Source organism: Amblyraja radiata, chromosome 24, assembly GCF_010909765.2.
Source record: "Amblyraja radiata isolate CabotCenter1 chromosome 24, sAmbRad1.1.pri, whole genome shotgun sequence".
Taxonomy (NCBI): Eukaryota; Metazoa; Chordata; class Chondrichthyes; order Rajiformes; family Rajidae; genus Amblyraja; species Amblyraja radiata.
The window spans coordinates 10587578-10659666 of record NC_045979.1 but is presented as its reverse complement, the minus strand read 5'-3'; the positions used below and the strand labels follow the sequence as shown (position 1 = coordinate 10659666).

The window sequence follows — 72089 nt, the reverse complement described above, 5'->3', positions numbered from 1 at the left end:
AATGTTTCTATGACTTGACTTGTATCAGCACTTTAATGGATAATCAATCATCTGCATTCTGAAGATGGAACTGTGCACATGTGCTTTTTTTTCTTAAAGACCAGCTGAGCTACAGTGCCCTGCATAACATTTGGGACAAAGACCCATCATTTATTTATTTGCCTCTGTGCTCCACAATTTGAGATTTGTAATAGAAAAAAACCACATATGGTTAAAGTGCACATTGTCGGATTTTATTAAAGGCTATTAAAGGCTATTTTTATATATTTTGGTTTCACCATGTAGAAATTACAGCTGTGTTTGTACATAATTCCCCAATTTCAGGACACCATTATATTTGGGACACTGGTTTCAAAGGCGTATGTAATTGCTCAGGTCTGTTTAATTGCCTCCTTAATACAGGTATAAGAGAGCTCTCAGCACCTAGTCTTTCCTCCGGTCTTTCCATCACCTTTGGAAACTTTTATTGCGGTTTATCAACATGAGGACCAAAGTTGTGCCAATAAAAGTTAAAGAAGTGCCAAAGAAAGTCAAATAAGCCATTATGAGACTGAAAAACAAGAATAAAATTGTTAGAGACATCAGCCAAACCTTAGGCTTATCAAAATCAACTGTTTGAAACATCAGTAAGATGAAAGAGAGCTTACTAATCGCAAAGGGACTGGCAGGCCAAGGAAGACCTCCACAGCTGATGACAGAATAATTGTCTCGATAATAAAGAAAAATCTCCAAACCCCTGTCCGACAGATCAGAAACACTTCAGAAGTCAGGTGTGGATTTGTCAATGCCCACTGTCCGCAGAAGGCCACTATGAACAGAAGACCACTGTGAACAGAAATAAAGAGGCTACACTGCAAGATGCAAACCACTGGTGACCCGCAAAAATAGGATGGCCGGGTTACAGTTTGCAAAGAAGCACTTAATAGAGCAATCACAGTTCTGGAAAAGGGTCTTGTGGACAGATGAGACGAAAATTAACTTATATCAGAGTGATGGCAAGAGCAAAGTATGGAGGAGAGTAGGAACTGCCCAAGATCCAAAGCATACCCCCTCATCTGTGAAACACGGTGGTGGAGGTGTTATGGCCTGGGCATGTATGGCTGCTGAAGGTACTGGCTCATTTATCTTCATTGATGATACAACTGCTGATGGTAGCAGCATAATGAATTCTGAAGTGTATAGACACATCCTACCTGCTCAAGTTCAAACAAATGCCTCAAAACTCATTGGCCAGTTTTCATTCTACAGCAAGACAATGATTCCAACCATACAGCTAAAAAATGGTCAATCCTTGAGTGTCCAAGTCAATCACCCGATCTGAACACAATTGAGCATGCCTTTTATATACTGAAGAGAAAACTGAAGGGTACTAGCCCCCAAAACAAGCATAAGTTAAAGATGGCTCCAATACAGGCCTGGCAGAGCATCACCAGAGAAGACACCCAGCAATTGGTGATGTCCATGAATCGCAGACTTCAAGCAGTTATTCATGCAAAGGATATGCAACAAAATATTAAACAAGACTACTTTCATTCACATCACATTGCTGTTTCCCAAACATTATGGTGCTCTAAAATGGGGGGACTATGTATAAACACCACTGGTATTTGTAACCACATGTGATTTTTTTCTATTACAAATCTCAAATTGTGGAGTACAGAGGCAAATAAATAAATAATGTGTGTCCCAAACATTATGGAGGGCACTGTATGTGCCATGTGGAAGTTTTAACTGAGTTAATCATCTTTGCTAACAATGAAATGATTGTGTCATGAAAAGGAGAGCTAGCACAGAGAACTTCTGAAGAGCCTCAAGATCGCCAATTAAAACCAAATTCTTCCAAGCAAGTCTGTTTTAGTTTCTTAATAGCTCACCGGCTGTAAAATATTTAATGGTTAACAATAGTCTGTTTATTTTTGTTTCTCTGCAATTTGGACTTAACCAGAAATCACTAATCCTTAAATTGACATTCCAACAGCTAAACCTTGGGAGCATTATGCACCTCCTCGTGAGGCAACGATGAACTGCAGGAAGAGCCCTGAGATTGCCACGCCTTCTCCTTTGTACGCCATTTCAAAAGCTGATGGGACGAGCCCGAGATTGCCATTGTCAACACACGTGTACTCTGAGGGTTAGGGACAGTGTGCCCATGCGATCCTGGACATTCTTACCACTGTAAATAGAATAAATCCCACAAGTTCACCCTACTGTGAGTGTTGGTGTGGTCACTGCTGAATCTGGCATCATCCCCGACACCACGCTCCCTACCCATTGAATGACAATGATTACCTTCCTATCCATTGAATAATAATCTCCCTACATAGTTCTATTCCCCTATACCTCCCTATAACCTGTTCCTGTACCTCGTTCCTTGCCTCTATCCAGCGACACCAGAAGTCCCTTCCAGGTGAGACAGAGGTTCACATGCACCTCCTCTAACCTCATTTACTGCATCCAGTGTTCCCAATGTGGCCTCTTGTACATCGACAAGACCAATCATAGACTCGGCAACTGTCTCATCGAATACTTGGCCACAAATACTCGATCCACTGCAGCATACCAGAGATCTCAGTTACTAACCATTTTAACTCCCATTCCCATAATGACCTTTTTATCCTGGGCCTCCTCCATTTCCAGAGTAAGACCACAAAATGGAGGAACAGCACCTCGTATTCCACTTTGGTAGCTCACAACCCAACGCTATGAAGTGAATTCTCCAATTTAACCTCTATCAACGCCCGCCCTCCTCTGTGCTCCACCAGGACATACCTGGACTTGTACCTGTTTCTCCCCTCACCCTACCTATCAACCACCCACCCCCCCCTCCTCCCCCCCCACCCACTTGCCTTTATTTTACCTGCCAGGCATTGCCCTGTCTTCCAGCTTTCTCCCCCCCCCCCACTATAATCAGTCTGAAGAAGGGTCCCAACCCAAAATGACACCTATCCAAATTCTCCAAGGATGCTGCCTGACCCATTCAGTTACTCCAGCACATTTTGTCATTTAAAAAAAATAAACCAGCACCTGCAGTTCCTTGTTTCTATGTTGCGTTATTCCAACTCCCTACTCATCTATCATTGTACCTCTTTATCCATTGAATAATAATCACTCTGCCCATTGTTAATGGATCCCTCTGCAGAGTTCCACTCTATCTCATTATTCATCTATCTTTGTAGATTCCTACCCATTGAAACACCAACCTTGTTATGTGCATTATCCTCAGTTGTCATGGTTGCAATGCTGATGACCTGGATACTAGATTGTGGCCCAAAGGAATCAACATTTTAACCAATGTTTACACCTGCAGAGTTGAGCCGACCGAAGGAGAATGTATTTAATGCCAAGGTCACTGTTGTTTAAGCAAGAGATCACTCGTCAAGAATTACAGATCATTGATTTCAAGCCAGAAGAGCTATGGGGTCAAGGAGACATTAATTGCCGTATCATTGACAGTGCAGATGGTCCTGTAGGGCAGGTTGTGTTGAGTTATTATGTCACCTCTGGGTTCTCAATTGATTAGTGTTGAAGTACGGACCATAGAGAGTCATAAAGCTTAAATGTAAGCCCTTCAACCCAACTTGCCCAATGCTGAACAAAATATCCATCCGAATTATTCCCACTTGTTTGCATTGGGCCTACATCCCTCTAAACCTTTAGAAACAAAGAACTGCAGATGCTGGTTAATACATAAAAGGACACAAAGTGCTGGAGCAACTCAGCAGGTCAGGCAGCAGCTCTGAAGAAGGGTCTTGACTCAAAACATCACATATCCATGTTATTATTATTATTATTATTGCTTTATTTATATAGCACATTTTAAGTCAACTTGCATTGACACCAAAGTGCTTTACATAAATTAAATAATAAATTTACATACAAACCATAGAAAAAGGTTAAAAATAAAGAAAGAAAGAAAATGGACACAACACATTATAGAGTTCAACACAAACATCCCCCCACAACAGAATCAAAAATGTCCACTGTGGGGAAAGGCAGCAGAAAGTTAAGTCCTCTTCCTCTGAAACACCCGAGGTTGGGGCCCATTTGTGGCCTTGCAGCCAGTCCGATGTTTTCAGGGCCCTCTTGCCGTGAAGCTGGAACACTGGCGTCGGGTGAAACAATTCCTCAAGCGGCTTGGAAAGTCTGGAGCGGCTGCCTCCTCCCCGGAGACCGGAGAACTCGTAGACTTCAGGCCGCGCCGGTTGGAGCTCCGACCCCGGCGAACTCGATCCCTGGCTCCGCGGCGCTCCAAATCCAGCGCCGCCCGCGGCCGGACGCCCGCAGCCACAGCTCCGCGATGCTTGGATCGACGGCCACAGTGCTCCGGAGCTTACCGCACGGCGACCCGGCAAGGCATCGCCCGCTCCGTGACTCCGCTTCGTGATGGTGTCCTTGCGCTGCGCCGCCGCCGAAGCTGTAGTCCCGGCCGGTCCCGACAGGAAACGCCGCTCCATTCTCGATGGTAGGCCGCGAGGACGGGGCGAAGAAGCAGCTCGGAGGGATGCTGCCTCTCCGACCAGGTAGCGGACTAAGAATTAAAGTTTCACCCTTCCCCCCCCCACCCACCACATAAAAGACCTACACTAACATTTTGGACAGGACTTAAAATAAAAAAAAGGTGAAGAGACGGACTGCGGGCAGGCTGCCATACACAGACGGCGCCCACTCCCGCCATCAGAGATGCTGCCTAACCTGCTGTTACTCCAGCACTTTCTGTTCTTTTGTCCCTCCGAACATTTCCTATCCATTTATCTATCTAATTGTCCTCTAAACATTGCAATTGTACCCAACACTACAGCTTTCTCCGGCAGCTCATTCCACATACTGTATCCACCTCTGAAAAAGCTATTCCATGGGTTCTTGTTAATTTTTCCCATCTCAAGTTAAATCTACGCCCTCTAGTTTTAGACTCCCCAACCTTTGGAAAAATACTGTAACCATACACATTGTCTATGGTCCTCGTGGTTTTATATCCCTTTGTAAGGTTTACCCTCAACATCTACACTCCAGTGAAAACAGCACCAGTCTATCCAGCCTCTCCTTGTAACCCAAGCCTTTCAGTGCCTGCAACATTCTTATGAATCTCCCTTGCAGCCTTTCCAGATTAATGACATCCTTACTATAGTTGGACAACCAGTACCGCACACAGTACTCAAGTGTGTTCTCACCAATGACGTGCAATTATAAATCATAGGTCATAAATGATAGCAGAATTAGGCTATTTGGCCCATTATGTCTATTCCGCCATTCAAACATGGCTGATCTATCTCCCCCTCTGAACCCCATTCTCCTGCCTTCTCTTCATAACCACTGACACCCCTACTAATCAAGAATTGATCTATCTGCCTTAAAAATATCCAGTTGTATTGCGACATCTCAACTGCTGTACTCAGTGCCCTGACCGAAGAAGGCAAGTATGCCAAATGGCTTCTTCACCACCCTATCTTTCTGTCTACGTGGTTGTTAAAGATTCTATGTGGGGAATTGGGGATGGTTTGGGGATTATAATTTAGCAGGAAATTTAATAAACGTGACTCTCTATCAGGAAGTCCCTTTTACCACTGTGGGTAGTGCTGCCTTCTGCTATGAGAGAACATAAGAAATGGGAGAAGGAGGAGACCTTCAGGAGACCTTTGAATCAGCTCCACCGTTCATTAAGATCATGGCTGATCTCCTACTTATCACTATTTTTCCGGAAGTATCCCCAAATCCATTGATTTCCTTAATTCCTCTGAATATCATATACCTCAGGGGAAGTAATCTGAAAATATGTAAACCAGTGAAATCATCAGCAGGCAGTGGCGGGCTGGGTCTAAAAATATTGGTTGCCAGGAGACAAAGGGGGCCCACTTCATCAGGGGCCCACTTGATATAGGGGGCCCACTTCATCAGAGGCCCACTTGCCATCGGGCAAGCTGACACCCTGGCCAGTCCGCCACTGTCAGCAGGTCCAAGAATAATGTGGTGACTCTGGAAAACTCTCAAGAGACAGGCATAACTGTGTCTTTTGCTCTGAGGTGCCAAATCCAGACTACATAACCAGTCACTGTTGCAAGGAAAAAGCACAAAGTGCTGGAGTAACTCATCGGGTCAAGCAGCATCTCTAGACATCATGGATTGGTGATATTTCAGATTGGGAGCTTTCTTCAGACTGATTGTAGTAGGGAGGTGGGGGGTTGGGGGGGGGGGGGGGGGGAGAAAGCTGGATGAAAGGTGGAGGGCAGGACAAGCCTTGGCAAGTGATAGGTGGATACAGGTTAAGGGGTTTTGATTGGCAGAAGGGTGGACAAAGCAGAGGCGAAAAGGAGACAAAATGCTGTAAGACAAGAAGTGTAGTGAAATTTGAAGCAAAAGGGAGGGATATATGGGGAAGGGGATAGGGGGAAGGGGAAAATGTAGTGTGATAATGGAAGTAATATGAGTGCTCCAGGGTGGAGTATAGGGAAGAGAGGTTTTAGCTTTAGTGATGTAGCATGGAAGTAGGTCCTCTGGCCCACAAAGTGCGTGCTGACTACTGATCACCCATTCACATTATTTCTATATTATCTCACTTTCTCATCGTTTATCAACACAATTGGGGCAATTTTAGAGGCCAATTAACCTAAAACCCACATTACAGTTTGGCACCAGTGCCGTCGCAGGAGCTGCCAGAGTGAGGTTGTAGACAACGACGAACTGCCTTAGGGGCTCCGACTCCGGATTTTCTTGAGGTTTACTCCTGGAGCCTTTTCTATGAATGGATATGGCCACAAGGCTTTGGAGGTTTTAAATCAGAGTTTTCCCTCTCATAGATGGACTGCCTTCCCAGGCTGACGAGCCCCATCTGCCCGAGACTCGTGGGGGCGTGAGCAGGTCTATAGCACCTGCCCACTACCAATGGCCCAAATAAGCTACAAAATAAATTGTTGTTTAGTAAATGGGAGAACCAGCTGCAGTTTAGCAGCTTGATGTAGGGACTTGAATGGTTTCCTTAAGAATTCCTACCCCAGGAATTATACTTTGTTTAATCGGTTACAATAAAAGTTATGAAACAGCAGAGTTTTGGGTGACAATTTGTTTGCTACATCTGAAGAAGTTGAAGTATTGAAGGCCATTGGGGTCCTTTCCAATAATGTCTCGGGTCCAGGATAATGTTCACCCAGTGAAACTTTCAACGGTGATGGATGTGGGAACTCTACAACTCTAGGGCTCATTCTTGTAAACCTCCTCTGGACCCTCTGTGAAGCCAGCACATCCTTCCTCACATATGGGGCCCAAAACTGTTCACATTATTCAAAATGTGGTCTCACGAGCACCTAATAAAGCCTCAGCATTACATCCTTGCTTTTACATACGAGTCTCCTGGAAATGAACACTAACCTTGCATTTGTCTTCCTTAATTTGACTTAACCTGCAAATTTGCCTTTTGGGAAACCTACACCAGCATTCCCAAGTCCCTTTGAACCTTTGATTACTGACACATTTAGAAACTAGTCTACGCCTTTATTTCTTTTACCAAAGTGCATGACCGTACACATTGCTAGGCTGCATTTACCATGTCTTTGCCCACTCTGCCAACCTGTCCAAGTCCTTCTGCAGCATCCCATCTTCCTCAACACTACCAGCCCCTCTACCTACCTTTGTATCATCTGCAAACTCAGCCACAAAGTCATCAATTCCATTATCCAGATCATTAACATATACCATGAAAAGTAGCGACCCAAAACCAAACCTTGTGGAACATCACCAGCCAATGGCAGCCGACAAGGAAAGTCCTCCTTACTTCTCATTCTTTGCCATCTGCCAGTCAGCCAATCTTCTATCTGTGCCAATACCTTGCCTCTAATCCCATGGACTTCTATCTTGTTTAGCAGCATCACATGCGTCATCTTATCAAAGGCCTTCTGAAAATCCAAATAAACAACATCCACTGTCTCTCCTGAACGGAGACGAGGAAACAGTTTTTCTCCCAGAGAGTGACGAGTCTGTGGAATTCTCTGCCTCAGAGGGCGGTGGAGGCAGGTTCTCTGGATGCTTTCAAGAGAGAGCTAGATAGGGCTCTTAAAAATAGCGGAGTCAGGGGATATGGGGAGAAGGTAGGAACGAGGTACTGATTTGGGATGATCAACCATGATCACATTGAATGGAGGTGCTGGCTCGAAGGGCCGAATGGCCTACTCCTGCACCTATTGTCTATTGTCTATAGTTGACGCGAAAGTGGGATAAGATAGAGCAGGTGCGAACAGGTGATCGATGGTCGGCGTGAACATGGTGGACCAAAGGGTCTGTGTATCTGCTGTATAACCAAACCAAACTAAACTAAACCAAACTGAATTAAACTAAACATTGGAGATTAATATTTACCTCAAATCTTTTTTTTTTTTTTTAATTTATTTTATTTTTATTAGAAGTACAATAAGTTACAGTAATACACACCACATATATCTTATTACATTTGTTGTACCCCTTCATTTTTTGAGCTTTAAGAAAGATAGAAATAAAAGAAGTAAGGAAAGTGAGAAAGAGTCGTGAAAGTGCAGGAAAGTGTTGGAAAAAGAGAGCCCATTACAGAGAGAGTTAGAGAAGAAAGTTAAGAAATAGACCCTAGAAAAGAAAGAAAGAAAGAGAAACAATCGCTCTATTATAAAAAACTCCGCATAAAGGGATATACCAGCCATATTTTTCATCCCCCGTTACCAGATCCTGGCACCATTTATTTTTTAAATTACTATTGCACCTTATGCTTCTAGTAAGCTCATAAATGCAGACCACGTATTTTGGAAGTGGTCTGCTTTGCCTGCGAGGAGGAGTCTCATATTTTCCAGGTGTAATGTTTCGAACATGTTTGAAATCCACATTTTTATTGTTGGTATAGGAGCGTTTTTCCAGAATTTGAGTATAAGCTTTTTTCCCGTAATTAGCCCGTAATTAAATAAATTCTTTTGAAACACGTTTAGTTCAGGGCTACCTTCCGTTATTCCAAAAATAATCCATTCTGCTTTTGGTATCAGTTTTATTTTAAATAGTTTTGTGAAAATTTCAAATATTTCGTTACAGAATTTCAACAATTACAACTGAAATATAATTTGAGAAATAATCAATATTTTAAATATCTTCAAATGTGTGACTATCTGAAAAAAATACACAAAAGACTATCATAACATGCCTCCAGACTTACTGGACGAAGCAATGAAGACAAAGGCCGAATCAGCAAACCTAATATCATACTTATATAACATTATTTTAAATATAGAAATACCTACAACTGACGGTATTAGAAGAGACTGGGAACAAGAACTAGCTATAAAAATTTCAAAAGAGAGCTGGGATAAACACTTACTATATGTGCATAAATGCTCGATCAACGTTAGACATACTCTAATTCAATTCAAAACATTACCTAGACTATATTATTCAAAAACCAAAATAAATAAACTTTTCCCTAACGTCTCACCCATTTGTGATAAATGTCAGTCTCAAGAAGCTACCATAGCGCACTCTTTTGTTTTTTGTATAAAAATCCCATAATTCTGGAACAAAATATTTGAAATTACCTCAAATCTTAACACTGAGCATTTTAATTTCATCCCAAAAACTTCCTAACATCTTGGATTTTAACCTTCATTCAGATGCAATGATTCAATAAATTGTTATTCTTATAAAAATATTGTGAATAAAATATTTACTGGCAGAAGATGTCATCCTATTTTGGATGCAGTTATTTTAATCACACTTTGATGTTACTTCTATTTAAATACGCAAGAGCTGGGGGGATCTTTCAAGGACATTTTCCATTGCATCAGACTCCAGATACTTGTTAGGCATTTAACAAGCTGAAGTGGGCATGTATTAAGAAGGCCAAAACATTCAGTCACCTCCACAAATTATGATTACTCAGGATGCTTTCCTCTGCTTCTATTTACCCGCAGAATTGTTCTAATGACAGGCTCATGGTGAAATCAATTACAGGAATTGGCTGGCATAAATTACCGAATCAGGAGTTATGAGATGCATTAGCTGTTGCAAAGGAAATAAGTAGTCTATAAAATCTCCCTGAGTTAATGATTAGATGCACTGATATTAAACCAGTTCAGTTCACACAAGGTCTGAACATGTTTGTGGATGCTCTTGGCTACATCCACAACTCTTTGCAATTTCTTGCCGTCTTGGATGGAGCTGTTCCCATAACCATGCTGTGATGCATCCCGATTGAATGCTTTCTACGGCGCATCGTAGAGGATGGTGAGGGTTGTTGGGGACATGTCCATGTGGAGTTTGCACATGACTGCTGAAGATATATACAAATTCCTGGAACAGCACATATTTCGCTTGGGCAGCTTACAAACCCAGCGGTATGAATGTTGATTTCTGTAACTTCAGGTATTCCTGCATTCCATCCTCTCCCCTCTCTCGCCACTTCCCCACGTTAGTCATCCTACCAGTTCCGCCATTGACATCCTTGTATCCCTCTTGTTGTTACATCGCCCTCAACATTGGACCATGATGGGCTCTTGAGGTCATTTGTTTCCAGCCCTGATTTGTTTTGGACTTTTCTCACCTCTAGTTTATTCCCTACCGACCCTCCATCTCTAGTTTCAGTCTCAATGAAGGGTTATGACCCGCAAGGTCACCTATTCTTTTTTCTCTAAAGATGCTGCCTGACCCACTAACTTACTCTAGCATTTAGTGTCTTATCTTCGGTATAAACCAGCATCTGCAGTTCCTTCCTGCACATTCTATGACCGCATTGGTTTTCCCATGTGCTCCAGTTTGTTCTCACATCCCCAACGTTTAGTTCAGTTTTGTTTATTGTCACAGGTACAGTGAAAACCTACAGTGGAAATATGCCAGTAAGTCAATTGGCTACTTCCTGTACATTGCCCCCGGTGCTTGTGGGTGGCAGGACAATCAACGTAGCATGGATGAACATGTGAGAGAGAATGGGTTTCATGAAATGAGGAAGAATGGCACATTGATGTGTCTTGAATGTGTACTCATTTGACCGAATAACCATCTTCTGTGTAGTAAGCAAATATAATAAGTATGAGATTCAACCCAATGTCTTTCTGGAGTTCATTCAGTATTGACTGGATTTAATTTAGTTTAGTTTAGAGACACAGTACGGACGCAGGTCCTGCGGCCCACCAAGTCCTCGCCGACCAGCGATCCCATACACTAGCACTATCCTACACACTGGGGACAATTTACCAAACCCAGGTCTCTGGCGCAATAAGGCAGCAACACAACTGCTGCACCACCATGCCACCCAACTATAAATGTATTACAATTAATTGATAGCGTTACGGATTATTGTATATTTATTTGTGCTTTTACATGAATGAGGCTGTGAAGGTGTAGCAAGTAACTATTTCCCCATACACTATTTCTATTTTACAGATTAAGGGCAATTTACAGAAGCCAATTAACCCTACAAACCTGTACATCTTTGGAATGTGGGAGGAAACCGGAGGGCCCGGAGAAATCCCACGTGGTCACAGGGAGAATGCACAAACTCCGTGCAGACAGCACCTGTAGTCAGGATTGATCCTGAGTCTCTGGTACTGTGAGGCAGCATCTCTACTGCTGCGCCACCGTGCCGCCCTGAAAAAAACAAATAAATATACTCCTCGGTAATCCACACCCTAGTTCAGTTTGGTCACCACTGGCCTCCCTATGCATTTGTTAGGCATTTGCTTTTGCTGGTTGCCCTCTTGTGTCATTCAGCCTAATCATGGTCCACTCATGGATCCATTGGAATGCAGCCCGGACAGTTCCAAACCTCCTGCACCCAGAATCCGCCAAATGATTCGAACGTGGCCAAACCCAGCCCAAAACCTCCATATGTATAAGGAAGGAATTGCTAATGCTGGTTTACACCAAAGATAGTCACAAAATGCTAGGCTAACTCAGCGGGACAGTCAGCATCTTTAGAGAGAGGGAATGGGTGAAATTTCAGTCCACAATTATTCACTCCCCATCCATCGAACAAATTAAAAGCCTCGGTGCTTCAGAAATAAAAGAGTCACCATCTAGGCAAGGAGAATGAGCACATTTGATGTAAGGGTAGACACAAAAAGCTTGAGTAACTCAGCAGGATAGCCAGCATCTCTGGAGAGAAGGAATGGGTGCCGTTTTGGGTCGAGACCCAACTTCAGACTAGTCAGGGGAAAAGGAAACAAGAGATATAGACATATAAGGGTGATGGTGGAATTATATTTACTCCCCTTCAATGCTCATTACCAACCCGAGAAAAATGAACATTCTACAGTACATGAATATAAATTCGGGAGAGTTGCATGAAGGAAATAATGAACCTTAAGATTCGTCGAAGATACATTATTCGCAACGACCAAATCAATAATCATAGATTAAAGAAATATTGCAAGGAAACAAACTTTTCGAAGTAAAATTGAATATATTTAATAGAACAATAATAGGTAAATAGGTAAATTTATATTAATTGTAAATAACAATGGGTAAATAAAGTTAAAATATCTACAGTATAGGGGCATTGCTGGAGTGCTGGGTGCTGCTGGTGTACTTTGCACCCTTGGGTGCTGCTGGTGTTGTTATTGTGCACCGTGGGCTGCTGCTGGCGAGGCTGCTGTTTCTCGTTGGACTGCTGGAGTGCTGGGTGCTGCTGCTGTACTTTGCACCCTTGGGTGCTGCTGGTGTTGTTATTGTGCACCGTGGGCTGCTGCTGGCGAGGCTGCTGTTTCTCGTTGGACTGCTGGAGTGCTGGGTGCTGCTGCTGTACTTTGCACCCTTGGGTGCTGCTGGTGTTGTTATTGTGCACCGTGGGCTGCTGTTGGCGAGGCTGCTGTTTCTTCTTGGAGTGATGGAGTGCTGGGTGCTGCTCATGTGGTTGGAACCGTGGAGTGCTGCTGGTGTGGTTGATTGTGAACCCTGGAGTGCTGCTCGTGGTTGCTGCCGTCCTCGGAGGCAGAGCTGCCCCAAACCATTGGGCTCCACTTTGCACCACCTCGCCGTCTGGCTCTTCAAGGGCTTGGTCTTGTCGGCAGCCAGTCTCTCCACAGCTCTCTGCCGACCCCGCCTGTCCCCATCCTTCGTACGGGCCTGTAGTTGCTAAACGCTGGTGTGAGACTGAGGAGGATTTTAATTGCAAATGGTGAAGCCAGAGGAAGGAATGTTAATGGGGGCAGGCAGGAGGGGAGAAATGGGAGTAGCCAGTAGACACAAAATGCCAGAGAAACTCAGCGGGCGAGGCAGCATCTATGGAGAGAAGGAATTGGTGACATTTCAGGTCGATACCCTTCTTTATTCAGGGGAGGGGGTAGGACAAAGAATGAATGTAGGCGGAGACAGTGGGACCAGTGAGGGAACTGTGTAGGGGGGAATGAAGCAAGAGAACAAGGGCTACCAGAAGTTAGAGAAGTCAATGTTCATACCACTGGGGTGTAAACTACCCAAGTGAAATATGAGGTGCTGAACCTCCAATTTGCACTGGGCCTCACTCTGGCAATGGAGGAGGCCCAGGAGAGAAAGGACAGATTAGGAATGGGGGGGGAGTTGGTGCTGGGCCACCGGGAGATCGGGTTGGCTAAGACGGACTGAGCCGAGGTGCTCAGCGAATGATCACCGAGCCTGCGTTAGGTAGCGCCAATGTAGAGAAGTTGGCACCTGGAACAGCGGATGCAGTGATGAGGTTGGAGGAGGTGCAAGTGAACGTCTGCCTCACCTGGAAAGACTGTTTGGGTCCTTGAATGGATTCGAGGGGGGAAGGTAAAGGGACAGGTGTTGCATCTCCTGCGATTGCAGAGGAAAGTGCCTGGGGGGAGGGTGCTTTGGGTGGGAAAGGACGAGTTGAGCAGGTAATTACAGAGGAAATGGTCGCTGTGGAAAACAGAAAGCGGTGGAGATGGGAAGATATGGCCAGTAGTGGGATCACTTTGGAGGTGGTTCCCCCTCTCGTAACGTCCCGAGTCCCCCTTATACTCACCTTCCACCCCATCAGCCGTCGCATACAGCATATAGCTGCGGTGGGCCGAGCATCGAAAATGTGTCTAGAATTTAACTTTCGTGACCCATGTCTCGGAAATACATTAAATTTTGCACAGATTTAGATAAAATATAATTGAGAAAAAAGTCATAACTCGTCAGTGCCAAAAGTTGCACATTATTTAATTAAACTAATTAGAAAATGAAATCAAAAAAGTAAGTGCCATCTAGTGTCCAATGCCCATATTACACCATGGGGAGCTTAATTCCATGCTGCAGTCTCTTAAAACCATATATTCTTATACTATATGTATGTATATGTATATGTGTATATATATATATGTGCTTGTGTGTGTGTGTGTGTGTATATATATATATATATATATATATATGTGTGTGTGTATATATATATTGTTAGCCCTTAATGGCAATGTCCTGCCTGTGCTTGAAACTGCAATGCTTTATTAGGTCAGACTTTGTTTGGAAGGAATAATTGCTTTTTTAGGTCGGGCTGATTGTCTGTGTGAGTGTGTGTTTGTGTGTGTGTGTGTGTGTGTGTCTGTATGTGTACGTGTTTGTGAGTGTGTGTGTGTGTGTGTTTTGGTGTGAGTGTGTGTTTTTGTGTGTGTGTGTGTGTGTGTCAATGTGTGTGTGTATGTTTGTGAGTGTATGTGTATGTTTGTGTGTGTGTGTGTGTGTGTGTGTGTGTGTGTGTGTGTGTGTGTGTGTGTGTGTGTGTGTGTGTGAGTGGTCGAAGTGACTGAGCTGCCAGCCCAAGAATCCATTTAGCCCACAATGTCCCTACTAGCCCTTTGGAAACCAGTCCCTTCGGCCCGCAACACCATGCTCCAGCAACCCCCCCCCCTCACTGGCCAACAATATTGGAATTGTTGGAGAGGTGGAATATTGCGTTGGGGGACCAGCCCTGCCGTGTGAAGCTGGGACCCAACAGGTCCCATTTAGTCTAGTAACTTTATAAAGACAAATCAATTGAAAAACAAAATTATCAGCAAGGTTAGCAATACCTATATTCCTTGGAAACCTTGTTATTGTTTTGATGTAATTAGGAGGCAGCCATGATCCCAGGGTCCTCGCTGCCTAGCAACCATAAAACAAAGCGCGGGATTGGTCAATTTGCGTCCGACCTCAAAGTCAAACGTGCATTGATTGGATATTTACTACTCGGAAAAAAATTGAGGTTTTTCTCATATTTTAAAAAAATCTGCAGGTTTTGGTCTTGACGAGTTTCAGGTATATTTATATAATATTTATACACAATATGTTAAAAATTCAGGTAGTTCCGTGAGTTGGGTCACAAACTTGAACAAAAAAGCTCCTCCGCCCACAATCCTCCAACATTTTTGCCACCTCCAAAGGGATCCCACTGCTGGCCGTATCTTCCCCTTTCTGCTTTCCACAAAGACCGTTCCCTCCATTCACTCCTCATGCCCCTGTCCCACTTAGGAAACCTGAACGGAAATCTTTTGAGGCTTTGCGCCCCACCCAAGGTTTCCGTGCGGTTCCCGGAGGTTTTTGTCAGTCTCCCTAATGGTCGAAAGTGCTTTTCCGGTTCTTGTATGTTCCGGCGATTATTTCAAAAAATTAAAAACCGGCCGCGACTAAAAATAGGTTGCCATTTTAAAAATTGGTAACAGGTTGCAGGTAGTGGAAGGCTACCTGCAACCTCCGGCAACCACCTTCAACTAGCATCGCAACCGGCTTCGACTAAAAAATTACCGATTTTTAAAACGGCAACCTATTTTTAGTCTCGGCCGGTTTTAAATTTTTTGAAATAATCGCCGGAACATAGAAGAACCGGAAACCACTTTCGACCATTAGGGAGACTGACAAAAACCTCCGGGAACCTCCGGTAACCGCACGGAAACCTTGGGTGGGGCGCAAAGTCTCCAGAGGTTTCCGTTCATGTCTCCTAGTGGGACAGGGGCATAGACACTTTCCTCTGCAACTGCAGGAGATGCAAGACCTGTCCCTTTACCTTTCCCCCTCGACTCCATCCAAATGACCCAAACAGTCTTTCCAGGTGAGGCAGAGGTTCACTTGTACCACCTCCAACCTCATCTACTGCATCCGCTGTTCTAGGTGTCAACTTCTCTACATTGGCGAGACCAAGCACAGACTCGGCAATCATTCGCTGAACATCTCGGCTCAGTCCGCCTCAACCAAGCTGATCTCCCGGTAGCCCAGCACTTCAACTCCTCCTCCCATTCCGAATCTGACCTCTCTGTCCTGGGCCTCCTCCATTGTCAGAGAGAGGCCCAGCACTAATTTGAGGAACAGCAGCTCATAAAGTGCATTCAGAAAATATACAGACCACTTTTTCCCCATTTTGTTACTTACAGCCTGATTTTTAAATTGATTCATTTTTATAATCATCAATCTACACACAATACCGCAGAATGAAGAAGCGAAAAAAGCTGTTTAGAAATTTTTGCAAAGTAATTAAAAATAAATAACTGAAATATCACACAAAATTGCTTGGGTTCATCCCGTTTCTATTGATTATCCTTGAGATGTTTCTACAACTTGATTGGAGTCCACCAGTGGTAAATTAAATTGATTGGACATGGTTTGGAAAGGCACACATCTGTCTGTATAAGGTCCCACAGTTGGCAGTGCATGTCAGAGCAAAAACCAAGCCATGAAGACAAAGACATTGTCTGTAGATCTCCGAGACAGGATTGTGTCGAGACACAGATCTGGGGAAGGGTATAAAACAATTTCTGCAGCATTGCAGGTCCTGAAGAGCACAGTGGCCTCCGTCATTCTTAAATGTAAGAACTTTGGAATCACCAGGACTCCTCATAGAGCTGGCCGCCCGGCCAAACCGAGCAATCGGGGGAGAAGGGCCTTGGTCTGGGAGGTGACCAAGAACCTGATGGAGCTCTTTGGCCTGAATGCCAAGCACCATGTCTGGAGGAAACCAGGTGGAATGAGGCGACCCTACGCCCATGCACCCAGCAGCGGTAGATGCCGCGGTCGGAGGGCATCACGTTTTGTATTTCGTAGATGCCGCCTCCCATGGCGTCGACCAGCCGGTGTCTCCCGTCACTGTTGCCACTTCGGGTGATAAAGGTGGAGTCGCGCTGCCAGAGAACGGGCGTGTACACTGACGCCCCCGGGCATGTCATCCGGGCGTTGTCAAGGATGTCATGGTACATCAACTGCTGTATTATTTTGCGAGGCTCCACCCAGTCGATCGCAGGCTCCTGACCCAACCACCACCAATCGCCAATCTCCGGCAACCCCACTGGTATTTCCTCCTTCTCGCACGGCTCGCGGCACCATTGGTAGTGGAGCTCGGCGCCGCGCCGGGGCAAGGACTGCCCAATGTGCAGCTCCATTAGGCCACAGGGCAAGGTGACGCCATTCACCTCCAGTGCCTCGCCCTCGTCCTCGTCCTTGTCCTCATCGATGTCCTGGCTTATTTTGGCGTAACAGAAGCCCATCACCTTCTGCTCCCCTATTACATTGCACCGGTCACAGTCCTGCCATGGTCCCCAGCGGGTGTAGAGCTTGACCATGTGCTGGGAAGAGCCCAAGTTAACCCTCAGGCTCTGGTTTGACATTGTGCTCTCCCCCAGCCCTTGGTGGGACACGTAAAGCAGAGACGAGTCCTGCACATCCACCTGGTAGGCGGCTAGGGTGGAATTAGCCGACCTGCACAGGTACAGGCCCGTGTCTGAGGTCTCCGCCTTGTTCATGATCAAGGAGCCGCTCCGTAGATTGGCTCGCCTTCCCAGTTTGCCCATCGCCCTGCGGTGCTGCCTCAAGTGCCCGGATCTGATGAAGGTGCGGGGTTTTGCTTGAGGCTGGCTAAGGTCTTGGTACTGCCAGTAGATGGAGTCTTCCGGTACTTCTGTGGCACTCGGGCAACGCAGGCTGAGTGGGTTGTTTGACAGGAAGGCCAGGGAGCAGGGGGCTGTGTCCGAGCAGTAAGCCAAGTCGTCCTCCTGGTTCATGAAGGTGAGCAAGGCGCCCATTACAGCCAACGTGACCAGAGTCGAAAGCAGTACTCTGCGCATCATGCTTCACTGATGGTTCGTCCAGTTGACTGTGGGCTGGAGCAGGGACGTAACTGTCACCATATCAACGGCTCCCCTGACCTCATCAATGGACCCCTTGTGACTCCCCGTGACCTCATCAATGGACCGAAAAAGGTGAATTTATTATGGGGAACAAGGAAATGGCAGATGAGTTGAACAGGTACTTTGGATCTGTCTTCACTAAGGAGGACACAAACAATCTTCCTGATATAGTAGTGGCCAGAGGATCTGGGGTGACAGAGGAACTGAAGGAAATCCACATTAGGCAGGAAATGGTGTTGGATAGAATATGGGACTGAAGGCTGATAAAATCCCAGGGCCTGACGGTCTGCATCCCAGGGTACTTAAGGAAGTGGCTCTAGAAATCGTGGATGCATTGGTGATAATTTTCCAATGTTCAATAGACTCAGGATCAGTCCCTGTGGATTGGAGGGAGGCTAATGTTATCCCACTTTTTAAGAAAGGCGGGAGAGAGAAAACGGGAAATTATAGACCAGTTAGCCTATCATCGGTGGTGGGGAAGAGTCAATTATAAAAGATGAGATTGCCGCACATTTGGATAGCAGTAACAGGATTGGTCCGAGTCAGCATGGACTTACGAAGGGGAAATCATGCTTGACTAATCTTCTGGAATTTTTTGAAGATGTGACTAGGAAAATGGACAAGGGAGGGTCAGTGGATGTAGTGTACCTGGACTTTCAGAAAGCATTTGATAAGGTCCCACATAGGAGATTAGTGGGCAAAATTAGGGCACATGGTATTGGGGGTAGAGTGCTGACATGGATAGAGAAGTGTTGGCAGACAGGAAACAAAGAGTAGGGGTCCCTTTCAGAATGGCAGGCAGTGACTAGTGGGGTACCGCAAGGCTTGGCGCTGGGACCGCAGTTATTTACAATATACATCAATGATTTGGATGAAGAGATTCAAAGTAACATTAGCAAATTTGCAGAAGACTCAAAGCTGGGTGGCAGTGTGAACTGTGAGGAGGATGCTATGAGAATGCAGGGTGACTTGGACAGGTTGGGGGAGTGGGCAGATGCATGGCAGATCAAGTTTAATGTGGATAAATGTGAGGTTATCCACTTTGGTTGCAAAAACAGGAAGGCAGATTACTATCTAAATGGCGTCAAGTTGGGAAAAGGGGAAGTACAACTTATGAAAGTAAGCATGCAGGTACAGCAGGCAGCGAAGAAAGCGAATGGCATGTTGGCCTTTATAACAATAGGAATCGAATATAGGAGCAAAGAGGTCCTTCTGCAGTTGTACAGAGCCCTAGTGAGACCACACCTGGAGTATTGTGTGCAGTTTTGGTCCCCTAATTTGAGGAAAGACATTCTTGCTATTGAGGGAGTGCAGCGTAGGTTTACAAGGTTAATTCCTGGGATGGTGGGACTGTCACATGCTGAGAGAATGGAGCAGCTGGGCTTGTACACTCTGGAGTTTAGAAGGATGAGAGGATATCTCATTGAAACATATAAGATTGTTAAGGGCTTGGATATGCTAGAGGCAGGAAACATGTTCCCGATGTTGGGGAGTCCAGAACCAGGGGCCACAGTTTAAGAATAAGGAGTAAGCCATTTAGAATGGAGACGAGGAAACACTTTTTCTCACAGAGAGTTGTGAGTCTGTGGAATTCTCTGCCTCAGAGGGCAGTGGAGGCAGGTTCTCTGGATGCTTTCAAGAGAGAGCTAGATAGGGCTCTTAAAAATAGCGGAGTCAGGAGATATGGGGAGAAGGCAGGAACGGGGTACTGATTGGGGATGATCAGCCATGATCATATTAAATGGCGGTGCTACTCCTGCACCTATTGTCCCTTGTGACCTCATCAATGGGACCCTGCCACATCAATGCCGCTCCTCTTACCTCTTCCACAAAGGGTGATGGAAACGTTGTCACCTCAGTAAATAACATCCACAGATCACACGATGATACAAATCGCCTCTTTCATTTCCCATTTCCACAGCAAATCAGGCAAACTATTTACTGCACAAATCCATTTGAGATGAAATAAAATACATCTTTCAAATATCCAAAGTTACCTCTGTACCCTGTTCTCAAGAGTCAAGATATGTCCCGGACGGGGCAATGAAATTCTTACTTGCTGCAGCACAACAGAATATGTGAATATGTAAACATCGTACATAATGGGGGAAAAAATTAAAAGTTCAATAAATAACAAATATAGTGCAAATAACAAATAATAATCTCGTCTTTTGCAGTTCAGAGCTCAGAGCTTATTCGTTGTTGTGTTTAATAGCCTGATGGTTGTAGGGAAGAAGCTGTTCCTGAACCTGGACATTATAGTTTTCAGGCTTAAACCTTCTTCCTGATGGCAATAGTGAGATGAGTGTGTGGCCAGGATGGTGTGGGTCCTTGATGATTTTGGCTGCCTTTTTGAGGCAGCGACTACAATAGATCCCTTCGACGGTGGGGAGGTCAGAGCCAGTGATGAACTGGGCAGTGGGCACAACGTTTTGTAGACTTTTTCGCTCCTGGACGTTCAAGTTGCCAAACCAGGCCACGATGCAACCAGTCAGCATGCTCTCTGCCGTGCACCTGTAGATGTTTAGGAGAATCCTCGTTGTCATGCCGAATCTCCGTAATCTTCTCAGGAAGTGGTCACTGATGTGCCTTCTTTACAATTGCATCGGTGTGCTGGGTCCAGGAAAGATCTTCTGATATATGCACGCCCAGGAATTTGAAGTCATTGACCCTTTCCACCATCTTCCCATTGATATAAACAGGTTTGTGGGTCCTCATCCTTCCCCTACCAAAGTCCACAATCAGTTCCTTGGTCTTACTGATGTTGAGAACCAGGTTGTTGTGCTGGCACCATTTGGTCAGTCATTCAATCTCACTTCTATACTCTGTCTCGTCCCCATCTATGATTCGTCCAACCACAGTGGTGTCGTCGGCAAACTTGATGAGCATTATGTCCGTTGACAAGCATTATGTCCGGCTACGCAGTCATGGGTATAGAGTGAGTAAAGCATGGGGCTGAGCACACAGCCCTGAGGTGCTCCTGTACTAATTGTTACTGAGGATGAAGTGGTTCCTCCAATTCGAACAGACTGTGGTCTGTGGATGAGGAAGTCGGGGATCCAGGTGCAGAGGGATGCGCAGGGGCCCAGTTCCGTGAGCTTGGTAACCAGCTTTTTTATTTTTTTATTCTTTTTTAATCAAAAATATTTATTCAAATATTAAAATAGTATTTACAATACAATAAAACAAAACACCACCATAATACAAGACAAACAAATATGCTAAGCAACTGCTAAACAACTATATTGCAATCCTTGTCCAGGATACATTCAACCCCCCTCGGTGCCCAGCGGTCGCGGAACTCTCTCAGTGTGCCCGTAGACAGGGCGTATTCCCTTTCTATCTGCACCCGGGCACGGCGGAGGGGGGGCCCGGTCAACGGCAACCAGGTTCCAGACTCTCAACAAGTCCCTGTAGAAGCCGGGCATCCCCATCAGGACCGCACAACTGGCGCCCACCATCGGGATCCGCATACCTCCTTGAAGGAAGCGGCTCCGTTGGAAAAAGAGCGTCACCAGCACGTGCCACCTGGGAGGATGCCCTGAGTACAGGTATCTCTGCAAGGTCCTGAGGCGGAGAGCCGCCAACTTGGTGCGAGTGCACACCAGCGACTGAATGCCCTCCTCGATCGGGAGACTCAGGACGGCTGCAGAGACCCAGTGCTTTCCGTTGCCCCAGAAGAAGTTGGGAGAATATATAACTTAATTCAAAACCTCTGCCGAGTTTAAAGGACCTAAAAAAAAGATCAAGATGGTGGTAATCTACAAACTCCCACGACCTTCCATGACTATGTTCACGAACTCCTACGATTATGTCTACGAATTCTCACGACCCACATGTCTTTGGGATGTGGGAGGAAACGGGAACCCGCGGAGGAACACGTACACTAGTTCTATCCAACACACCAGGAACAATTTTTACAGCAGTCAATTAACCTACAAACCTGCATGCCTTTGGATTGTGGGTGGAATCTTGGAGCACCCGGAGAAAACCCATGCGGTCACAGGGAGAACACTGAAACTTTGTACATTCAGCACCTATATTCAGGATGGAGCCCAGGTTTCTGGTGCTGTAAGGCAGCTACTCTACTGCTGCACCACTGTGCCACCCTGTGAGGCAGTAGGTCCACCAGCTGAGCCATTTTGCCACCCCAAGGCTGAGAGGAAGATGTTCAAGGAATGAGAGAATGAAATTATATTTCCAAGTTAGGATTATGTATAACTTGAAGGGGAAACTGCAGATGCTATTATTCTTATGCTGATGAAGCACTTGTCTTTCTTGGTGATAGAAATTGCGGGTTTAGGAGGTAATGTCAGAGCGGCCCAACTGAGTGGTGGCAGTGCACTTTGAAGATGTTATAATCTGCAGTTTCAGTGTACCAACAGTGCAGCGCATTGTGGACAGGCTGCAGTGTTGATCTTCCTGAGTACTGTTGGAGGCGTACACTCCGAGACAAGTGGAGAATACTTCATCACACTCTTGACTTGCACTTTATAGAGGGTGGATAGGAGTATCAGGAGCCGAGTCACTTCTTTCAGAATGCTGATGCTCTGATCTGCTCTTATAAGACCATGTCATAGGAGCAGAAATAGACCTTTCAGACCATTAAATCTACTCCACCATTCAATCATGCCTGAGCTACTTTTCCCTCTCAACCCCATTCTCCTGCCCGTTCCCCATAATGTTTGATGCCCTTCCTAATCAAAAAACTATCTCTGCCTTAAATATGCCCAATGTCCTAGCCTCCACAGCCCTCTGTGGCAATGAATTCCACAGATGCACCACCCTCTGGCTAAAGAAATTCCTCCTCTTCTCCATTTTGACGGTATGTCCTTTTAATCTGAGGCTGTGCCCTCTGGTTCTAGACTCTCCTATCACAGAAAACATCCTTACCATGTCTACTCTGTCTAGGCCTTTCATTGTCCAGTAGGTTTCAATGAGATCCCCTCCCTCGTCCTTCTAAACTGCAGCGTGTATAGGCCCAGAGCCTTCAAGCACTCCTCAAACATTAACCCAATCATTCCTGGGCTCATTCTTGTAAACCTCCTCTGGACCCTCTGTGAAGCCAGCACATCCTTCCTCACATATGGGGCCCAAAACTGTTCACATTATTCAAAATGTGGTCTCACGAGCACCTAATAAAGCCTCAGCATTACATCCTTGCTTTTACATACGAGTCTCCTGGAAATGAACACTAACCTTGCATTTGTCTTCCTTAATTTGACTTAACCTGCAAATTTGCCTTTTGGGAAACCTACACCAGCATTCCCAAGTCCCTTTGAACCTTTGATTACTGACACATTTAGAAACTAGTCTACGCCTTTATTTCTTTTACCAAAGTGCATGACCGTACACATTGCTAGGCTGCATTTACCATGTCTTTGCCCACTCTGCCAACCTGTCCAAGTCCTTTTGCAGCATCCCATCTTCCTCAACACTACCAGCCCCTCTACCTACCTTTGTATCATCTGCAAACTCAGCCACAAAGTCATCAATTCCATTATCCAGATCATTAACATATACCATGAAAAGTAGCGACCCAAAACCAAACCTTGTGGAACATCACCAGCCAATGGCAGCCGACAAGGAAAGTCCTCCTTACTTCTCATTCTTTGCCATTTGCCAGTCAGCCAATCTTCTATCTGTGCCAATACCTTGCCTCTAATCCCATGGACTTCTATCTTGTTTAGCAGCACATGCGGCATCTTATCAAAGGCCTTCTGAAAATCCAAATAAACAGCATCCACTGTCTCTCCTGAACGGAGACGAGGAAACTGTTTTTCTCCCAGAGAGTGACGAGTCTGTGGAATTCTCTGCCTCAGAGGGCGGTGGAGGCAGGTTCTCTGGATGCTTTCAAGAGAGAGCTAGATAGGGCTCTTAAAAATAGCGGAGTCAGGGGATATGGGGAGAAGGTAGGAACGAGGTACTGATTTGGGATGATCAACCATGATCACATTGAATGGAGGTGCTGGCTCGAAGGGCCGAATGGCCTACTCCTGCACCTATTGTCTATTGTCTATAGTTGACGCGAAAGTGGGATAAGATAGAGCAGGTGTGAACAGGTGATCGATGGTCAGCGTGAACATGGTGGACCAAAGGGTCTGTGTATCTGCTGTATAACCAAACCAAACTAAACTAAACCAAACTAAATTAAACTAAACATTGGAGATGAATTGGAGATGAAACATTCAGTCACCTCCACAAATTATGATTACTCAGGATGCTTTCCTCTGCTTCTGTTTACCCGCAGAATTGTTCTAATGGCAGGCTCATGGTGAAATCAATTACAGGAATTGGCTGGCATAAATTACCGAATCAGGAGTTATGAGATGCATTAGCTGTTGCAAAGGAAATAAGTAGTCTATAAAATCTCCCTGAGTTAATGATTAGATGCACTGATATTAAACCAGTTCAGTTCACACAAGGTCTGAACATGTTTGTGGATGCTCTTGGCTACATCCACAACTCTTTGCAATTTCTTGCCGTCTTGGATGGAGCTGTTCCCATAACCATGCTGTGATGCATCCCGATTGAATGCTTTCTACGGCGCATCGTAGAGGTTGGTGAGGGTTGTTGGGGACATGTCCATGTGGAGTTTGCACATGACTGCTGAAGATATATACAAATTCCTGGAACAGCACACATTTCGCTTGGGCAGCTTACAAACCCAGCGGTATGAATGTTGATTTCTGTAACTTCAGGTATTCCTGCATTCCATCCTCTCCCCTCTCTCGCCACTTCCCCACGTTAGTCATCCTACCAGTTCCGCCGTTGACATCCTTGTATCCCTCTTGTTGTTACATCGCCCTCAACAATGGACCATTATGGGCTCTTGAGGTCATTTGTTTCCAGCCCTGATTTGTTTTGGACTTTTCTCACCTCTAGTTTATTCCCTACCGACCCTCCATCTCTAGTTTCAGTCTCAATGAAGGGTTATGACCCGCAAGGTCACCTATTCTTTTTTCTCTAAAGATGCTGCCTGACCCGCTGACTTACTCTAGCATTTAGTGTCTTATCTTCGGTATAAACCAGCATCTGCAGTTCCTTCCTGCACATTCTATGACCGCATTGGTTTTCCCATGTGCTCCAGTTTGTTCCCACATCCCCAACGTTTAGTTCAGTTTTGTTTATTGTCATAGGTACAGTGAAAACCTACAGTGGAAATATGCCAGTAAGTCAATTGGCTACTTCCTGTACATTGCCCCCAGTGCTTGTGGGTGGCAGGACAATCAACGTAGCATGGATGAACATGTGAGAGAGAATGGGTTTCATGAAATGAGGAAGAATGGCAAAAACAAATAAATATACTCCTCGGTAATCCACACCCTAGTTCAGTTTGGTCACCACTGGCCTCCCTATGCATTTGTTAGGCATTTGCTTTTGCTGGTTGCCCTCTTGTGTCATTCAGCCTAATCATGGTCCACTCATGGATCCATTGGAATGCAGCCCGGACAGTTCCAAACCTCCTGCACCCAGAATCCGCCAAATGATTCGAACGTGGCCAAACCCAGCCCAAAACCTCCATATGTATAAGGAAGGAATTGCTAATGCTGGTTTACACCAAAGATAGTCACAAAATGCTAGGCTAACTCAGCGGGACAGTCAGCATCTTTAGAGAGAGGGAATGGGTGAAATTTCAGTCCACAATTATGCACTCCCCATCCATCGAACAAATTAAAAGCCTCGGTGCTTCAGAAATAAAAGAGTCACCATCTAGGCAAGGAGAATGAGCACATTTGATGTAAGGGTAGACACAAAAAGCTTGAGTAACTCAGCAGGATAGCCAGCATCTCTGGAGAGAAGGAATGGGTGCCGTTTTGGGTCGAGACCCAACTTCAGACTAGTCAGGGGAAAAGGAAACAAGAGATATAGACATATAAGGGTGATGGTGGAATTATATTTACTCCCCTTCAATGCTCATTACCAACCCGAGAAAAATGAACATTCTACAGTACATGAATATAAATTCGGGAGAGTTGCATGAAGGAAATAATTAACCTTAAGATTCGTCGAAGATACATTATTCGCAACGACCAAATCAATAATCATAGATTAAAGAAATATTGCAAGGAAACAAACTTTTCGAAGTAAAATTGAATATATTTAATAGAACAATAATAGGTAAATAGGTAAATTTATATTAATTGTAAATAACAATGGGTAAATAAAGTTAAAATATCTACAGTATAGGGGCATTGCTGGAGTGCTGGGTGCTGCTGCTGTACTTTGCACCCTTGGGTGCTGCTGGTGTTATTATTGTGCACCGTGGGCTGCTGCTGGCGAGGCTGCTGTTTCTCGTTGGACTGCTGGAGTGCTGGGTGCTGCTGCTGTACTTTGCACCCTTGGGTGCTGCTGGTGTTGTTATTGTGCACCGTGGGCTGCTGTTGGCGAGGCTGCTGTTTCTCGTTGGACTGCTGGAGTGCTGGGTGCTGCTGCTGCTGTACTTTGCACCCTTGGGTGCTGCTGGTGTTGTTATTGTGCAACGTGGGCTGCTGTTGGCGAGGCTGCTGTTTCTTCTTGGAGTGATGGAGTGCTGGGTGCTGCTCATGTGGTTGGAACCCTGGAGTGCTGCTGGTGTGGTTGATTGTGAACCCTGGAGTGCTGCTCGTGGTTGCTGCCGTCCTCGGAGGCAGAGCTGCCCCAAACCATTGGGCTCCACTTTGCACCACCTCGCCGTCTGGCTCTTCAAGGGCTTGGTCTTGTCGGCAGCCAGTCTCTCCACAGCTCTCTGCCGACCCCGCCTGTCCCCATCCTTCGTACGGGCCTGTAGCTGCTAAACGCTGGTGTGAGACTGAGGAGGATTTTAATTGCAAATGGTGAAGCCAGAGGAAGGAATGTTAATGGGGGCAGGCAGGAGGGGAGAAATGGGAGTAGCCAGTAGACACAAAATGCCAGAGAAACTCAGCGGGCGAGGCAGCATCTATGGAGAGAAGGAATTGGTGACATTTCAGGTCGATACCCTTCTTTATTCAGGGGAGGGGGTAGGACAAAGAATGAATGTAGGCGGAGACAGTGGGACCAGTGAGGGAACTGTGAAGGGGGGAATGAAGCAAGAGAACAAGGGCTACCAGAAGTTAGAGAAGTCAATGTTCATACCGCTGGGGTGTAAACTACCCAAGTGAAATATGAGGTGCTGAACCTCCAATTTGCACTGGGCCTCACTCTGGCAATGGAGGAGGCCCAGGAGAGAAAGGACAGATTAGGAATGGGGGGGGGAGTTGGTGCTGGGCCACCGGGAGATCGGGTTGGCTAAGACGGACTGAGCCGAGGTGCTCAGCGAATGATCACCGAGCCTGCGTTAGGTAGCGCCAATGTAGAGAAGTTGGCACCTGGAACAGCGGATGCAGTGATGAGGTTGCAGGAGGTGCAAGTGAACGTCTGCCTCACCTGGAAAGATTGTTTGGGTCCTTGAATGGATTCGAGGGGGGAAGGTAAAGGGACAGGTGTTGCATCTCCTGCGATTGCAGAGGAAAGTGCCTGGGGGGAGGGTGCTTTGGGTGGGAAAGGACGAGTTGAGCAGGTAATTACAGAGGAAATGGTCGCTGTGGAAAACAGAAAGCGGCGGAGATGGGAAGATATGGCCAGTAGTGGGATCACTTTGGAGGTGGTTCCCCCTCTCGTAACATCCCGAGTCCCCCTTATACTCACCTTCCACCCCATCAGCCGTCGCATACAGCATATAGCTGCGGTGGGCCGAGCATCGAAAATGTGTCTAGAATTTAACTTTCGTGACCCATGTCTCGGAAATACATTAAATTTTGCACAGATTTAGATAAAATATAATTGAGAAAAAAGTCATAACTCGTCAGTGCCAAAAGTGCCAAAAGTAAGTGCCATCTAGTGTCCAATGCCCATATTACACCATGGGGAGCTTAATTCCATGCTGCAGTCTCTTAAAACCATATATTCTTATACTATATGTATGTATATGTATATGTGTATATATATATATGTGCTTGTGTGTGTATGTGTGTATATATATATATATATATATATATATATATATGTGTGTGTGTGTGTGTGTATATATATATTGTTAGCCCTTAATGGCAATGTCCTGCCTGTGCTTGAAACTGCAATGCTTTATTAGGTCCGACTTTGTTTGGTCCGACCAAAGTGGTGAGGCCACGCTCAGCCATGTGAGTATTCAAGAAAGTTTACTGCCATATAGATGGTGTGTGAGTCAGTGAGTGTGTGTGTGTGTGTGTGCGCGCGTGTTTTGGTGTGAGTGTCTGTGTGAGTGTGTGTTTGTGTGTGTGAGTGTGTGTGTGTCTGTGTGTGTATGTGTTTGTGAGTGTATGTGTGTGTGTGTGTGTGTGTGTGTGTGAGTTTTGGTGTGAGTGTCTGTGTGAGTGTGTGTTTGTGTGTGTGTGTGTGTGTGTGTGTGTGTCTGTATGTGTACGTGTTTGTGAGTGTGTGTGTGTGTGTGTTTTGGTGTGAGTGTGTGTTTTTGTGTGTGTGTGTGTGTGTCAATGTGTGTGTGTATGTTTGTGAGTGTATGTGTATGTTTGTGAGTGTGTGTGTGTGTGTGTGTGTGTGTGTGTGTGAGTGGTCGAAGTGACTGCGCTGCCAGCCCAAGAATCCATTTAGCCCACAATGTCCCTACTAGCCCTTTGGAAACCAGTCCCTTCGGCCCGCAACACCATGCTCCAGCAACCCCCCCCCCCCTCACTGGCCAACAATATTGGAATTGTTGGAGAGGTGGAATATTGCGTTGGGGGACCAGCCCTGCCGTGTGAAGCTGGGACCCAACAGGTCCCATTTAGTCTAGTAACTTTATAAAGACAAATCAATTGAAAAACAAAATTATCAGCAAGGTTAGCAATACCTATATTCCTTGGAAACCTTGTTATTGTTTTGATGTAATTAGGAGGCAGCCATGATCCCAGGGTCCTCGCTGTCTAGCAACCATAAAACAAAGCGCGGGATTGGTCAATTTGCGTCCGACCTCAAAGTCAAACGTGCATTGATTGGATATTTACTACTCGGAAAAAAATTGAGGTTTTTCTCATATTTTAAAAAAATCTGCAGGTTTTGGTCTTGACGAGTTTCAGGTATATTTATATAATATTTATACACAATATGTTAAAAATTCAGGTAGTTCCGTGAGTTGGGTCACAAACTTGAACAAAAAAGCTCCTCCGCCCACAATCCTCCAACATTTTTGCCACCTCCAAAGGGATCCCACTGCTGGCCGTATCTTCCCCTTTCTGCTTTCCACAAAGACCGTTCCCTCCATTCCCTCCTCATGCCCCTGTCCCACTTAGGAAACCTGAACGGAAATCTTTTGAGGCTTTGCGCCCCACCCAAGGTTTCCGTGCGGTTCCCGGAGGTTTTTGTCAGTCTCCCTAATGGTCGAAAGTGCTTTTCCGGTTCTTGTATGTTCCGGCGATTATTTCAAAAAATTAAAAACCGGCCGCGACTAAAAATAGGTTGCCATTTTAAAAATTGGTAACAGGTTGCAGGTAGTGGAAGGCTACCTGCAACCTCCGGCAACCACCTTCAACTAGCATCGCAACCGGCTTCGACTAAAAAATTACCGATTTTTAAAACGGCAACCTATTTTTAGTCTCGGCCGGTTTTAAATTTTTTGAAATAATCGCCGGAACATAGAAGAACCGGAAACCACTTTCGACCATTAGGGAGACTGACAAAAACCTCCGGGAACCTCCGGTAACCGCACGGAAACCTTGGGTGGGGCGCAAAGTCTCCAGAGGTTTCCGTTCATGTCTCCTAGTGGGACAGGGGCATAGACACTTTCCTCTGCAACTGCAGGAGATGCAAGACCTGTCCCTTTACCTTTCCCCCTCGACTCCATCCAAATGACCCAAACAGTCTTTCCAGGTGAGGCAGAGGTTCACTTGTACCACCTCCAACCTCATCTACTGCATCCGCTGTTCTAGGTGTCAACTTCTCTACATTGGCGAGACCAAGCACAGACTCGGCAATCATTCGCTGAACATCTCGGCTCAGTCCGCCTCAACCAAGCTGATCTCCCGGTAGCCCAGCACTTCAACTCCTCCTCCCATTCCGAATCTGACCTCTCTGTCCTGGGCCTCCTCCATTGTCAGAGAGAGGCCCAGCACTAATTTGAGGAACAGCAGCTCATAAAGTGCATTCAGAAAATATACAGACCACTTTTTCCCCATTTTGTTACTTACAGCCTGATTTTTAAATTGATTCATTTTTATAATCATCAATCTACACACAATACCGCAGAATGAAGAAGCGAAAAAAGCTGTTTAGAAATTTTTGCAAAGTAATTAAAAATAAATAACTGAAATATCACACAAAATTGCTTGGGTTCATCCCGTTTCTATTGATTATCCTTGAGATGTTTCTACAACTTGATTGGAGTCCACCAGTGGTAAATTAAATTGATTGGACATGGTTTGGAAAGGCACACATCTGTCTGTATAAGGTCCCACAGTTGGCAGTGCATGTCAGAGCAAAAACCAAGCCATGAAGACAAAGACATTGTCTGTAGATCTCCGAGACAGGATTGTGTCGAGACACAGATCTGGGGAAGGGTATAAAACAATTTCTGCAGCATTGCAGGTCCTGAAGAGCACAGTGGCCTCCGTCATTCTTAAATGTAAGAACTTTGGAATCACCAGGACTCCTCATAGAGCTGGCCGCCCGGCCAAACCGAGCAATCGGGGGAGAAGGGCCTTGGTCTGGGAGGTGACCAAGAACCTGATGGAGCTCTTTGGCCTGAATGCCAAGCACCATGTCTGGAGGAAACCAGGCATCGCTCATCACCTGGCCAATACCATACCCACAGTGAAGCATGGTGGTGGCAGCATCATGCTGTGGGGATGTTTTTCAGCGGCAGGAGACTAATCAGGATCCAGGGAAAGTGGAACAGAGCAAAATACAGCGAGATCCTTGATGAAAACCTGCTCCAGAGCATTCTGGAACTCAGACTGGAGCGGAGGTTCACCTTCCAACAGCACATAGCCAAGACAACGTTGGAGTGGCCATGAATGTCCTTCAGTGGCCCAGCCAGAGCCCGTACCTGTGTAGATTGATGATTTTAAAAAATGAATAGGGCTGTAACGTAACAAAATGTGGAAAAAGTGAAGGGGTCTGAATATTTTCTGAATGCACCGTATTTCACTTGGGTAGTTTACACCCCAGCAGTATGAACATTGACTTCTCGAACTTCAGATAGCCCTTGCTCTCTCTCTTCATTTCCTCCATCACCCCACACACCTCAGTTCTGCCATTAGTTCCACTATCTTCTTTGTCCTATCCGCTCATCAGTCTGAAGAAGGGTCTCGACCCCTCTCCAAAGATGCTGCATTTTGTGTCTACCTTCGATTTTACCAGCCACTGCAGTTCTTTCAGAGTTCCCTTTAACACACCTAGGGTGCCATTCTTCCAATGCAAGCCAGGTTCACAAGCAGAGCAGTCACCAAATGCAGCGCCGTAGCTGTCTGCTAACACACCAATCGAGCTGTTGCACCAGGTTCCATTGTGCTGCCTCTGTCCCTTCACTGCAGCAAGCTCACATGCATGCCGCCCAGGGCTGTGTCCAGTGCAGCTCTGCCCCTAGAGCAGCTAAGCGGGCAGTGACTGTTGAAGGTGGTGGCATTGCTCCCAAGGTGCTTCAATGCAGCATGGTCACTGGCACAGCAGCAATGCAGTCGGCACTCTACCATGCAGCATGTTGATTTTGCTAAAGCAGCCCACGTGCACCAATGTTATTCACACTGCAGCTCCACTGGAGGCAACGCAGCCCAGTTGTTCATTTGCCCCTGCTGCTGCAGCCCAGCTGCGTCATCCATGGCCTGGGGCACGAGAGGCCAAGTCCTTGAGGGATGGATAATTAATTATTAATGTTAAAAATGATTATGGGAGAGGGCAGAAGAATTATGGGGAGAGGGAAAAATGAATCAGCCGCGATAAAATGGCAGAGATGGGCCTAATTCTGCCCCTATGTCTCGTGGTCTTTATGTGGTCTTGAGGAGGCAGTTGTACAGGAAGATCGCAAACAATTAGTCGTGCACCATCTCAGCCATGGCGCTGAACACGAAGAGCATGGCGATCGTGCCGACGATGTATGCTATGCCTTTAAGCAGTCGCCGGTTGATGTGGCGGCGTACCACTGGCATCTCGGGCGTCTCGAGGTGGAATGAGGCGACCCTACGCCCATGCACCCAGCAGCGGTAGATGCCGCGGTCGGAGGGCATCACGTTTTGTATTTCGTAGATGCCGCCTCCCATGGCGTCGACCAGCCGGTGTCTCCCGTCACTGTTGCCACTTCGGGTGATAAAGGTGGAGTCGCGCTGCCAGAGAACGGGCGTGTACACTGACGCCCCCGGGCATGTCATCCGGGCGTTGTCAAGGATGTCATGGTACATCAACTGCTGTATTATTTTGCGAGGCTCCACCCAGTCGATCGCAGGCTCCTGACCCAACCACCACCAATCGCCAATCTCCGGCAACCCCACTGGTATTTCCTCCTTCTCGCACGGCTCGCGGCACCATTGGTAGTGGAGCTCGGCGCCGCGCCGGGGCAAGGACTGCCCAATGTGCAGCTCCATTAGGCCACAGGGCAAGGTGACGCCATTCACCTCCAGTGCCTCGCCCTCGTCCTCGTCCTTGTCCTCATCGATGTCCTGGCTTAGTTTGGCGTAACAGAAGCCCATCACCTTCTGCTCCCCTATTACATTGCACCGGTCACAGTCCTGCCATGGTCCCCAGCGGGTGTAGAGCTTGACCATGTGCTGGGAAGAGCCCAAGTTAACCCTCAGGCTCTGGTTTGACATTGTGCTCTCCCCCAGCCCTTGGTGGGACACGTAAAGCAGAGACGAGTCCTGCACATCCACCTGGTAGGCGGCTAGGGTGGAATTAGCCGACCTGCACAGGTACAGGCCCGTGTCTGAGGTCTCCGCCTTGTTCATGATCAAGGAGCCGCTCCGTAGATTGGCTCGCCTTCCCAGTTTGCCCATCGCCCTGCGGTGCTGCCTCAAGTGCCCGGATCTGATGAAGGTGCGGGGTTTTGCTTGAGGCTGGCTAAGGTCTTGGTACTGCCAGTAGATGGAGTCTTCCGGTACTTCTGTGGCACTCGGGCAACGCAGGCTGAGTGGGTTGTTTGACAGGAAGGCCAGGGAGCAGGGGGCTGTGTCCGAGCAGTAAGCCAAGTCGTCCTCCTGGTTCATGAAGGTGAGCAAGGCGCCCATTACAGCCAACGTGACCAGAGTCGAAAGCAGTACTCTGCGCATCATGCTTCACTGATGGTTCGTCCAGTTGACTGTGGGCTGGAGCAGGGACGTAACTGTCACCATATCAACGGCTCCCCTGACCTCATCAATGGACCCCTTGTGACTCCCCGTGACCTCATCAATGGACCGAAAAAGGTGAATTTATTATGGGGAACAAGGAAATGGCAGATGAGTTGAACAGGTACTTTGGATCTGTCTTCACTAAGGAGGACACAAACAATCTTCCTGATATAGTAGTGGCCAGAGGATCTGGGGTGACAGAGGAACTGAAGGAAATCCACATTAGGCAGGAAATGGTGTTGGATAGAATATGGGACTGAAGGCTGATAAAATCCCAGGGCCTGACGGTCTGCATCCCAGGGTACTTAAGGAAGTGGCTCTAGAAATCGTGGATGCATTGGTGATAATTTTCCTATGTTCAATAGACTCAGGATCAGTCCCTGTGGATTGGAGGGAGGCTAATGTTATCCCACTTTTTAAGAAAGGCGGGAGAGAGAAAACGGGAAATTATAGACCAGTTAGCCTATCATCGGTGGTGGGGAAGAGTCAATTATAAAAGATGAGATTGCCGCACATTTGGATAGCAGTAACAGGATTGGTCCGAGTCAGCATGGACTTACGAAGGGGAAATCATGCTTGACTAATCTTCTGGAATTTTTTGAAGATGTGACTAGGAAAATGGACAAGGGAGGGTCAGTGGATGTAGTGTACCTGGACTTTCAGAAAGCATTTGATAAGGTCCCACATAGGAGATTAGTGGGCAAAATTAGGGCACATGGTATTGGGGGTAGAGTGCTGACATGGATAGAGAAGTGTTGGCAGACAGGAAACAAAGAGTAGGGGTCCCTTTCAGAATGGCAGGCAGTGACTAGTGGGGTACCACAAGGCTTGGCGCTGGGACCGCAGTTATTTACAATATACATCAATGATTTGGATGAAGAGATTCAAAGTAACATTAGCAAATTTGCAGAAGACTCAAAGCTGGGTGGCAGTGTGAACTGTGAGGAGGATGCTATGAGAATGCAGGGTGACTTGGACAGGTTGGGGGAGTGGGCAGATGCATGGCAGATCAAGTTTAATGTGGATAAATGTGAGGTTATCCACTTTGGTTGCAAAAACAGGAAGGCAGATTACTATCTAAATGGCGTCAAGTTGGGAAAAGGGGAAGTACAACTTATGAAAGTAAGCATGCAGGTACAGCAGGCAGTGAAGAAAGCGAATGGCATGTTGGCCTTTATAACAATAGGAATCGAATATAGGAGCAAAGAGGTCCTTCTGCAGTTGTACAGAGCCCTAGTGAGACCACACCTGGAGTATTGTGTGCAGTTTTGGTCCCCTAATTTGAGGAAGGACATTCTTGCTATTGAGGGAGTGCAGCGTAGGTTTACAAGGTTAATTCCTGGGATGGTGGGACTGTCACATGCTGAGAGAATGGAGCAGCTGGGCTTGTACAATCTGGAGTTTAGAAGGATGAGAGGATATCTCATTGAAACATATAAGATTGTTAAGGGCTTGGATATGCTAGAGGCAGGAAACATGTTCCCGATGTTGGGGAGTCCAGAACCAGGGGCCACAGTTTAAGAATAAGGAGTAAGCCATTTAGAATGGAGACGAGGAAACACTTTTTCTCACAGAGAGTTGTGAGTCTGTGGAATTCTCTGCCTCAGAGGGCAGTGGAGGCAGGTTCTCTGGATGCTTTCAAGAGAGAGCTAGATAGGGCTCTTAAAAATAGCGGAGTCAGGAGATATGGGGAGAAGGCAGGAACGGGGTACTGATTGGGGATGATCAGCCATGGTCATATTAAATGGCGGTGCTACTCCTGCACCTATTGTCCCTTGTGACCTCATCAATGGGACCCTGCCACATCAATGCCGCTCCTCTTACCTCTTCCACAAAGGGTGATGGAAACGTTGTCACCTCAGTAAATAACATCCACAGATCACACGATGATACAAATCGCCTCTTTCATTTCCCATTTCCACAGCAAATCAGGCAAACTATTTACTGCACAAATCCATTTGAGATGAAATAAAATACATCTTTCAAATATCCAAAGTTACCTCTGTACCCTGTTCTCAAGAGTCAAGATATGTCCCGGACGGGGCAATGAAATTCTTACTTGCTGCAGCACAACAGAATATGTGAATATGTAAACATCGTACATAATGGGGGGAAAAAATAAAAAGTTCAATAAATAACAAATATAGAGCAAATAACAAATAATAATCTAGTCTTTTGCAGTTCAGAGCTCAGAGCTTATTCGTTGTTGTGTTTAATAGCCTGATGGTTGTAGGGAAGAAGCTGTTCCTGATCCTGGACATTATAGTTTTCAGGCTTAAACCTTCTTCCTGATGGCAATAGTGAGATGAGTGTGTGGCCAGGATGGTGTGGGTCCTTGATGATTTTGGCTGCCTTTTTGAGGCAGCGACTACAATAGATCCCTCCGACGGTGGGGAGGTCAGAGCCAGTGATGAACTGGGCAGTGGGCACAACGTTTTGTAGACTTTTCCGCTCCTGGACGTTCAAGTTGCCAAACCAGGCCACGATGCAACCAGTCAGCATGCTCTCTGCCGTGCACCTGTAGATGTTTAGGAGAATCCTCGTTGTCATGCCGAATCTCCGTAATCTTCACAGGAAGTAGTCACTGATGTGCCTTCTTTACAATTGCATCGGTGTGCTGGGTCCAGGAAAGATCTTCTGATATATGCACGCCTAGGAATTTGAAGTAATTGACCCTTTCCACCATCTTCCCATTGATATAAACAGGATTGTGGGTCCTCATCCTTCCCCTACCAAAGTCCACAATCAGTTCCTTGGTCTTACTGATGTTGAGAACCAGGTTGTTGTGCTGGCACCATTTGGTCAGTCATTCAATCTCACTTCTATACTCTGTCTCGTCCCCATCTATGATTCGTCCAACCACAGTGGTGTCGTCGGCAAACTTGATGAGCATTATGTCCGTTGACAAGCATTATGTCCGGCTACGCAGTCATGGGTATAGAGTGAGTAAAGCATGGGGCTGAGCACACAGCCCTGAGGTGCTCCTGTACTAATTGTTACTGAGGATGAAGTGGTTCCTCCAATTCAAACAGACTGTGGTCTGTGGATGAGGAAGTCGGGGATCCAGGTGCAGAGGGATGCGCAGGGGCCCAGTTCCGTGAGCTTGGTAACCAGCTTTTTTATTTTTTTATTCTTTTTTAATCAAAAATATTTATTCAAATATTAAAATAGTATTTACAATACAATAAAACAAAACACCACCATAATACAAGACAAACAAATATGCTAAGCAACTGCTAAACAACTATATTGCAATCCTTGTCCAGGATACATTCAACCCCCCTCGGTGCCCAGCGGTCGCGGAACTCTCTCAGTGTGCCCGTAGACAGGGCGTATTCCCTTTCTATCTGCACCCGGGCACGGCGGAGGGGGGCCCCGGTCAACGGCAACCAGGTTCCAGACTCTCAACAAGTCCCTGTAGAAGCCGGGCATCCCCATCAGGACCGCACAACTGGCGCCCACCATCGGGATCCGCATACCTCCTTGAAGGAAGCGGCTCCGTTGGAAAAAGAGCGTCACCAGCACGTGCCACCTGGGAGGATGCCCTGAGTACAGGTATCTCTGCAAGGTCCTGAGGCGGAGAGCCGCCAACTTGGTGCGAGTGCACACCAGCGACTGACTGCCCTCCTCGATCGGGAGACTCAGGACGGCTGCAGAGACCCAGTGCTTTCCGTTGCCCCAGAAGAAGTTGGGAGAATATATAACTTAATTCAAAACCTCTGCCGATTTTAAAGGACCTAAAAAAAAGATCAAGATGGTGGTAATCTACAAACTCCCACGACCTTCCATGACTATGTTCACGAACTCCTACGATTATGTCTACGAATTCTCACGACCCACATGTCTTTGGGATGTGGGAGGAAACGGGAACCCGCGGAGGAACACGTACACTAGTTCTATCCAACACACCAGGAACAATTTTTACAGCAGTCAATTAACCTACAAACCTGCATGCCTTTGGATTGTGGGTGGAATCTTGGAGCACCCGGAGAAAACCCATGCGGTCACAGGGAGAACACTGAAACTTTGTATATTCAGCACCTATATTCAGGATGGAGCCCAGGTTTCTGGTGCTGTAAGGCAGCTACTCTACTGCTGCACCACTGTGCCGCCCTGTGAGGCAGTAGGTCCACCAGCTGAGCCATTTTGCCACCCCAAGGCTGAGAGGAAGATGTTCAAGGAAGTTGAAGATGTTCAAGATGTTCAAGATGTTCAATGTTCTGTGAAGCCAGCACATCCTTCCTCACATATGGGGCCCAAAACTGTTCACATTATTCAAAATGTGGTCTCACGAGCACCTAATAAAGCCTCAGCATTACATCCTTGCTTTTACATACGAGTCTCCTGGAAATGAACACTAACCTTGCATTTGTCTTCCTTAATTTGACTTAACCTGCAAATTTGCCTTTTGGGAAACCTACACCAGCATTCCCAAGTCCCTTTGAACCTTTGATTACTGACACATTTAGAAACTAGTCTACGCCTTTATTTCTTTTACCAAAGTGCATGACAGTACACATTGCTAGGCTGCATTTACCATGTCTTTGCCCACTCTGCCAACCTGTCCAAGTCCTTCTGCAGCATCCCATCTTCCTCAACACTACCAGCCCCTCTACCTACCTTTGTATCATCTGCAAACTCAGCCACAAAGTCATCAATTCCATTATCCAGATCATTAACATATACCATGAAAAGTAGCGACCCAAAACCAAACCTTGTGGAACATCACCAGCCAATGGCAGCCGACAAGGAAAGTCCTCCTTACTTCTCATTCTTTGCCATCTGCCAGTCAGCCAATCTTCTATCTGTGCCAATACCTTGCCTCTAATCCCATGGACTTCTATCTTGTTTAGCAGCACATGCGGCATCTTATCAAAGGCCTTCTGAAAATCCAAATAAACAGCATCCACTGTCTCTCCTGAACGGAGACGAGGAAACTGTTTTTCTCCCAGAGAGTGACGAGTCTGTGTAATTCTCTGCCTCAGAGGGCGGTGGAGGCAGGTTCTCTGGATGCTTTCAAGAGAGAGCTAGATAGGGCTCTTAAAAATAGCGGAGTCAGGGGATATGGGGAGAAGGTAGGAACGAGGTACTGATTTGGGATGATCAACCATGATCACATTGAATGGAGGTGCTTGCTCGAAGGGCCGAATGGCCTACTCCTGCACCTATTGTCTATTGTCTATAGTTGACGCGAAAGTGGGATAAGATAGAGCAGGTGTGAACAGGTGATCGATGGTCGGCGTGAACATGGTGGACCAAAGGGTCTGTGTATCTGCTGTATAACCAAACCAAACTAAACTAAACCAAACTAAATTAAACTAAACATTGGAGATGAATTGGAGATGAAACATTCAGTCACCTCCACAAATTATGATTACTCAGGATGCTTTCCTCTGCTTCTGTTTACCCGCAGAATTGTTCTAATGGCAGGCTCATGGTGAAATCAATTACAGGAATTGGCTGGCATAAATGACCGAATCAGGAGTTATGAGATGCATTAGCTGTTGCAAAGGAAATAAGTAGTCTATAAAATCTCCCTGAGTTAATGATTAGATGCACTGATATTAAACCAGTTCAGTTCACACAAGGTCTGAACATGTTTGTGGATGCTCTTGGCTACATCCACAACTCTTTGCAATTTCTTGCCGTCTTGGATGGAGCTGTTCCCATAACCATGCTGTGATGCATCCCGATTGAATGCTTTCTACGGCGCATCGTAGAGGATGGTTGTTGGGGACATGTCCATGTGGAGTTTGCACATGACTGCTGAAGATATATACAAATTCCTGGAACAACACATATTTCGCTTGGGCAGCTTACAAACCCAGCGGTATGAATGTTGATTTCTGTAACTTCAGGTATTCCTGCATTCCATCCTCTCCCCTCTCTCGCCACTTCCCCACGTTAGTCATCCTACCAGTTCCGCCGTTGACATCCTTGTATCCCTCTTGTTGTTACATCGCCCTCAACATTGGACCATTATGGGCTCTTGAGGTCATTTGTTTCCAGCCCTGATTTGTTTTGGACTTTTCTCACCTCTAGTTTATTCCCTACCGACCCTCCATCTCTAGTTTCAGTCTCAATGAAGGGTTATGACCCGCAAGGTCACCTATTCTTTTTTCTCTAAAGATGCTGCCTGACCCGCTGACTTACTCTAGCATTTAGTGTCTTATCTTCGGTATAAACCAGCATCTGCAGTTCCTTCCTGCACATTCTATGACCGCATTGGTTTTCCCATGTGCTCCAGTTTGTTCCCACATCCCCAACGTTTAGTTCAGTTTTGTTTATTGTCACAGGTACAGTGAAAACCTACAGTGGAAATATGCCAGTAAGTCAATTGGCTACTTCCTGTACATTGCCCCCAGTGCTTGTGGGTGGCAGGACAATCAACGTAGCATGGATGAACATGTGAGAGAGAATGGGTTTCATGAAATGAGGAAGAATGGCACATTGATGTGTCTTGAATGTGTACTCATTTGACCGAATAACCATCTTCTGTGTAGTAAGCAAATATAATAAGTATGAGATTCAACCCAATGTTTTTCTGGAGTTCATTCAGTATTGACTGGATTTAATTTAGTTTAGTTTAGAGACACAGTACGGACGCAGGTCCTGCGGCCCACCAAGTCCTCGCCGACCAGCGATCCCATACACTAGCACTATCCTACACACTGGGGACAATTTACCAAACCCAGGTCTCTGGCGCAATAAGGCAGCAACACAACTGCTGCACCACCATGCCACCCAACTATAAATTTATTACAATTAATTGATAGCGTTACGGATTATTGTATATTTATTTGTGCTTTTACATGAATGAGGCTGTGAAGGTGTAGCAAGTAACTAGCGTTCCCCATACACTATTTCTATTTTACAGATTAAGGGCAATTTACAGAAGCCAATTAACCCTACAAACCTGTACATCTTTGGAATGTGGGAGGAAACCGGAGTGCCCGGAGAAATCCCACGTGGTCACAGGGAGAATGCACAAACTCCGTGCAGACAGCACCTGTAGTCAGGATTGATCCTGAGTCTCTGGTACTGTGAGGCAGCATCTCTACTGCTGCGCCACCGTGCCGCCCTGAAAAAAACAAATAAATATACTCCTCGGTAATCCACACCCTAGTTCAGTTTGGTCACCACTGGCCTCCCTATGCATTTGTTAGGCATTTGCTTTTGCTGGTTGCCCTCTTGTGTCATTCAGCCTAATCATGGTCCACTCATGGATCCATTGGAATGCAGCCCGGACAGTTCCAAACCTCCTGCACCCAGAATCCGCCAAATGATTCGAACGTGGCCAAACCCAGCCCAAAACCTCCATATGTATAAGGAAGGAATTGCTAATGCTGGTTTACACCAAAGATAGTCACAAAATGCTAGGCTAACTCAGCGGGACAGTCAGCATCTTTAGAGAGAGGGAATGGGTGAAATTTCAGTCCACAATTATTCACTCCCCATCCATCGAACAAATTAAAAGCCTCGGTGCTTCAGAAATAAAAGAGTCACCATCTAGGCAAGGAGAATGAGCACATTTGATGTAAGGGTAGACACAAAAAGCTTGAGTAACTCAGCAGGATAGCCAGCATCTCTGGAGAGAAGGAATGGGTGCCGTTTTGGGTCGAGACCCAACTTCAGACTAGTCAGGGGAAAAGGAAACAAGAGATATAGACATATAAGGGTGATGGTGGAATTATATTTACTCCCCTTCAATGCTCATTACCAACCCGAGAAAAATGAACATTCTACAGTACATGAATATAAATTCGGGAGAGTTGCATGAAGGAAATAATTAACCTTAAGATTCGTCGAAGATACATTATTCGCAACGACCAAAACAATAATCATAGATTAAAGAAATATTGCAAGGAAACAAACTTTTCGAAGTAAAATTGAATATATTTAATAGAACAATAATAGGTAAATAGGTAAATTTATATTAATTGTAAATAACAATGGGTAAATAAAGTTAAAATATCTACAGTATAGGGGCATTGCTGGAGTGCTGGGTGCTGCTGGTGTACTTTGCACCCTTGGGTGCTGCTGGTGTTGTTATTGTGCACCGTGGGCTGCTGCTGGCGAGGCTGCTGTTTCTCGTTGGATTGCTGGAGTGCTGGGTGCTGCTGCTGTACTTTGCACCCTTGGGTGCTGCTGGTGTTGTTATTGTGCACCGTGGGCTGCTGCTGGCGAGGCTGCTGTTTCTCGTTGGACTGCTGGAGTGCTGGGTGCTGCTGCTGTACTTTGCACCCTTGGGTGCTGCTGGTGTTGTTATTGTGCACCGTGGGCTGCTGCTGGCGAGGCTGCTGTTTCTTCTTGGAGTGCTGGAGTGCTGGGTGCTGCTCATGTGGTTGGAACCCTGGAGTGCTGCTGGTGTGGTTGATTGTGAACCCTGGAGTGCTGCTCGTGGTTGCTGCCGTCCTCGGAGGCAGAGCTGCCCCAAACCATTGGGCTCCACTTTGCACCACCTCGCCGTCTGGCTCTTCAAGGGCTTGGTCTTGTCGGCAGCCAGTCTCTCCACAGCTCTCTGCCGACCCCGCCTGTCCCCATCCTTCGTACGGGCCTGTAGCTGCTAAACACTGGTGTGAGACTGAGGAGGATTTTAATTGCAAATGGTGAAGCCAGAGGAAGGAATGTTAATGGGGGCAGGCAGGAGGGGAGAAATGGGAGTAGCCAGTAGACACAAAATGCCAGAGAAACTTAGCGGGCGAGGCAGCATCTATGGAGAGAAGGAATTGGTGACATTTCAGGTCGATACCCTTCTTTATTCAGGGGAGGGGGTAGGACAAAGAATGAATGTAGGCGGAGACAGTGGGACCAGTGAGGGAACTGTGAAGGGGGGAATGAAGCAAGAGAACAAGGGCTACCAGAAGTTAGAGAAGTCAATGTTCATACCGCTGGGGTGTAAACTACCCAAGTGAAATATGAGGTGCTGAACCTCCAATTTGCACTGGGCCTCACTCTGGCAATGGAGGAGGCCCAGGAGAGAAAGGACAGATTAGGAATGGGGGGGGGAGTTGGTGCTGGGCCACCGGGAGATCGGGTTGGCTAAGACAGACTGAGCCGAGGTGCTCAGCGAATGATCACCGAGCCTGCGTTAGGTAGCGCCAATGTAGAGAAGTTGGCACCTGGAACAGCGGATGCAGTGATGAGGTTGGAGGAGGTGCAAGTGAACGTCTGCCTCACCTGGAAAGACTGTTTGGGTCCTTGAATGGATTCGAGGGGGGAAGGTAAAGGGACAGGTGTTGCATCTCCTGCGATTGCAGAGGAAAGTGCCTGGGGGGAGGGTGCTTTGGGTGGGAAAGGACGAGTTGAGCAGGTAATTACAGAGGAAATGGTCGCTGTGGAAAACAGAAAGCGGTGGAGATGGGAAGATATGGCCAGTAGTGGGATCACTTTGGAGGTGGTTCCCCCTCTCGTAACGTCCTGAGTCCCCCTTATACTCACTTTCCACCCCATCAGCCGTCGCATACAGCATATAGCTGCGGTGGGCCGAGCATCGAAAATGTGTCTAGAATTTAACTTTCGTGACCCATGTCTCGGAAATACATTAAATTTTGCACAGATTTAGATAAAATATAATTGAGAAAAAAGTCATAACTCGTCAGTGCCAAAAGTTGCACATTATTTAATTAAACTAATTAGAAAATGAAATCAAAAAAGTAAGTGCCATCTAGTGTCCAATGCCCATATTACACCATGGGGAGCTTAATTCCATGCTGCAGTCTCTTAAAACCATATATTCTTGTACTATATGTATGTATATGTATATGTGTATATATATATATGTGCTTGTGTGTGTGTGTGTGTATATATATATATATATATATATGTGTGTGTGTGTGTGTGTATATATATATTGTTAGCCCTTAATGGCAATGTCCTGCCTGTGCTTGAAACTGCAATGCTTTATTAGGTCCGACTTTGTTTGGAAGGAATAATTGCTTTTTTAGGTCGGGCTGATTGTGTAATTTCCAGTGAGTTCAGAAGTCGCACTGATAGTGTAATTTCCGGTAAGTGCAGAGGTCACGCTGACTGCGGAACTGCCGCTGACTGCGGAAACCCCAAAGTGGTGAGGCCACGCTCAGCCATGTGAGTATTCAAGAAAGTTTACTGCCATATAGATGGTGTGTGAGTCAGTGAGTGTGTGTGTGTGTGTGTGCGCGCGTGTTTTGGTGTGAGTGTCTGTGTGAGTGTGTGTTTGTGTGTGTGAGTGTGTGTGTGTCTGTGTGTGTATGTGTTTGTGAGTGTATGTGTGTGTGTGTGTGTGTGTGTGTGTGTGTGAGAGTTTTGGTGTGAGTGTCTGTGTGAGTGTGTGTTTGTGTGTGTGTGTGTGTGTGTGTGTGTGTCTGTATGTGTACGTGTTTGTGAGTGTGTGTGTGTGTGTTTTGGTGTGAGTGTGTGTTTTTGTGTGTGTGTGTGTGTGTCAATGTGTGTGTGTATGTTTGTGAGTGTTTGTGTGTGTGTGTGTGTGTGTGTGTTTGTGTGTGTGTTTTTGTGTTTGTGTGTGTGTGTGTGTGTGTGTGTGTGTGTGTGTGTGTGTGAGTGGTCGAAGTGACTGAGCTGACAGCCCAAGAATCCATTTAGCCCACAATGTCCCTACTAGCCCTTTGGAAACCAGTCCCTTCGGCCCGCAACACCATGCTCCAGCAACCCCCCCCCCCCCTCACTGGCCAACAATATTGGAATTGTTGGAGAGGTGGAATATTGCGTTGGGGGACCAGCCCTGCCGTGTGAAGCTGGGACCCAACAGGTCCCATTTAGTCTAGTAACTTTATAAAGACAAATCAATTGAAAAACAAAATTATCAGCAAGGTTAGCAATACCTATATTCCTTGGAAACCTTGTTATTGTTTTGATGTAATTAGGAGGCAGCCATGATCCCAGGGTCCTCGCTGCCTAGCAACCATAAAACAAAGCGCGGGATTGGTCAATTTGCGTCCGACCTCAAAGTCAAACGTGCATTGATTGGATATTTACTACTCGGAAAAAAATTGAGGTTTTTCTCATATTTTAAAAAAATCTGCAGGTTTTGGTCTTGACGAGTTTCAGGTATATTTATATAATATTTATACACAATATGTTAAAAATTCAGGTAGTTCCGTGAGTTGGGTCACAAACTTGAACAAAAAAGCTCCGCCCACAATCCTCCAACATTTTTGCCACCTCCAAAGGGATCCCACTGCTGGCCGTATCTTCCCCTTTCTGCTTTCCACAAAGACCGTTCCCTCCATTCCCTCCTCATGCCCTTGTCCCACTTAGGAAACCTGAACGGAAATCTCTGGAGGCTTTGCGCCCCACCCAAGGTTTCCGTGCGGTTCCCGGAGGTTTTTGTCAGTCTCCCTAATGGTCGAAAGTGCTTTTCCGGTTCTTGTATGTTCCGGCGATTATTTCAAAAAATTAAAAACCGGCCGCGACTAAAAATAGGTTGCCATTTTAAAAATTGGTAACAGGTTGCAGGTAGTGGAAGGCTACCTGCAACCTCCGGCAACCACCTTCAACTAGCATCGCAACCGGCTTCGACTAAAAAATTACCGATTTTTAAAACGGCAACCTATTTTTAGTCTCGGCCGGTTTTAAATTTTTTGAAATAATCGCCGGAACATAGAAGAACCGGAAACCACTTTCGACCATTAGGGAGACTGACAAAAACCTCCGGGAACCTCCGGTAACCGCACGGAAACCTTGGGTGGGGCACAAAGTCTCCAGAGGTTTCCGTTCATGTCTCCTAGTGGGACAGGGGCATAGACACTTTCCTCTGCAACTGCAGGAGATGCAAGACCTGTCCCTTTACCTTTCCCCCTCGACTTCATCCAAATGACCCAAACAGTCTTTCCAGGTGAGGCAGAGGTTCACTTGTACCACCTCCAACCTCATCTACTGCATCCGCTGTTCTAGGTGTCAACTTCTCTACATTGGCGAGACCAAGCACAGACTCGGCAATCATTCGCTGAACATCTCGGCTCAGTCCGCCTCAACCAAGCTGATCTCCCGGTAGCCCAGCACTTCAACTCCTCCTCCCATTCCGAATCTGACCTCTCTGTCCTGGGCCTCCTCCATTGTCAGAGAGAGGCCCAGCACTAATTTGAGGAACAGCAGCTCATAAAGTGCATTCAGAAAATATACAGACCACTTTTTCCCCATTTTGTTACTTACAGCCTGATTTTTAAATTGATTCATTTTTTTAATCATCAATCTACACACAATACCGCAGAATGAAGAAGCGAAAAAAGCTGTTTAGAAATTTTTGCAAAGTAATTAAAAATAAATAACTGAAATATCACACAAAATTGCTTGGGTTCATCCCGTTTCTATTGATTATCCTTGAGATGTTTCTACAACTTGATTGGAGTCCACCAGTGGTAAATTAAATTGATTGGACATGGTTTGGAAAGGCACACATCTGTCTGTATAAGGTCCCACAGTTGGCAGTGCATGTCAGAGCAAAAACCAAGCCATGAAGACAAAGACATTGTCTGTAGATCTCCGAGACAGGATTGTGTCGAGACACAGATCTGGGGAAGGGTATAAAACAATTTCTGCAGCATTGCAGGTCCTGAAGAGCACAGTGGCCTCCGTCATTCTTAAATGTAAGAACTTTGGAATCACCAGGACTCCTCACAGAGCTGGCCGCCCGGCCAAACCGAGCAATCGGGGGAGAAGGGCCTTGGTCTGGGAGGTGACCAAGAACCTGATGGAGCTCTTTGGCCTGAATGCCAAGCACCATGTCTGGAGGAAACCAGGCATCGCTCATCACCTGGCCAATACCATACCCACAGTGAAGCATGGTGGTGGCAGCATCATGCTGTGGGGATGTTTTTCAGCGGCAGGAGACTAATCAGGATCCAGGGAAAGTGGAACAGAGCAAAATACAGCGAGATCCTTGATGAAAACCTGCTCCAGAGCATTCTGGAACTCAGACTGGAGCGGAGGTTCACCTTCCAACAGCACATAGCCAAGACAACGTTGGAGTGGCCATGAATGTCCTTCAGTGGCCCAGCCAGAGCCCGTACCTGTGTAGATTGATGATTAAAAAAAATGAATAGTGCTGTAACGTAACAAAATATGGAAAAAGTGAAGGGGTCTGAATATTTTCTGAATGCACCGTATTTCACTTGGGTAGTTTACACCCCAGCAGTATGAACATTGACTTCTCGAACTTCAGATAGCCCTTGCCCTCTCTCTTCATTTCCTCCCTCACCCCACACACCTCAGTTCTGCCATTAGTTCCACTATCTTCTTTGTCCTATCCGCTCATCAGTCTGAAGAAGGGTCTCGACCCCTCTCCAAAGATGCTGCATTTTGTGTCTACCTTCGATTTTACCAGCCACTGCAGTTCTTTCATAGTTCCCTTTAACACACCTAGGGTGCCATTCTTCCAATGCAAGCCAGGTTCACAAGCAGAGCAGTCACCAAATGCAGCGCCGTAGCTGTCTGCTAACACACCAATCGAGCTGTTGCACCAGGTTCCATTGTGCTGCCTCTGTCCCTTCACTGCAGCAAGCTCACATGCATGCCGCCCAGGGCTGTGTCCAGTGCAGCTCTGCCCCTAGAGCAGCTAAGCAGGCAGTGACTGTTGAAGGTGGTGGCATTGCTCCCAAGGTGCTTCAATGCAGCATGGTCACTGGCACAGCAGCAATGCAGTCGGCACTCTGCCATGCAGCATGTTGATTTTGCTAAAGCAGCCCACGTGCACCAATGTTATTCACACTGCAGCTCCACTGGAGGCAACGCAGCCCAGTTGTTCATTTGCCCCTGCTGCTGCAGCCCAGCTGCGTCATCCATGGCCTGGGGCACGAGAGGCCAAGTCCTTGAGGGATGGATAATTAATTATTAATGTTAAAAATGATTATGGGAGAGGGCAGAAGAATTATGGGGAGAGGGAAAAACGAATCAGCCGCGATAAAATGGCGGAGATGGGCCTAATTCTGCCCCTATGTCTCGTGGTCTTTATGTGGTCTTGAGGAGGCAGTTGTACAGGAAGATCGCAAACAATTAGTCGTGCACCATCTCAGCCATGGCGCTGAACACGAAGACCATGGCGATCGTGCCGACGATGTATGCTATGCCTTTAAGCAGTCGCCGGTTGATGTGGCGGCGTACCACTGGCATCTCGGGCGTCTCCAGGTGGAATGAGGCGACCCTACGCCCATGCACCCAGCAGCGGTAGATGCCGCGGTCGGAGGGCATCACGTTTTGTATTTCGTAGATGCCGCCTCCCATGGCGTCGACCAGCCGGTGTCTCCCGTCACTGTTGCCATTTCGGGTGATAAAGGTGGAGTCGCGCTGCCAGAGAACGGGCGTGTACACTGACGCCCCCGGGCATGTCATCCGGGCGTTGTCAAGGATGTCATGGTACATCAACTGCTGTATTATTTTGCGAGGCTCCACCCAGTCGATCGCAGGCTCCTGACCCAACCACCACCAATCGCCAATCTCCGGCAACCCCACTGGTATTTCCTCCTTCTCGCACGGCTCGCGGCACCATTGGTAGTGGAGCTCGGCGCCGCGCCGGGGCAAGGACTGCCCAATGTGCAGCTCCATTAGGCCACAGGGCAAGGTGACGCCATTCACCTCCAGTGCCTCGCCCTCGTCCTCGTCCTCATCGATGTCCTGGCTTAGTTTGGCGTAACAGAAGCCCATCACCTTCTGCTCCCCTATTATGTTGCACCGGTCACAGTCCTGCCATGGTCCCCAGCGGGTGTAGAGCTTGACCATGTGCTGGGAAGAGCCCAAGTTAACCCTCAGGCTCTGGTTTGACATTGTGCTCTCCCCCAGCCCTTGGTGGGACACGTAAAGCAGAGACGAGTCCTGCACATCCACCTGGTAGGCGGCTAGGGTGGAATTAGCCGACTTGCACAGGTACAGGCCCGTGTCTGAGGTCTCCGCCTTGTTCATGATCAAGGAGCCGCTCCGTAGGTTGGCTCGCCTTCCCAGTTTGCCCATCGCCCTGCGGTGCTGCCTCAAGTGCCCGGATCTGATGAAGGTGCGGGGTTTTGCTTGAGGCTGGCTAAGGTCTTGGTACTGCCAGTAGATGGAGTCTTCCGGTACTTCTGTGGCACTCGGGCAACGCAGGCTGAGTGGGTTGTTTGACAGGAAGGCCAGGGAGCAGGGGGCTGTGTCCGAGCAGTAAGCCAAGTCGTCCTCCTGGTTCATGAAGGTGAGCAAGGCGCCCATTACAGCCAACGTGACCAGAGTCGAAAGCAGTACTCTGCGCATCATGCTTCACTGATGGTTCGTCCAGTTGACTGTGGGCTGGAGCAGGGACGTAACTGTCACCATATCAACGGCTCCCCTGACCTCATCAATGGACCCCTTGTGACTCCCCGTGACCTCATCAATGGACCGAAAAAGGTGAATTTATTATGGGGAACAAGGAAATGGCAGATGAGTTGAACAGGTACTTTGGATCTGTCTTCACTAAGGAGGACACAAACAATCTTCCTGATATAGTAGTGGCCAGAGGATCTGGGGTGACAGAGGAACTGAAGGAAATCCACATTAGGCAGGAAATGGTGTTGGATAGAATATGGGACTGAAGGCTGACAAAACCCCAGGGCCTGACGGTCTGCATCCCAGGGTACTTAAGGAAGTGGCTCTAGAAATCGTGGATGCATTGGTGATAATTTTCCAATGTTCAATAGACTCAGGATCAGTCCCTGTGGATTGGAGGGAGGCTAATGTTATCCCACTTTTTAAGAAAGGCGGGAGAGAGAAAACGGGGAATTATAGACCAGTTAGCCTATCATCGGTGGTGGGGAAGATGCTGGAGTCAATTATAAAAGATGAGATTGCCGCACATTTGGATAGCAGTAACAGGATTGGTCCGAGTCAGCATGGACTTACAAAGGGGAAATCATGCTTGACTAATCTTCTGGAATTTTTTGAAGATGTGACTAGGAAAATGGACAAGGGAGGGTCAGTGGATGTAGTGTACCTGGACTTTCAGAAAGCATTTGATAAGGTCCCACATAGGAGATTAGTGGGCAAAATTAGGGCACATGGTATTGGGGGTAGAGTGCTGACATGGATAGAGAAGTGGTTGGCAGACAGGAAACAAAGAGTAGGGGTCCCTTTCAGAATGGCAGGCAGTGACTAGTGGGGTACCGCAAGGCTTGGCGCTGGGACCGCAGTTATTTACAATATACATCAATGATTTGGATGAAGAGATTCAAAGTAACATTAGCAAATTTGCAGAAGACACAAAGCTGGGTGGCAGTGTGAACTGTGAGGAGGATGCTATGAGAATGCAGGGTGACTTGGACAGGTTGGGGGAGTGGGCAGATGCATGGCAGATGAAGTTTAATGTGGATAAATGTGAGGTTATCCACTTTGGTTGCAAAAACAGGAAGGCAGATTACTATCTAAATGGCGTCAAGTTGGGAAAAGGGGAAGTACAACTTATGAAAGTAAGCATGCAGGTACAGCAGGCAGTGAAGAAAGCGAATGGCATGTTGGCCTTTATAACAATAGGAATCGAATATAGGAGCAAAGAGGTCCTTCTGCAGTTGTACAGAGCCCTAGTGAGACCACACCTGGAGTATTGTGTGCAGTTTTGGTCCCCTAATTTGAGGAAGGACATTCTTGCTATTGAGGGAGTGCAGCGTAGGTTTACAAGGTTAATTCCTGGGATGGTGGGACTGTCACATGCTGAGAGAATGGAGCAGCTGGGCTTGTACAATCTGGAGTTTAGAAGGATGAGAGGATATCTCATTGAAACATATAAGATTGTTAAGGGCTTGGATATGCTAGAGGCAGGAAACATGTTCCCGATGTTGGGGAGTCCAGAACCAGGGGCCACAGTTTAAGAATAAGGAGTAAGCCATTTAGAATGGAGACGAGGAAACACTTTTTCTCACAGAGAGTTGTGAGTCTGTGGAATTCTCTGCCTCAGAGGGCAGTGGAGGCAGGTTCTCTGGATGCTTTCAAGAGAGGGCTAGATAGGGCTCTTAAAAATAGCGGAGTCAGGAGATATGGGGAGAAGGCAGGAACGGGGTACTGATTGGGGATGATCAGCCATGATCATATTAAATGGCGGTGCTACTCCTGCACTTATTGTCCCTTGTGACCTCATCAATGGGACCCTGCCACATCAATGCCGCTCCTCTTACCTCTTCCACAAAGGGTGATGGAAACGTTGTCACCTCAGTAAATAACATCCACAGATCACACGATGATACAAATCGCCTCTTTCATTTCCCATTTCCACAGCAAATCAGGCAAACTATTTACTGCACAAATCCATTTGAGATGAAATAAAATACGTCTTTCAAATATCCAAAGTTACCTCTGTACCCTGTTCTCAAGAGTCAAGATATGTCCCGGACGGGGCAATGAAATTCTTACTTGCTGCAGCACAACAGAATATGTGAATATGTAAACATCGTACATAATGGGGGAAAAAAATAAAAAGTTCAATAAATAACAAATATAGTGCAAATAACAAATAATAATCTAGTCTTTTGCAGTTCAGAGCTCAGAGCTTATTCGTTGTTGTGTTTAATAGCCTGATGGTTGTAGGGAAGAAGCTGTTCCTGAACCTGGACATTATAGTTTTCAGGCTTAAACCTTCTTCCTGATGGCAATAGTGAGATGAGTGTGTGGCCAGGATGGTGTGGGTCCTTGATGATTTTGGCTGCCTTTTTGAGGCAGCGACTACAATAGATCCCTTCGACGGTGGGGAGGTCAGAGCCAGTGATCAACTGGGCAGTGGGCACAACGTTTTGTAGACTTTTTCGCTCCTGGACGTTCAAGTTGCCAAACCAGGCCACGATGCAACCAGTCAGCATGCTCTCTGCCGTGCACCTGTAGATGTTTAGGAGAATCCTCGTTGTCATGCCGAATCTCCGTAATCTTCTCAGGAAGTAGTCACTGATGTGCCTTCTTTACAATTGCATCGGTGTGCTGGGTCCAGGAAAGATCTTCTGATATATGCACGCTCAGGAATTTGAAGTAATTGACCCTTTCCACCATCTTCCCATTGATATAAACAGGATTGTGGGTCCTCATCCTTCCCCTACCAAAGTCCACAATCAGTTCCTTGGTCTTACTGATGTTGAGAACCAGGTTGTTGTGCTGGCACCATTTGGTCAGTCATTCAATCTCACTTCTATACTCTGTCTCGTCCCCATCTATGATTCGTCCAACCACAGTGGTGTCGTCGGCAAACTTGATGAGCATTATGTCCGTTGACAAGCATTATGTCCGGCTACGCAGTCATGGGTATAGAGTGAGTAAAGCATGGGGCTGAGCACACAGCCCTGAGGTGCTCCTGTACTAATTGTTACTGAGGATGAAGTGGTTCCTCCAATTCGAACAGACTGTGGTCTGTGGATGAGGAAGTCGGGGATCCAGGTGCAGAGGGATGCGCAGGGGCCCAGTTCCGTGAGCTTGGTAACCAGCTTTTTTATTTTTTTATTCTTTTTTAATCAAAAATATTTATTCAAATATTAAAATAGTATTTACAATACAATAAAACAAAACACCACCATAATACAAGACAAACAAATATGCTAAGCAACTGCTAAACAACTATATTGCAATCCTTGTCCAGGATACATTCAACCCCCCTCGGTGCCCAGCGGTCGCGGAACTCTCTCAGTGTGCCCGTAGACAGGGCGTATTCCCTTTCTATCCGCACCCGGGCACGGCGGAGGGGGGGCCCGGTCAACGGCAACCAGGTTCCAGACTCTCAACAAGTCCCTGTAGAAGCCGGGCATCCCCATCAGGACCGCACAACTGACGCCCACCATCGGGATCCGCATACCTCCTTGAAGGAAGCGGCTCCGTTGGAAAAAGAGCGTCACCAGCACGTGCCACCTGGGAGGATGCCCTGAGTACAGGTATCTCTGCAAGGTCCTGAGGCGGAGAGCCGCCAACTTGGTGCGAGTGCACACCAGCGACTGACTGCCCTCCTCGATCGGGAGACTCAGGACGGCTGCAGAGACCCAGTGCTTTCCGTTGCCCCAGAAGAAGTTGGGAGAATATATAACTTAATTCAAAACCTCTGCCGAGTTTAAAGGACCTAAAAAAAAGATCAAGATGGTGGTAATCTACAAACTCCCACGACCTTCCATGACTATGTTCACGAACTCCTACGATTATGTCTACGAATTCTCACGAACCACATGTCTTTGGGATGTGGGAGGAAACGGGAACCCGCGGAGGAACACGTACACTAGTTCTATCCAACACACCAGGAACAATTTTTACAGCAGTCAATTAACCTACAAACCTGCATGCCTTTGGATTGTGGGTGGAATCTTGGAGCACCCGGAGAAAACCCATGCGGTCACAGGGAGAACACTGAAACTTTGTACATTCAGCATCTATATTCAGGATGGAGCCCAGGTTTCTGGTGCTGTAAGGCAGCTACTCTACTGCTGCACCACTGTGCCGCCCTGTGAGGCAGTAGGTCCACCAGCTGAGCCATTTCGCCACCCCAAGGCTGAGAGGAAGATGTTCAAGGAATGAGAGAATGAAATTATATTTCCAAGTTAGGATTATGTATAACTTGAAGGGGAAACTGCAGATGCTATTATTCTTATGCGGATGAAGCACTTGACTTCTTGGTGATAGAAATTGCGGGTTTAGGAGGTAATGTCAGAGCGGCCCAACTGAGTGGTGGCAGTGCACTTTGAAGATGTTATAATCTGCAGTTTCAGTGTACCAACAGTGTAGCGCATTGTGGACAGGCTGCAGTGTTGATCTTCCTGAGTACTGTTGGAGGCGTACACTCCGAGACAAGTGGAGAATACTTCATCACACTCTTGACTTGCACTTTATAGAGGGTGGATAGGAGTATCAGGAGCCGAGTCACTTCTTTCAGAATGCTGATGCTCTGATCTGCTCTTATGACCATGTCATAGGAGCAGAAATAGACCTTTCAGACCATTAAATCTACTCCACCATTCAATCATGCCTGATCTACTTTTCCCTCTCAACCCCATTCTCCTGCCTGTTCCCCATAATGTTTGATGCCCTTCCTAATCAAAAAACTATCTCTGCCTTAAATATGCCCAATGTCCTAGCCTCCACAGCCCTCTGTGGCAATGAATTCCACAGATGCACCACCCTCTGGCTAAAGAAATTCCTCCTCTTCTCCATTTTGACGGTATGTCCTTTTAATCTGAGGCTGTGCCCTCTGGTTCTAGACTCTCCTATCACAGAAAACATCCTTACCATGTCTACTCTGTCTAGGCCTTTCATTGTCCAGTAGGTTTAAATGAGATCCCCTCCCTCGTCCTTCTAAACTGCAGCGTGTATAGGCCCAGAGCCTTCAAGCACTCCTCAAACATTAACCCAATCATTCCTGGGCTCATTCTTGTAAACCTCCTCTGGACCCTCTGTGAAGCCAGCACATCCTTCCTCACATATGGGGCCCAAAACTGTTCACATTATTCAAAATGTGGTCTCACGAGCACCTAATAAAGCCTCAGCATTACATCCTTGATTTTACATACGAGTCTCCTGGAAATGAACACTAACCTTGCATTTGTCTTCCTTAATTTGACAACCTGCAAATTTGCCTTTTGGGAAACCTACACCAGCATTCCCAAGTCCCTTTGAACCTTTGATTACTGACACAATTAGAAACTAGTCTACGCCTTTATTTCTTTTACCAAAGTGCATGACCGTACACATTGCTAGGCTGCATTTACCATGTCTTTGCCCACTCTGCCAACCTGTCCAAGTCCTTCTGCAGCATCCCATCTTCCTCAACACTACCAGCCCCTCTACCTACCTTTGTATCATCTGCAAACTCAGCCACAAAGTCATCAATTCCATTATCCAGATCATTAACATATACCATGAAAAGTAGCGACCCAAAACCAAACCTTGTGGAACATCACCAGCCAATGGCAGCCGACAAGGAAAGTCCTCCTTACTTCTCATTCTTTGCCATCTGCCAGTCAGCCAATCTTCTATCTGTGCCAATGCCTTGCCTCTAATCCCATGGACTTCTATCTTGTTTAGCAGCACATGCGGCATCTTATCAAAGGCCTTCTGAAAATCCAAATAAACAGCATCCACTGTCTCTCCTGAACGGAGACGAGGAAACTGTTTTTCTCCCAGAGAGTGACGAGTCTGTGGAATTCTCTGCCTCAGAGGGCGGTGGAGGCAGGTTCTCTGGATGCTTTCAAGATAGAGCTAGATAGGGATCTTAAAAATAGCGGAGTCACGGGATATGGGGAGAAGGTAGGAACGAGGTACTGATTTGGGATGATCAACCATGATCACATTGAATGGAGGTGCTGGCTCGAAGGGCCGAATGGCCTACTCCTGCACCTATTGTCTATTGTCTATAGTTGACGCGAAAGTGGGATAAGATAGAGCAGGTGTGAACAGGTGATCGATGGTCGGCGTGAACATGGTGGACCAAAGGGTCTGTGTATCTGCTGTATAACCAAACTAAACTAAACCAAACTGAATTAAACTAAACATTGGAGATGAATATTTACCTCAAATCTTTTTTTTTTTTTTAATTTATTTTATTTTTATTAGAAGTACAATAAGTTACAGTAATACACACCACATATATCTTATTACATTTGTTGTACCCCTTCATTTTTTGAGCTTTAAGAAAGATAGAAATAAAAGAAGTAAGGAAAGTGAGAAAGTCGTGAAAGTGCAGGAAAGTGTTGGCAAAAGAGAGCCCATTAGAGAGAGAGTTAGAGAAGAAAGTTAAGAAATAGTCCCTAGAAAAGTAAGAAAGAAAGAGAAACAATCGCTCTATTATAAAAAACTCCGCATAAAGGGATATACCAGCCATATTTTTCATCCCCCGTTACCAGATCCTGGCACCATTTATTTTTTAAATTACTATTGCACCTTATGCTTCTAGTAAGCTCATAAATGCAGACCACGTATTTTGGAAGTGGTCTGCTTTGCCTGCGAGGAGGAGTCTCATATTTTCCAGGTGTAATGTTTCGAACATGTTTGAAATCCACATTTTTATTGTTGGTATAGGAGCGTTTTTCCAGAATTTGAGTATAAGCTTTTTTCCCGTTATTAGCCCGTAATTAAATAAATTCTTTTGAAACACGTTTAGTTCAGGGCTACCTTCCGTTATTCCAAAAATAATCCATTCTGCTTTTGGTATCAGTTTTATTTTAAATAGTTTTGTGAAAATTTCAAATATTTCGTTCCAGAATTTCAACAATTACAACTGAAATATAATTTGAGAAATAATCAATATTTTAAATATCTTCAAATGTGTGACTATCTGAAAAAAATACACAAAAGACTATCATAACATGCCTCCAGACTTACTGGACGAAGCAATGAAGACAAAGGCCGAATCAGCAAACCTAATATCATACTTATATAGCATTATTTTAAATATAGAAATACCTACAACTGACGGTATTAGAAGAGACTGGGAACAAGAACTAGCTATAAAAATTTCAAAAGAGAGCTGGGATAAACACTTACTATATGTGCATGAATGCTCGATCAACGTTAGACATACTCTAATTCAATTCAAAACATTACCTAGACTATATTATTCAAAAACCAAAATAAATAAACTTTTCCCTAATGTCTCACCCATTTGTGATAAATGTCAGTCTCAAGAAGCTACCATAGCGCACTCTTTTGTTTTTTGTATAAAAATCCCATAATTCTGTAACGAAATATTTGAAATTACCTCAAATCTTAACACTGAGCATTTTAATTTCATCCCAAAAACTTCCTAACATCTTGGATTTTAACCTTCATTCAGATGCAATGATTCAATAAATTGTTATTCTTATAAAAATATTGTGAATAAAATATTTACTGGCAGAAGATGTCATCCTATTTTGGATGCAGTTATTTTAATCACACTTTGATGTTACTTCTATTTAAATACACAAGAGCTGGGGGGATCTTTCAAGGACATTTTCCATTACATCAGACTCCAGATACTTGTTAGGCATTTAACAAGCTGAAGTGGACATGTATTAAGAAGGCCAAAACATTCAGTCACCTCCACAAATTATGATTACTCAGGATGCTTTCCTCTGCTTCTGTTTACCCGCAGAATTGTTCTAATGGCAGGCTCATGGTGAAATCAATTACAGGAATTGGCTGGCATAAATTACCGAATCAGGAGTTATGAGATGCATTAGCTGTTGCAAAGGAAATAAGTAGTCTATAAAATTTCCCTGAGTTAATTAGATACACTGATATTAAACCAGTTCAGTTCACACAAGGTCTGAACATGTTTGTGGATGCTCTTGGCTACATCCACAACTCTTTGCAATTTCTTGCCGTCTTGGATGGAGCTGTTCCCATAACCATGCTGTGATGCATCCCGATTGAATGCTTTCTACGGCGCATCGTAGAGGTTGGTGAGGGTTGTTGGGAACATGTCCATGTGGAGTTTGCACATGACTGCTGAAGATATACACAAATTCCTGGAACAGCACATATTTCGCTTGGGCAGCTTACAAACCCAGCGGTATGAACGTTGATTTCTGTAACTTCAGGTATTCCTGCATTCCATCCTCTCCCCTCTCTCGCCACTTCCCCACGTTAGTCATCCTACCAGTTCCACCGTTGACATCCTTGTATCCCTCTTGTTGTTACATCGCCCTCAACATTGGACCATGATGGGCTCTTGAGGTCATTTGTTTCCAGCCCTGATTTGTTTTGGACTTTTCTCACCTCTAGTTTATTCCCTACCGACCCTCCGTCTCTAGTTTCAGTCTCAATGAAGGGTTATGACCCGCAAGGTCACCTATTCTTTTTTCTCTAAAGATGCTGCCTGACCCGCTGAGTTACTCTAGCATTTAGTGTCTTATCTTCGGTATAAACCAGCATCTGCAGTTCCTTCCTGCACATTTTATGACCGCATTGGTTTCCCCATGTGCTCCAGTTTGTTCCCACATCCCCAACGTTTAGTTCAGTTTTGTTTATTGTCACAGGTACAGTGAAAACCTACAGTGGAAATATGCCAGTAAGTCAATTGGCTACTTCCTGTACGTTGCCCCCAGTGCTTGTGGGTGGCAGGACAATCAACGTAGCATGGATGAACATGTGAGAGAGAATGGGTTTCATGAAATGAGGAAGAATGGCACATTGATGTGTCTTGAATGTGTACTCATTTGACCGAATAACCATCTTCTGTGTAGTAAGCAAATATAATAAGTATGAGATTCAACCCAATGTTTTTCTGGAGTTCATTCAGTATTGACTGGATTTAATTTAGTTTAGTTTAGAGACACAGTGCGGACGCAGGTCCTGCGGCCCACCAAGTCCTCGCCGACCAGCGATCCCATACACTAGCACTATCCTACACACTGGGGACAATTTATCAAACCCAGGTCTCTGGCGCAATAAGGCAGCAACACAACTGCTGCACCACCATGCCACCCAACTATAAATTTATTACAATTAATTGATGGCGTTACGGATGATTGTATATTTATTTGTGCTTTTACATGAATGAGGCTGTGAAGGTGTAGCAAGTAACTAGCGTTCCCCATACACTATTTCTATTTTACAGATTAGGGGCAATTTACAGAAGCCAATTAACCCTACAAACCTGTACATCTTTGGAATGTGGGAGGAAACCGGAGTGCCCGGAGAAATCCCACGTGGTCACAGGGAGAACGTACAAACTCCGTGCAGACAGCACCTGTAGTCAGGATTGATCCTGAGTCTCTGGTACTGTGAGGCAGCATCTCTACTGCTGCGCCACCGTGCCGCCCTGAAAAAAACAAATAAATATACTCCTCGGTAATCCACACCCTAGTTCAGTTTGGTCACCACTGGCCTCCCTATGATTTGTTAGGCATTTGCTTTTGCTGGTTGCCCTCTTGTGTCATTCAGCCTAATCATGGTCCACTCATGGATCCATTGGAATGCAGCCCGGACAGCTCCAAACCTCCTGCACCCAGAATCCGCCAAATGATTCGAACGTGGCCAAACCCAGTCCAAAACCTCCATATGTATAAGGAAGGAATTGCTAATGCTGGTTTACACCAAAGATAGTCACAAAATGCTAGGCTAACTCAGCGGGACAGTCAGCATCTTTAGAGAGAGGGAATGGGTGAAATTTCAGTCCACATTTATGCACTCCCCATCCATCGAACAAATTAAAAGCCTCAGTGCTTCAGAAATAAAAGAGTCACCATCTAGGCAAGGAGAATGAGCATATTTGATGTAAGGGTAGACACAAAAAGCTTGAGTAACTCAGCAGGATAGCCAGCATCTCTGGAGAGAAGGAATGGGTGCCGTTTTGGGTCGAGACCCAACTTCAGGCTAGTCAGGGGAAAAGGAAACAAGAGATATAGACATATAAGGGTGATGGTGGAATTATATTTACTACCTCTCAATGCTCATTACCAACCCGAGAAAAATGAACATTCTACAGTACATGAATATAAATTCGGGAGAGTTGCATGAAGGAAATAATGAGCCTTAAGATTCGTCGAAGATACATTATTCGCAACGACCAAATCAATAATCATAGATTAAAGAAATATTGCAAGGAAACAAACTTTTCAAAGTAAAATTGAATATATTTAATAGAACAATAATAGGTAAATAGGTAAATTTATATTAATTGTAAATAACAATGGGTAAATAAAGTTAAAATATCTACAGTATAGGAGCATTGCTGGAGTGCTGGGTGCTGCTGGTGTACTTTGCACCCTTGGGTGCTGCTGGTGTTGTTATTGTGCACCGTGGGCTGCTGCTGGCGAGGCTGCTGTTTCTCGTTGGACTGCTGGAGTGCTGGGTGCTGCTCATGTGGTTGGAACCCTGGTGTGCTGCTGGTGTGGTTGATTGTGAACCCTGGAGTGCTGCTCGTGGTTGCTGCCGTCCTCGGAGGCAGAGCTGCCCCAAACCATTGGGCTCCACTTTGCACCACCTCGCCGTCTGGCTCTTCAAGGGCTTGGTCTTGTCGGCAGCCAGTCTCTCCACAGCTCTCTGCCGACCCCGCCTGTCCCCATCCTTCGTACGGGCCTGTAGCTGCTAAACGCTGGTGTGAGACTGAGGAGGATTTTAATTGCAAATGGTGAAGCCAGAGGAAGGAATGTTAATGGGGGCAGGCAGGAGGGGAGAAATGGGAGTAGCCAGTAGACACAAAATGCTAGAGAAACTCAGCGGGCGAGGCAGCATCTATGGAGAGAAGGAATTGGTGACGTTTCAGGTCGATACCCTTCTTTATTCAGGGGAGGGGGTAGGACAAAGTATGAATGTAGGCGGAGACAGTGGGACCAGTGAGGGAACTGTGAAGGGGGGAATGAAGCAAAAGAGCAAGGGCTACCAGATGTTAGAGAAGTCAATGTTCATACCGCTGGGGTGTAAACTACCCAAGTGAAATATGAGGTGCTGATCCTCCAATTTGCACTGGGCCTCACTCTGACAATGGAGGAGGCCCAGGAGAGAAAGGACAGATTAGGAATGGGGGGGGGGAGTTGGTGCTGGGCCACCGGGAGATCGGGTTGGCTAAGACGGACTGAGCCGAGGTGCTCAGCGAATGATCACCGAGCCTGCGTTAGGTAGCGCCAATGTAGAGAAATTGGCACCTGGAACAGCGGATGCAGTGATGAGGTTGGAGGAGGTGCAAGTGAACGTCTGCCTCACCTGGAAAGACTGTTTGGGTCCTTGAATGGATTCGAGGGGGGAAGGTAAAGGGACAGGTGTTGCATCTCCTGCGATTGCAGAGGAAAGTGCCTGGGGAGAGGGTGCTTTGGGTGGGAAAGGACGAGTTGAGCAGGTAATTACAGAGGAAATGGTCGCTGTGGAAAACAGAAAGCGGTGGAGATGGGAAGATATGGCCAGTAGTGGGATCACTTTGGAGGTGGTTCCCCCTCCCCCCTCTCGTAACGTCCCGAGTCCCCCTTATACTCACCTTCAACCCCATCAGCCGTCGCATACAGCATATAGCTGCGGTGGGCCGAGCATCGAAAATGTGTCTAGAATTTAACTTTCGTGACCCATGTCTCGGAAATACATTAAATTTTGCACAGATTTAGATAAAATATAATTGAGAAAAAAGTCATAACTCGTCAGTGCCAAAAGTTGCACATTATTTAATTAAACTAATTAGAAAGTGAAATCAAAAAAGTAAGTGCCATCTAGTGTCCAATGTCCATATTACACCATGGGGAGCTTAATTCCACGCTGCAGTCTCTTAAAACCATATATCCTTATACTATATGTATGTATATGTATATGTGTATATATATATATGTGTTTGTGTGTGTGTGTGTGTGTGTGTGTGTGTGTGTGTGTGTGTGTGTGTATATATATACGTGTGTGTGTATATATATATTGTTAGCCCTTAATGGCAATGTCCTGCCTGTGCTTGAAACTGCAATGCTTTATTAGGTCCGACTTTGTTTGGAAGGAATAATTGCTTTTTTAGGTCGGGCTGATTGTGTAATTTCCAGTGAGTTCAGAAGTCGCACTGATAGTGTAATTTTCGGTAAGTGCAGAGGTCACGCTGACTGCGGAACTGCCGCTGACTGCGGAAACCCCAAAGTGGTGAGGCCACGCTCAGCCATGTGAGTATTCAAGAAAGTTTACTGCCATATATATGGTGTACGAGTCAGTGAGTGTGTGTGTGTGTGTGTGTGCGTGTGTGTGTGTGCGCGTGTTTTGGTGTGAGTGTCTGTGTGAGTGTGTGTTTGTGTGTGTGAGTGTGTGTGTGTCTGTGTGTGTGTTTGTGAGTGTATGTGTGAGTGTGTGTGAGAGGTTTGGTGTGAGTGTGTGTTTTTGTGTGTGTGTGTGTCTATGTGTGTGTGTATGTTTGTGAGTGTATGTGTATGTTTGTGAGTGTGTGTGTGTGTGCGTGTGTGTGTGGTCGAAGTGACTGAGCTGCCAGCCCAAGAATCCATTTAGCCCACAATGTCCCTACTAGCCCTTTGGAAACCAGTCCCTTCGGCCCGCAACACCATTCTCCAGCAACCCCCCCCCCCCCCCCCTCACTGGCCAGCAATATTGGAATTGTTGGAGAGGTGGAATATTGCGTTGGGGGACCAGCCCTGCCGTGTGAAGCTGGGACCCAACAGGTCCCATTTAGTCTAGTAACTTTATAAAGACAAATCAATTGAAAAACAAAATTATCAGCAAGGTTAGCAATACCTATATTCCTTGGAAACCTTGTTATTGTTTTGATGTAATTAGGAGGCAGCCATGATCCCAGGGTCCTCGCTGCCTAGCAACCATAAAACAAAGCGCGGGATTGGTCAATTTGCGTCCGACCTCAAAGTCAAACGTGCATTGATTGGATAATTACCACTCGGAAAAAAATTGAGGTTTTTCTCATATTTTTAAAAAATCTGCAGGATTTGGTCTTGACGAGTTTCAGGTATATTTATATAATATTTATACACAATATGTTAAAAATTCAGGTAGTTCCGTGAGTTGGGTCACGAACTTGAACAAAAAAGCTCCTCCGCCCACAATCCTCCAACATTTTTGCCACTTCCAAAGGGATCCCACTGCTGGCCGTATCTTCTCCTTTCTGCTTTCCACAAAGACTGTTCCCTCCATTCCCTCCTCATGCCCCTGTCCCACTTAGGAAACCTGAACGGAAATCTCTGGAGACTTTGCGCCCCACCCAAGGTTTCCGTGCGGTTCCCGGAGGTTTTTGTCAGTCTCCCTAATGGTCGAAAGTGCTTTTCCGGTTCTTGTATGTTCCGGCGATTATTTCAAAAAATTAAAAACCGGCCGCGACTAAAAATAGATTGCCATTTTAAAAATCGGTAACAGGTTGCAGGTATTGGAAGGCTACCTGCAACCTCCGGCAACCACCTTCAACTAGCATCGCAACCGGCTTCGACTAAAAAATTACCGATTTTTAAAACGGCAACCTATTTTTAGTCACGGCCGGTTTTGAATTTTTTGAAATAATCGCCGGAACATAGAAGAACCGGAAACCACTTTCGACCATTAGGGAGACTGACAAAAACCTCCGCGAACCTCCGGTAACCGCACGGAAACCTTGGGTGGGGCGCAAAGTCTCCAGAGGTTTCCGTTCATGTCTCCTAGTGGGACAGGGGCATAGGCACTTTCCTCTGCAACTGCAGGAGATGCAAGACCTGTCCCTTTACCCTTCCCTCTCGACTCCATCCAAATGGCCCAAACAGTCTTTCCAGGTGAGGCAGAGGTTCACTTGCACCACCTCCAACCTCATCTACTGCATCCGCTGTTCTAGGTGTCAACTTCTCTACATTGGCGAGACCAAGCACAGACTCGGCAATCATTCGCTGAACATCTCGGCTCAGTCCGCCTCAACCAAGCTGATCTCCCGGTAGCCCAGCACTTCAACTCCTCCTCCCATTCCGAATCTGACCTCTCTGTCCTGGGCCTCCTCCATTTTCAGAGAGAGGCCCAGCACTAATTTGAGGAACAGCAGCTCATAAAGTGCATTCAGAAAATATTCAGACCACTTTTTCCCCATTTTGTTACTTACAGCCTGATTTTTAAATTGATTCATTTTTTTAATCATCAATCTACACACAATACCGCAGAATGAAGAAGCGAAAAAAGCTGTTTAGAAATTTTTGCAAAGTAATTAAAAATAAATAACTGAAATATCACACAAAATTGCTTGGGTTCATCCCGTTTCTATTGATTATCCTTGAGATGTTTCTACAACTTGATTGGAGTCCACCAGTGGTAAATTAAATTGATTGGACATGGTTTGGAAAGGCACACATCTGTCTGTATAAGGTCAAACAGTTGGCAGTGCATGTCAGAGCAAAAACCAAGCCATGAAGACAAAGAAATTGTCTGTAGATCTCCGAGACAGGATTGTGTCGAGACACAGATCTGGGGAAGGGTATAAAACAATTTCTGCAGCATTGCAGGTCCTGAAGAGCACAGTGGCCTCAGTCATTCTTAAATGTAAGAACTTTGGAATCACCAGGACTCCTCATAGAGCTGGCCGCCCGGCCAAACCGAGCAATCGGGGGAGAAGGGCCTTGGTCTGGGAAGTGACCAAGAACCTGATGGAGCTCTTTGGCCTGAATGCCAAGCACCATGTCTGGAGGAAACCAGGCATCGCTCATCACCTGGCCAATACCATACCCACAGTGAAGCATGGTGGTGGCAGCATCATGCTGTGGGGATGCTTTTCAGCGGCAGGAGACTAATCAGGATCCAGGGAAAGTGGAACAGAGCAAAGTACAGCGAGATCCTTGATGAAAACCTGCTCCAGAGCATTCTGGACCTCAGACTGGAGCAGAGGTTCACCTTCCAACAGCACATAGCCAAGACAACGTTGGAGTGGCCATGAATGTCCTTCAGTGGCCCAGCCAGAGCCCGTACCTGTGTAGATTGATGATTTAAAAAAATGAATAGGGCTGTAACGTAACAAAATGTGGAAAAAGTGAAGGGGTCTGAATATTTTCTGAATGCACCCTATTTCACTTGGGTAGTTTACACCCCAGCAGTATGAACATTGACTTCTCGAACTTCAGATAGCCCTTGCCCTCTCTCTTCATTTCCTCCCTCACCCCACACACCTCAGTTCTGCCATTAGTTCCACTATCTTCTTTGTCCTATCCGCTCATCAGTCTGAAGAAGGGTCTCGACCCCTCTCCAAAGATGCTGCATTTTGTGTCTACCTTCGATTTTACCAGCCACTGCAGTTCTTTCAGAGTTCCCTTTAACACACCTAGGGTGCCATTCTTCCAATGCAAGCCAGGTTCACAAGCAGAGCAGTCACCAAATGCAGCGCCGTAGCTGTCTGCTAACACACCAAGCGAGCTGTTGCACCAGGTTCCATTGTGCTGCCTCTGTCCCTTCACTGCAGCAAGCTCACATGCATGCCGCCCAGGGCTGTGTCCAGTGCAGCTCTGCCCCTAGAGCAGCTAAGCAGGCAGTGACTGTTGAAGGTGGTGGCATTGCTCCCAAGGTGCTTCAATGCAGCATGGTCACTGGCACAGCAGCAAGGCAGTCGGCACTCTGCCATGCAGCATGTTGATTTTACTAAAGCAGCCCACGTGCACCAATGTTATTCACACTGCAGCTCCACTGGAGCCAACGCAGCTCAGTTGTTCATTTGCCCCTCCTGCTGCTGCAGCCCTGCTGCTGCAGCCCAGCTGCGTCATCCATGGCCTGGGGCACGAGAGGCCAAGTCCTTGAGGGATGGATAATTAATTATTAATGTTAAAAATGATTATGGGGAGAGGGCAGAAGAATTATGGGGAGAGGGAAAAATGAATCAGCCGCGATAGAATGGCGGAGATGGGCCTAATTCTGCCCCTATGTCTCGTGGTCTTTATGTGGTCTTGAGGAGGCAGTTGTACAGGAAGATCGCAAACAATTAGTCGTGCACCATCTCAGCCATGGCGCTGAACACGAAGACCATGGCGATCGTGCCGACGATGTATGCTATAATAATAATAATAATAAATTTTATTTAATGGGCGCCTTTCATACATCTCAAGGACACCTTACATAGTAATCGGAATAAAAACATATAATCGGAATAAAACAAGTAATTAAAGACATCACAGTGACACAAATTATAAACAGAATTCAATCCAAAAACAGAAAATCAAAAACACAGTGTGAAAAGAGAGCAGCGGCAGCCAAAGCGCGCCAGCGTCCACTCTCTCTACACGGCAGCCATCTTGGACACAGACCTACAGGACTACAATTAGACAAAAAAATCATCCCCCCACAGTGGGTAGCACTGTGGAGGAAGGCACAATGTCCAGTCCCCACCCCATGATCACCCCAAAGTCAGGCCTATTGAGGCCACCGCAATCGCCTGTACGGAGGCCCGATGTCCCTGGCCATTCTCACCGGGTGGTCTTGCCCTGGCGTCGGGAGAGTCCTTTCGGCGGCTGGGCCACTTGGAACAGCCGCTTCCTGGTTGGAGCCCGCGGCTGCCGAAGCCGACAAGGCCGGTTTGGAGCTCCCAGGCTCCAGATGAAAAAGTCGGCGCCCGCTCTCCGCACTGCCGCCTTGCCGCCTCTACGCACGCCGCCTCTCCACTCCGCAAACCCGCAGCCCGGAGATGTTGCTCACGGCGGTCCAGCTCGCCAGAGCTCCAGCGAGGCGACCCAGGCAAGGCATCGCCCCCTCCGCTCCGCTCCAGCGCTCCAATGCTGTGCCGCCACCCAGGCCGAGGTGCTGGGTGGTTCCCGCCAAGAAACGGCGCTCCAAGCCCGCTGGTAGGCCACGAGGACGGGTCGACGGGCAACCCGGAAAAAGGCTGCCACACCGACCAGGTAGGGACCTATAAATAAAGTAACACCTACCCCCCCACATTAAAAGACCATATCCCCTACAAACAAAAAACAGAACTCACTAAAAACTATGAAAAAAAACGAATTTAAGACGGACGGCTGCTGGCTAGCAGCCGTTCACCAAGATGGCTCCTCCTCCCAGCATAGAGCTATGCCTTTAAGCAGTCGCCGGTTGATGTGGCGGCGTACCACTGGCATCTCGGGCGTCTCGAGATGGAATGAGGCGACCCTACGCCCATGCACCCAGCAGCGGTAGATGCCGTGGTCGGAGGGCATCACGTTTTGTATTTCGTAGATGCCGCCTCCCATGGCGTCGACCAGCCGGTGTCTCCCGTCACTGCTGCCACTTCGGGTGATAAAGGTGGAGTCGCGCTGCCAGAGAACGGGCGTGTACACTGACGCCCCCGGGCATGTCATCCGGGCGTTGTCAAGGATGTCATGGTACATCAACTGCTGTATTATTTTGCGAGGCTCCATCCAGTCGATCGCAGGCTCCTGACCCAACCACAGTGGTGTCGTCGGCAAACTTGATGAGCATTATGTCCGTTGACAAGCATTATGTCCGGCTACGCAGTCATGGGTATAGAGTGAGTAAAGCATGGGGCTGAGCACGCAGCCTTGAGCTGCTCCTGTACTAATTGTTACTGTGGATGAAGTGGTTCCTCCAATTCGAACAGACTGTGGTCTGTGGATGAGGAAGTCGGGGATCCAGGTGCAGAGGGATGCGCAGGGGCCCAGTTCCGTGAGCTTGGTAACCAGCTTTTTTATTTTTTTATTCTTTTTTTAATCAAAAATATTTATTCAAATATTAAAATAGTATTTACAATACAATAAAACAAAACACCACCATAATACAAGACAAACAAATATGCTAAGCAACTGCTAAACAACTATATTGCAATCCTTGTCCAGGATACATTCAACCCCCCTCGGTGCCCAGCGGTCGCGGAACTGTCTGTGTGCCCGTAGACAGGGCGTATTCCCTTTCTATCCGCACCCGGGCACGGACGTATCCTCGGAATAGGGGCAGGCTGCCGGCTCGGGTAGAGCCCTCCACCGCCTGGCGCCTTGACTCGCGGATGGCCAGCTTGGCCAGGCCCAGGAGCAACCCAGCCAGGCCATCTTCAGCCCTACCCTCTCCCCTACGCACAGGGTGTCCAAAGATGAGGATGGTGGGTGAAAATTGCAGCCAGAAGGCAAGGAGCAGCCACTTTAGGTATTGAAACAATGGCTGCAGCCTCACGCACTCCATGTACACGTGGTACACAGACTCGTCCAGCCCGCAAAAGTGGCAGGCGGCTGGCGAGTCTGTGAACCGCGAGAGAAACAGGTTGCAGGGAACACCTCGGTGCAATACCCTCCACCCTAGGTCCCCAATATAGAGGGGGAGAATCCCTGCGTAGAAGGACCCCCACCAGGGGCCCCCCTCGCGACCTGAAGGCAACACCGACCGCCACTTGGTGTCTGGACGGTTGACCAGGGTGAGGAAGTGCAGGGTGTGGAGGAGGAGCCTGTACAGGACACGCCTCCCTGCGTATCGGAGGGAGATGAAGGGTGTCGAGGAAAGGCGGCTCAAATTGTGTGGGACCGGCTCCCGGGATGGATTACGGCGCCTGGGCCCAATGAATACTTCCGGCTGAGCGGGGGCTTGATCAACCACAAGTACTCCACACGTTTGAGCCCCCCCAACACCCGGTGGGGCGGGACAAGGACCGGCTGCTCTCACGCCCGGGCCATCACCCTCCGCCGGCGGAGGGGGGGCCCCGAACAACGGCAACCAGGTTCCAGACTCTCAACAAGTCCCTGTAGAAGCCGGGCATCCCCATTAGGACCGCACGGCTGACGCCCACCATCGGGTTCCGCATACCTCCTTGAAGGCAGCGGCTCTGTTGGAAAAAGTGCGTCGCCAGCACGTGCCACCTGGGAGGATGCCCTGAGTACAGGTATCTCTGCAAGGTCCTGAGGCGGAGAGCCGCCAACTTGGTGCGAATGCACACCAGCGACTGACTGCCCTCCTCGATCGGGAGACTCAGGACGGCTACAGAGTCCCAGTGCTTTCCGTTGCCCCAGAAGAAGTCCACCAAATTCTTCTGGATGATCCCAGCAAAGGTGGCTGATGGGACCAATGTGGCCAACCTGTACCAGAGCATGGAGGCCACGAGTTGGTTAATGACCAACACCTTGCCCCGGTAGGAAAGCACTCTGAGGAGACCCGCCCAGCGCCCCAGCCGGGTGACGACTTTCACCTCCAGCTCCTACCAGTTCGCCAGCCAGGTCTCCGCACTGGGACTCAGGTAGACTCCCAGGTAGAGGAGGTGCGTGGTACTCCATGTGAAAGACCTCATCTCCTCCGGGAGGGAGTCCACCTTCCAGGGACCCACCAAGAGTCCAGAACATTTCCCCCAGTTGATCCTGGCAAAGGAGGCGGCCGAGAAGACTCGTTGGCACTCACGCATCCTCTGCAGGTCGACGGGGTCAGTGACCATGAGGAGCACGTCATCGGCGTAGACCGAGAGGACCACCTCCATGTCTGGCTCGGGTAGAACCATGCCCGTCAACTTCCTCCGAAGCAGACTAAGGAATGGCTCCATGCAGATGGCGAACAGTTGGCCAGACATGGGGCATCCCTGACGTACTCCTCTGTGGAAGGGAATGGGGGCCGTCAAGGATCCGTTGACTTTCACGAGGCACTCTGCGGTGGCGTATAAAAGTCGGATCCGGGACACAAAGTGCGGTCCGAACCCAAACGCCCGCAGAGTCCTCAACAGATACTCGTGATCCACCCTGTCGAATGTCTTCTTCTGGTCGAGGGAGAGAAAGGCAGTGGGTACACCGGTCTCCTGAGCCAGGTAGACCAGGTCCTGGACCAGATGGGTATTGTCCTGGATGGACCGGCCCGGGTCCGTGTAAGACTGGTCAGGGTGGATCACTTGGGCCAGCACTGGGCCCAGACGGTTTGCCATTGCCTTGGCAAAGACATTGTAGTCGGAACAGAGGAGGGAGACTGGGCACCAGCTTTTTAGACGGCGGAGATCGCCCTTCTTGGGCAGAAGGACCACGACAGCCCTTCGCCAAGACAGGGGCATCTCTCCGGTCGCCAGGCTCTCCCTCAGTACCATGGTGTAGTCCTTCCCCAGGATCCCCCAGAAAGTGCGGAGGAACGCTGCTGTCAGTCCGTCCAGGCGAGGGGATTTGCCCCTTCGGATCTGGAGGGCCGCGGTTAGTTCGTCCAGTGTCAGGGGGGCATCCAGACGCTCGGCACCCTCCGGGTCGACCGTGGCTAGACCTTCCCACAGATCACTGCACTCGTCCTCGCCGGAATTATCTGGTGAGAACAAGGTCCCATAAAAGGAACGAACTGCTGCGTTAATGTCCTCTGGTTCAGTGACGGAGGAGTCATCATCAGCGAGCAGCTCCACTAACTGCTGACGGACTCCCCGCCACTTCTCCAGCGAGTAGAAGGGTGAACCGCGGTCCAAATCGTGGAGCTTGGATCCGCGACCTCACGTACGCGCCTCGAGATTGCTCCATCTGTAGCTCCTTCAGCGCGTCCTTCTTCTCCTGGTATTCTCTCCAGAGGATCGTGTCCCCGACGGTCTGACTTAAGACACAAATCCAAATCGAGCAGCTCGCTCCCGCGCTGTCTGATCTTGGAATCGCATCTCTTGGTCGACCCTCTAGTGTACTCCTGACAGAAACTCCGGATGTGGGCCTTGCTCACGTCCCACCATAGCCGCAGGGAGTGAAATCCTCCCCGCTTCCCCTTCCAGGTATTCCAGAATCTCAAACGAGTCCTGGAAGCGGCGATCCTCCAGCAGCCGGTTCTTAAAATGCCAGTACGCGGACCCTCCCCTCGTGCGCAGCGGGGTAAACTCCGCCCACACCAGGTGGTGGTCCGAGCACGGCACCGGCTGCATGGAGGCCGCCGAGACGCGGGAGACGTACGAAATGTACAGGCGGTTGATGCGAGACCCACCCCCCTCTGACCTCCTGGAGAAGGCCCTAGAGTCGGGGTGGAGGTTCCTCCAGGTGTCTACCAAGTCAAAGGAGCCCACGAGCTCCTTCAACTTCTTCACCGACTCCTGACCACGCTGGAGACCGGAACGGTCTCCTTCCTCGAGGGTACAGTTGAAATCACCTCCGAGGATCACGGTCACCAGGGTCGATGGAGCTCAGCAGCGTAGACACCTCCCGGAACAGAACTGCAGGCAAAACTAAATGGACTTTGACATAACCAAAGTCCTATAAAGCAGCATCACAACTTCCTGACTCTTATACTCAATGTCCCGGCCTATGAACGAAAGCAAACCATATGCCTTATTTACTACTCGACTCTGTGAGATCATATAACAATTACAGCACGGAAACAGGCCATCTCGACCCCTCTAGTCCGTGCCGAACACATAATCTCCCCTAGTCCCATATACCTGCGCTCAGACCATAACCCTCCATTCCTTTCCCATCCATATAACTATCCAATTTATTTTTAAATGATAAAAACGAACCTGCCTCCACCACCTTCACTGGAAGCTCATTCCACACAGCTACCACTCTCTGAGTAAAGAAGTTCCCCCTCATGTTACCCCTAAACTTCAGTCCCTTAATTCTCAAGTCATGTCCCCTTGTTTGAATCTTCCCTACTCTCAGTGGGAAAAGCTTTTCCACGTCAACTCTGTCTATCCCTCTCATCATTTTAAAAACCTCTATCAAGTCCCCCCTTAACCTTCTGCACTCCAAAGAATAAAGCCCTAACTTGTTCAACCTTTCTCTGTAACTTAGTTGCTGAAACCCAGGCAACATTCTAGTAAATCTCCTCTGTACTCTCTCTATTTTGTTGACATCCTTCCTATAATTAGGCGACCAAAATTGTACACCATACGCCAGAATTGGCCTCACCAATGCCTTGTACAATTTTAACATTACATCCCAACTTCTATACTCAATGCTCTGATTTATAAAGGCCAGCACACCAAAAGCTTTCTTTACCACCCTATCTACATGAGATTCCACTTTCATGGAACTGTGCAGTTATTCCCAGATCCTTCTGTTCACCTACATTCTTCAATTTCCTACCATTTACCATGTACGTCCTATTTTGATTTGTCCTGCCAAGATGTAGCACCTCACACTTATCAGCATTAAACTCCATCTGCCATCTTTCAGCCCACTCTTCCAACTGGCATAAATCTCTCTGTAGACTTTGAAACTCTACTTCATTACCCGCAACCCCACCTATCTTAGTATCATCTGCATACTTACTAATCCAATTTACCACACCATCGTCCAGATCATTGATGTACATGACAAACAACAGTGGACCCAACACAGATCCCTGTGGCACCCCACTCGTCACTGGCCTCCAACCTGACAAACAACCATCCACCATTACACTCTGGCATCTCCCATTCAGCCACTGTTGAATCCATCTTGCTACTCCACCATTAATACCCAACCATTGAACCTTCTTAACCAACCTTCCATGAGGAACCTTGTCAAAGGCCTTACTGAAGTCCATATACACAACATCCACTGCTTTACCCTTATCAATTTCCCGAGTAACATCTTCAAAAAATTCAAGAAGATTAGTTAAACATGACCTTCCAGGCACAAATCCATGTTGACTATTCCTAATCAGACCCTGTTTATCCAGATGCTTATATATATTATCTCTAAGTATTCTTTCCATTAATTTGCCCACCACTGACGTCAAACTAATAGGTCTATAATTGCTAGGTTTACTCTTAGACCCCTTTTTAAACAATGGAACAACATGCGCAGTACGCCAATCCTCCGGCACTATTCCCGTTTCTAATGACATTTGAAATATTTCTGCCATAGCCCCTGCTATTTCTACACTAACTTCCCTCAATGTCCTAGATCTTGGGAAGGTAGATGCGGAGAGGATGTTTACTCTAATGGGAGAATAAATAACTTAATTCAAAACCTCTGCCGAGTTTAAAGGACCTAAAAAAAAGATCAAGATGGTAGTAATCTACAAACTCCCACGACCTTCCATGACTATGTTCACGAACTCCTACGATTATGTCTACGAATTCTCACGACTATTTCGATGTCCTCCTTGCGAGTAAAAAGTTGCAAATTCTTTCATCCCGACCCGTGGACATTTTTTATCGGGCTGGAAAAAACGTCCCGACTTACCTGATGCCACGAGAATCTACGGCTAGTACAACGAGCCGCTACTATATATCTACGAACTCATACGTTACGAACATTCTGCGAGTTTGAATCAAGGGGAAAACTCGGGAGAATTTGGGAATTACCTCGTGAAAGTGGGACAGGCCATTTACACTAACATGGGACTTTCACGGTTCTTGTGATCACTGATCACCGGCCTCGTGTATGTGGGTGTGTGTGGGGAGGGGGGATGCCCCGTCCTCACCCAGCATCCCGTGTGCGCATTTGCAGCCAACAAGTGTGTATCCAGCCTTTGCTGCGCCGCGGCCGCGGGGGTCGCCAAACATCTCACCTTGCCGACAAGGGGGTCTCGCGCCAGCACGGTGTCTGGAGCTGTGGTGACTCGGGAGATTTCAGTTTTGCTG

The 72089-nt window shown here is 46.9% G+C and overlaps 2 protein-coding genes across 2 annotated transcripts; both read right to left on the bottom strand.

Annotated features, from left to right (window-relative positions):
• Nucleotides 1-32044: 32044 nt before the first annotated feature.
• On the bottom strand, nt 32045-33277 carry LOC116986563 (protein FAM187B-like). Its single transcript, XM_033042161.1, has one exon. The coding sequence runs from the start codon at nt 33275-33277 to the stop codon at nt 32045-32047; it is 1233 nt and encodes a 410-aa protein (XP_032898052.1).
• Nucleotides 33278-47323: 14046 nt separating this feature from the next.
• LOC116986562 (protein FAM187B-like) lies at nt 47324-48550 on the bottom strand. Its single transcript, XM_033042159.1, has one exon. The coding sequence runs from the start codon at nt 48548-48550 to the stop codon at nt 47324-47326; it is 1227 nt and encodes a 408-aa protein (XP_032898050.1).
• Between the last annotated feature and the right edge of the window lie 23539 nt (nt 48551-72089).

Excerpts from the sequence above, each read along its gene's own strand:
- LOC116986563 (XM_033042161.1), bottom strand. The coding sequence starts at position 33,277 with ATGATGCGCAGAGTACTGCTTTCGACTCTGGTCACGTTGGCTGTAATG.
- LOC116986562 (XM_033042159.1), bottom strand. The coding sequence starts at position 48,550 with ATGATGCGCAGAGTACTGCTTTCGACTCTGGTCACGTTGGCTGTAATG.